The 60,948-nt window shown below is 46.9% G+C and overlaps 2 protein-coding genes across 3 annotated transcripts; both read left to right on the top strand.

Annotated features, from left to right (window-relative positions):
- The first annotated feature begins 5,469 nt into the window (after positions 1-5,469).
- LOC144669450 (growth factor receptor-bound protein 2-like) lies at positions 5,470-40,531 on the top strand. Of its 2 annotated transcripts, XM_078531891.1 has the most exons (6): positions 5,470-5,709; positions 31,582-31,673; positions 34,182-34,301; positions 35,999-36,167; positions 38,092-38,559; positions 40,273-40,531. In XM_078531891.1, the coding sequence occupies exons 1-6, from the start codon at positions 5,632-5,634 to the stop codon at positions 40,450-40,452; spliced, it is 1,107 nt and encodes a 368-aa protein (XP_078388017.1). In that variant the 5' UTR covers positions 5,470-5,631; the 3' UTR covers positions 40,453-40,531. The 2 variants fall into 2 exon arrangements, with proteins under 2 accessions (XP_078388017.1, XP_078388018.1); XM_078531892.1 differs by lacking the exon at positions 38,092-38,559 and having other exon boundaries at positions 5,487-5,709.
- A 4,137-nt stretch (positions 40,532-44,668) lies between these two features.
- Positions 44,669-59,385, top strand: LOC144669520 (protein FAM83F-like). The gene is made up of 5 exons (XM_078531990.1): positions 44,669-45,163; positions 55,371-55,538; positions 56,073-56,194; positions 57,165-57,868; positions 58,948-59,385. Exons 1-5 carry the CDS (start codon positions 44,708-44,710, stop codon positions 59,028-59,030), a joined length of 1,533 nt encoding a protein of 510 aa, XP_078388116.1. The 5' UTR covers positions 44,669-44,707; the 3' UTR covers positions 59,031-59,385.
- The last annotated feature ends 1,563 nt before the right edge of the window (positions 59,386-60,948 follow it).

Below are 60,948 nucleotides of genomic sequence, written 5' to 3'. Positions count from 1 at the left end.
ATTGAACAACTTCTCCTTTAACTCCTCTCACAAGTTCCAAATAAAAGATGTTGCTTTGGGAACCTAGATGGGTCCCAGCTATGCCTGTGTTTTTGTGGGATATATGGAACATTCTTTGTTCTAGTTCTAATCTGTTCCCCTCCATCGACGCAGTTTCCTTCTCTCGCCCCACTCTGAAAAATGTCATTAACTTTGCTTCCCATTTCCACCCTTCTCTCACCTTCACGTGATTCATCTCCAACTCTGCCCTTCTTTTCCTCAACTTCTATCTCCTTATCTGAGGATAGACTGTTGATTAATATCTATTGTAAACCCACTGATTCTCACAGCTACCTTGACTAGACATGCTCCCACCCTGCTTCCTATAAGGACTCTATTCTCCCAGTGTTTCTGTACCCAACCATACCAAAAGGAGAATTGTTTCTGTCTCTGTCGCATCTATTCAGATGATGTAACCTTTCATACTAATGTTTTATTTTTAATTCTTTCACAGGATGTGGACATTGCTGGCTAGGCCAGTATTTATTGCCCATCCCTAATATACCTTGAGAAAGTGGCGGTGAGCTGCCTGCTTGAATCGCTGCAGTCCATATGGTGTAGGTGCATCCACAGTGCTGTTAGGGAGGGAGTTCCAGGATTTTGACCCAGTGACAGTGAAGGAATGGAGATATATTTCTAAGTCAGGATGGTGTGTGGCTTAGAGGGGAACTTGCAGGTGGTGGTGTTCCCATGCATCAGCTGCCCTTCTCTTTCTAGGTAGTAGAGGGTTTGTAAGGTGTTACAAACCTGCTGCCATTGTGCGTCGGTGGTGGAGTGAGTGAATGTTGAAGGTGGTGGATGGGGCGCCAAACAAGCGGGCTGCTTTGTTCTGGATGGTGTCAAGCTTCTTGAGTGTTGTTGGAGCTGCACTCATCCAGGCTTGCAATGTATCTTCCTTTTTCTGCAACCAAGGATACCTCTCCACTGTGGTTGACAGGACCCTCAATGGTGTTCATCCCTTTCCTTGCATATCCACCCTCGTCTCTTTCCCCAACCTTTTCTCCCAGGACCATTATAATGTTCCCTTGTCCTCACTTTCCCACTCCACCAGCTCCACATTCAATAGATCATGAGTATTGTTGAAATAAGACACATGCTGTCAATTGCTTTTGCCTTGCATTCACCAGGACAGACACAAGAATATCAAATCTGTCCTAATGTGTGCAAGATGAAAAGCTTTGACAGCCTGTCTGTTATTTCAGCAACTCTCAACAAAATCATCCTCCACCACTTATGCCGCTTCCAGCGTGATACCACCACCAAACAAATCTTCCCTCCCCACCACCCCCCCTCCCATTATTCTGAAAGGACTGTTCTTGCCACGAGACCACTTCTCAATTACCCCTCCCCTTCCCACTGTGTCTTCCCATGCAGGTGTAGGGGGTGCAACCCCCGCCCTTTTACCTCCTCCCTTCCCGCCATCCAGCGATTGAAATATCCTCCCAGGTGAAGCAGTGACTTACTTCTTTCAATTGAGTATTCTGCATTCGCTGCGCACAATGTAGTCTCCTCTACAATGGGGAGGCCAAATGCAGATTGGACGACTGCTTTGCAGAACACCTCTGTTCAGTCCGCACACTTGACCCCCAATTTCCTGTCGCCCGTCACTTTAATTCTCTGTGCCCCTCCCATTCTGACCTCTCTGTCCTTGACCTCTTACAGTATTCCAATGAAGCTCGAGGAATTGCAGCTCATCTTTCGTTTTAGTATTTTACAACCTTCCGGATTCAATACTAAATTCAACAATTTCAGATCAAAACCTCTGACCCCTCAGAGAGCAGATGTTAGTAAGTAGCTATTGTTGTTTAAACATCCTGTAAACCATCTATTATTTCTTTACTCTAGGGGGTCAAATTAATTTCTGGTGATATTGGATCAGAAGCCAATCTATATCACTCCTCATTTTATTCACATCAAAGTCACTTGACTATGACCCCTTCATTATGATCAAAGATGTGACTCTTTCCTTTGGAGCAGTGAAGGTAAGAAGGACATTTAATAATTTTTCAAGAAATATCCTTACATGACAACTGTTTAAAATTATATTGTTGGCTGTGAAACACTTTAGAAGTCCTCAGGTGTCAGCTGTGGCTTGGTGGATAGCACTCTTGCCTCTGAGTCAGGATGTTGTGAGTTTAAGCTCAACTCCAGAGCCTTGAGCACATAATCCAGGCTGACAATCCCTGTGCAATACAGAGAGAGTGCTGCGGAGGTGCTGTCTTTTGGACCCAGCACTAAACCGAGATCCTCTACCTTGCAAGTGGATGTAAAAGATTCCACCACACTGTTTTTAAGAGCAGGGGAGTTCTCCTCAGTGTCCTGGTCAATATAGTTCAGCAAAAATGGATTGGAAACAGCTTCCTGAAGTAAAATCAGTGTTAGGACAGTGGGAGGCATTCAAAGAAGAGATAGGAAGGGTTCAGAATAAATATATTCTCAGAATTAAAACGGATGCAACTCCCAAATCTAGATACCCCTCTCAGAGATGTCGGCTTTCAGATGAGATGTTAAACAAGGACACCGTCTTATGATGTAAAAGATCCCATGACACTATTGGAAGAAGAGTTCTCCCCGGGGCCCTGGGGACAATATTTATCCCTCAGCCAACGTCACAAGAACAGATTGCCATTTGTGGGAGTTTACTGTGTGCAAATTAGCTGCTTTGTTTCCTGCCTTACGAAAGCGATTATGCTTCAAAAAGTGCTTCTTGGCCTTAAAGCACTTTGGTTGTGAAAGGTGCTATAGAAATGCAAGTTCTTTCTGTTTACCAATACATAGATCGATTCATTGGCTTCTATTCAGGTATAATGCATTTCTGTGTGTGTCCTCTCCCTTCTTGTTTTAAGGCTTGCGAAAGGAAATTGACTGTGTGTGCACTCATCTCGATCAGTGGGTTATTGCAGTAATGATAGGTAAGTGGCACCAAGCAAATTATATAGCTCTTTGATGCTGACAGACTCTATAATCAAGTTTATTGCTAAAAATCCGTAATTATCTTTCTGTCTCACAGAGAACAAACACAGCTCATTTTCATTTCTTTTCTAATCCTTACTTCCCCCCGGGTTACATTTCTTTCTTTCTTTAGACCTCCAGGGTCATTTCCTGATTGAAATGATGGGGAAAGGCGTTATTCTCTGGAACCTTCTCCCAGTGGCGTGCGAGGCTGCTGCTGCTGCTACTAGTTATGAGTTTCTCCCCTCCTCTACCTCACTGCAGCGCTTTGCCATGATGTTGGAAGCCCTTACACACCTAGGACTACTGACTATTACACCCTCACGCTGGCCATTACACTAGTGTGAACCTTGGCAATGGGCTTTTTGACTCTGGGGTCCTCGCAGCCTCATTATGTCTAATAATGTCCAAACATGCGTCGTATCCCAACAGTTGTCACTGGATCCTTTGCTTAAATCTATTCCTCTTTCCCTTGTTCCGGATTCCATGGCATTTGTCCAGGAGGAGATCAATGTGAAGGCGCTGGGGGGAGTGCAGAAAAGATTCACCAGAATGGTTCCAGTCATGAGGAACTTCAGTTGTGAAGATAGATTGGAGGAGTTGGGACTGTTTTCCTTGGAGAAGAGAAGGTTGAGGGGAGATTTGATAAGAGGTGTTCAAAATCATGAGGGGACTGGACAGAGTAGATAGGGTGAGACCTATCGCGATAGAATCCAGAATAAGAGGGCACAGGTTTAAAGGAATTAGCAAAAGAAGCAAAAGTGACATGAGGTTAAACATTTTTCAGGCAGGGGGTGGTTGGGTCTGGAATGCACTGCCTGAGATCATGGTGGAGACATTCAATCGAGATATTCAAGAGGGAATGAGACGGTTATTTGAAAAGGAAGAATGTGCAGGGTTACGGGAAGAAGGCGGGGGAATGGCACTAGGTGAATTGCTCATACGAATGTACAAATTAGGAGCAGGAGTGAGGCCACTCGGCCCTTCGAGCCTGCTCCACCATTCAATAAGATCATGGCTGATCTGATTGTAACCTCAACTTCACATTCCTACCTACCCCCGATAACCTTTCATCCCCCTTGCTTATCAAGAATCTACCTCTGCCCTCAAAATATTCCTCAAGGACTCTGTCTCAACCACCTATTGAAGAAGAGAGTTCCAAAGTCCCACAACCCTCTGAGAGTAAAAGTTTTTCCTCGTCTCTGTCCTAAATGGGTGACCCCTTATTTTGAAACAATGACGCCCGAGTTCTATATTCTCCCACAAGAGGAAACATCCTCTCCACATCCATCCTGTCAAGTCCCCTCAGGATCTTATATGTTTCAATCAAGTCGCCTCTTACTCTTCTAAACTCCAATGGATACAAGCCTTTCCTCAAAAAATAACCCTCCCATTCCAGGTATTAGTCTGGTACACCTTCTCTGAACTGCTTCTAATGTATTTACATCCTTCTTTAAATAAGGTGAATAATACTGTACACAGTACTCCAAATGTGATCTCATCAATGCCCTGTATAACTGAAGCATAACCTCCCTATCCTTGTATTCAATTCCCCCCCCCGCAATAAATGATAATATTCTATTAGCTTTCCCAATTACTCGCTGATAGCTGGTTTCCCCCAACCAGATGAAATAGTTTCTTTCTATCTAGCCTTTCACATCCCTTTTATCACGTTAGACACATCAATCAGATCATCCCTCAATATTCTGAACTCAAGGGAATGAAAACCAAGTTTAAGCAATATGCTGTCATAATTTAACCCTTCCAGCCCCAGTATCGTTCTGGCGAATCTATGCTGCACTTCCCTCCGAGGTGCAATGTTCCTTTAAGTGGGGGGGTGGGGGGGGATTAGTCTGCAGTTAAAATTGATCGGGTTTTTTTGGTGCAGCTTTGCCTGCAACCTCCTCCTTTAAGTGAAACCTCACACGGTGCAATAGTTGAGCAACACAGGAAACAGCCTGCACTTAAATCTTTGAATGCGAAGAAAAAGCTACCACCAAAAAGATAAGTAGTTTTCTGAGTATCGGGTTTTGACAGTGGACTGGAATTCCACAGATCGACAAGGGGAGATTCCCGTGTCTGCCCAATGCAGACCAGTACTGTGTGAGCCCTGCTTCAAGAGTTGAAACTTGCTTCAGTGAGTGCAGGGAGTGGTGCAGTGAGTGACTCCCCTTTGCTGAACCTCTGCGTTAAGCGTTTTAGGTTGTGGTTTTCCTGGAGTGCAAGAAGAAATGAGCCCCGACCTTTTTTTTAAAGTTACCTTTTGACGAATAGCAGACAAGGGTGGTGGGGTTTGTGCTCGACATTTCCCTCTATACCGGCTGCCTTGTGGTTTCATTAGGAGCTTTAAGAAATGCAAAAAAAAAAAACCATCTGGAACCTTCCGTGAGCTGAAGTTCAAACATCGTCGAGACAGGTTTCTTGTATCTTTTCTCTGCCCCCTGCTCCCTCCCACCCTCTCACCCCTCCACCACTTCCCCTCCCTCCCTCCCTCCCTCCCCCCCTCCTTTTCTCCTACTGCGCACATACGCCACGCACTCACTCCTGAAGCTGCTCAATCAAAGGAGTTTCCTTCCCATTTTTTTTTTCGTTTTTAAAGCCTTTTGGTCAGTTTCGGACTAGCGAGGCTCCGGCGAGGGAATGGAGGCTGTGGCCAAGTACGAGTTCAACGGAGCTGGAGAGGACGAGCTGAGCTTCAAGAAAGACGACATCCTTAAGGTACGGCCAACTTTTGTCTCTGTTCACGAGCCGACTCTCTGACATCCTGTGCGAGGTCACAGCGCTGTGCAGCACTCCGAACGGTTCAACATTTTAAAGCGGGTTTAAACCTAGCTCCCAGCAAGAAGCCCGACAAGAGAATAAAGCTGGGGTTTCCGTCAACTCACCAGTAACTCCTCTCATTTACCCTGTAACCAGCCACTTGGTCATTAGCCAGGGCTGGAATGTTCTGGACAAATACCTGGCGGTGAAGGACAAAGAATTTTTTTTTTAAAAAAGGACAAAAAAAGAGAACAAAAGTTAAGGATCTTCGAACTGAGAGATTAATCGCCAACACTGGCGGTGAGCTCCCCGGGTTTTGGTCTGAGGCACCAGGTCACCCCTCCATTTCCTTTCTCTGGGATTAAATTTGGGGATCTATGCCAGGCCGACAAGACCCCCCCCACCCCGCTCCGAGGGTTAGAGAGGGAGCGATTTACACCTGGGCGGGTGGGAGAGGGGGCCCATTTCTCATTTCTGTGCACTGACTCTCCCAGCAGTGTGGGTCTCAAGAGAGGACAGAAACACAATCCACTATCTCTCTCGGCACTCGCTCCTAAAGTCTGGGCAATTGAGGAAGGTTTGGAGGGGCTACTGGTGTCCACTAAGCAGTCAGCCTGGTGGAACTCTGAGGCTTTAAGTGAGATGGGGAGGCACAAACATTTCCAGTACAACCATCTTCTTACGTTTAGCCGTTCAATTGTCATTTTGTTAATTGCCAATTAAGATGACAATATTGATCATCAATAGGAGTTTTTCAAAGGGACGCCAGCAATAATCTGTAATTTATAACTAACTTGAAGAAATTTAACAAATTAAACCAAAATATTGTTCCTGCTGTTGATCACAGACGCCAGGCACCCACTGCCACAGTCTCCCTCTAAAAAGTGACTATAGGGTAAATGTCGTGCTGTAGGGTAAATGTTGAGCTCCATGTAGGGAATTCAGGGAATGTGGAGGGGAGAATCAGGCTACATCTCTCTCTCTCTCTCTGTCTGATCAGGGCTCCCTGCCTGTGTTGCACCCCTCAGGTCATAGTTTGTTCTGGTGAACACTTCACCTTTTGCTAAGGTAATTAGTCATAATCCACAAAGGACCATAGGTACCTCTCTCCATTAGAGAGAGACAATTGGTTAGATATAATGTTAGGAGCACCGCTCTGTAAGCGTGGGGCAAGGCGGGGAGGCAAAGCTCCATGAACCACCACAGCCGGTCTGCGCATTGAGCCCAAGCCGCTGGCATCATTGTTCATCAGCCATCGAGCCAACTGAGCTAACCAAGTCCCTGTGAACGCTGCAAGGCAAGGTGTAAACACGCCTGAATCTGGCACAGAGGCTGCTGCCTGGGGTAGTAATGGTTTTGATTATAAGTGAAACTTTGCCCAGTTTGCAAACTGATGTCAAACTTCATTTTAGTTTCCACAAGGGTGTGTTTTTGTGTCCCCGAGAACAGCAATTCTGATTTAAAGAGGGTTCTTTTGCTGTTCTGAATCAGTCTTGTTCCTTCACCCTCTCCCCCAGCCCCACTTTTTTCAATCTCATGTTTAACGCCCTTCCTGCAGCCCTTGCTGGTTCCTCTCTGTCTTATCCTTGCCTTCCACATTGCAACCCCTGAGCAGTGAGGCAGACCGAGTGTTTGACTACGGAGGCCATCATGGTCAGGCTCCATCCTGCTCTTACCGGCCGACTGAGTTTCCAGCTACCGTCACTCGATGGTGATCAGGAACAGGAGACCTGGATGGAGATTGGGCAGAGAAATCCTGGCGATTGGAGCCGAGACATCAGAGCTGCGCACAATTCAGCAACAAAACTCCCCCAGGCAGCAGCCTCTGTGCCAGATACTGGTATGTTTACAACTTGCCTTGCAGCATTCACAGGGACTTGGTTAGCTCAGTTGGCTCGATGGCTGATGAACAACGATGCCAACAGCTTGGGCTCAATGCGCAGACCGGCTGTGGTGGTTCATGGAGCCTTGTGTCTTCGCCTCACCCCATTAGGGGGTACACTAGCATTCTCCATTTCGCTCCATTGACGATGCCACTGTTGGGATTAAGACAATTTGGAGAAGGTCATTCAGCCATGAATAATTTCAAGGATCCTTCTTGAAGTCATGATTTGCTTTTACAAACCCAGACCCTATCTGGAGTTCGGTATTGAGCATTATCAGAGGGGAGGCTTGTGGGGTCGGTGGGGAGGGGGCTGGGTGGAGGGGGTGGGAGGAAAGCCAGAACTGGAAAGCTGCAAGTTCTCAGTTTAAAACATGGGCTGTTTCACCCAATCCCAATCCGAGATCCCTAAGGATTCTGTTAAGGGTGAGTTACTTAACAACTTGCATTTATATTGCGCCTTCAACATAGTAAAACACCCCAAGGCCCTTCACCAGAACATCAGCGAGCAAACATTTGACAACAAGCTACATGAGGATGTATTAGGATAAGTGACTAAAAGCTTGGTCAAGCAGGTGGATTTTAAGGAGTGTCTTAAAGGAGGAGAGAGGGATGGAGAAGTTTAGGGAGGGAATTCCAGAGTTTAGGACCCAGGCAGCTGAAGACATGGCCACCAATGGTGGGGTGATGAAAATAGGTTATAATCAAGAGGAGTGCAGAGTTCTCAGAAGGTGGTAGGGTTGGAGAAGATTACAGAGATAGAGAGGGGCAAGGCCATGGGCGGATTGGAAAATAAGGATGAGAATTTTAAAATTGAGGTGTTGTCAGCCTGGGAGCCAATGTAGGTTCAGTGAGCACAAGGGTAATGGGTGACTGGGGTGAGTTAGGACATGGACAGCAGAGTTCTGAATTAGTGTGAAGTTACAGAGAGTGATGGGAGGTTTGCCAGGTCGGCATTGGAATGGATGAGTGGAGATGACAACGATGTAGACAAGAGCTTAAATAGGAGGCCTATTGTTAGCCTCAAAACTGGCTGGCAATCCGAAGTGCTTTGGAGGGGGAGGGCGATGACAGACAGTTGGCAACAGGAGAAGCCATCAGCCAATGCATCAGAGCTGCAGAAGAGAGACTTGATTAGGTTATCTTCATTAGACTTGAACATGAGATTCCAAAATTCCTCTAAGAGGGCATTAGAGCAGTGAAGAAATTACAGTCATTTAAAAACGAAGTGATTAAAATGCTTTTAAGTCTAAGATGGTATTTTATAAATGGTATGTTTTATTTATAAAACTACACCATTTACTTAAAGCTCAAAGCCAATTCAGGAAGCTGAACAGATCTTAATAAGAGTCCCATGAAGTCAGAGTGCAGAATGTTTTACAATCTACTAAAAGTTCTTGAATTTCTGACAAACCCACTTTGACGACCATGTATAAATTGGCAGAGGTTTAAAATCAACATCTGCAGTCTGGTTTGAGATGTAGAGCAGATTGTCGATAGCGTAAGAAATGTGCAATTGAAATGCCTTGCACTTATTTACATTTATTTTCCTGTCATTTAAAAGATGCTGAGGTGTTGACGATCAAGAGTAAATATAACCAGTCAGAGTTACACAGGGATGGAACAATGTCCAGTCATGGGACACAGGACCCCTAGTTAGATACTGAGCAGCCATTTAACAACAGGTATGCTTCCATCAGGTGTGGCTCACTGAGTAGCACTCTTATCTCTGAGTCAGAAGGTTGTGGGTTCAAATCCCGCTCCGGAGACTTGAGCACAAAACCCTCAGCTGACACTCTTGGACAGGACTGAGGGGGTGCTGCACTGTCAGAGATGCTGCCTTTCGCATGAGATGTTAAACAAAGGCCTTGTCTCAGTTACTGTGGGAATTTTCTTTGTAATTTCCAGTCTAAAGCACATTTTGCTGAAAAATTCACTTTGAGTTGCAGGTTCTGAAAGGCTCTCAGTGTGTGAGAGTGGAGAGCGGAAAGTGGTGTGGTTAAGCCCCACCAGACTGCCAGCAACTTGGGACTGAACAAACCCACTTTATTGTTTCATTATCACTCGTTGAACTGATGTCCTATAATTCGATTTTGTAATTTCTTAACTCCAAATGGTGATCGTATACTGAAATACCTTCAGTAAGACAGAATGGTTGGAAGACCAGTTAATCTGCCTTTAGTGATGTTAATGAGGAAGAAAAATTGGCCTCAGGATACCAGCGAGGACACCCCCTGCTTTTCTTTGCATAGTGTTATGGCATTTTTAACATCCACCTGAATAGTCCTTGGTTTATTCTGTCTGACCTGAAAGGTGGCCCTTCCAACTGCAGCACTCCCTCAGCACTGACCCTTTGACAGTGCAGCACTCCCTCAGCACTGACCCTTTGACAGTGCAGCACTCCCTCAGCACTGACCCTTTGACAGTGCAGCACTCCCTCAGCACTGACCCTTTGACAGTGCAGCACTCCCTCAGCACTGACCCTCCGACAGTGTAGCACTCCCTCAGTACTAACCCTCCGACAGTGCAGCACTCCCTCAGTACTGACCCTCTGACAGTGTAGCACTCCCTCAGTACTAACCCTCCGACAGTGCAGCACTCCCTCAGTACTGACCCTCTGACAGTGTAGCACTCCCTCAGTACTAACCCTCTGACAGTGCAGTGCTCCCACAGTACTAACCCTCTGACAGTGTAGCACTCCCTCAGTACTAACCCTCCGACAGTGCAGCACTCCCTCAGTACTGACCCTCTGACAGTGTAGCACTCCCTCAGTTCTGCCCCTCCGACAGTACAGAATTCCCTCAGTACTAACCCTCCGACAGTGCAGCACTCCCTCAGTACTGACCCTCTGACAGTGTAGCACTCCCTCAGTACTGACCACCTGACAGTGCAGCAGTCCCTCAGTACTGACCTTCCGACAGTGCGGCACTCCCTCAGGACTGACCCTCGGACAGTGCAGCTTTCCCTCAGTACTGACCCTCCGACAGTGCAGCGCTCCCTCAGTACTGACCCTCCGACAGTGCAGCGCTCCCTCAGTACTGACCCTCCGACAGTGCAGCGCTCCCTCAGTACTGACCCTCCGACAGTGCAGCGCTCCCTCAGTACTGACCCTCCGACAGTGCAGCGCTCCCTCAGTACTGACCCTCCGACAGTGCAGCGCTCCCTCAGTACTGACCCTCTGACAGTGCAGCGCTCCCTCAGTATTGCACTGGGAGTGTCAGTGTGGATTATTGACTCAAGTGCTGGAGTGGGATTTGCACCCACTACCTTCTAATTCAGATGTCAGAGTACTATCCACTTAACCACAGCAAAGCCTAAAGAAGTAGACTCAAAATATCCAAAATAAACGGTTAAAATCTTCATCCTTTGGAAGAGCTGAGATTTCTCACAGAGTTTTGACAAATGCTCATTGATCACAGTGACCTCAATGTTTATAATCCACTCAGAATTCTCCATCTCGGTGACAGCAGCAAAACGCACCTTCATGCACATCCATCGGTTTTCCTCCCATGCGAGTGATTGAGATATGGATTAAGTTATGACAGGGCAGTGTCGGCTGTAGTTTCCCTGTAACTACCCGATTTTCTATATCAGCCTATGTTCAGGGCTGTTTTGAGTTGTCTTTTTTGGAAGAGGTTCCTTCGGCTTTCTGGTGTTTCCGCTATTTCCCGTTAGTGCTGTTCCACTTAACGCACGTGCGTTTATTTTTTAAATATTTGGATAAAGCCATTCAGGTGAACTTTCTCTCAGATATTCACTCCTTTCTTGCGCAGTTCCCTATCTAAGCCACACGGTATTAGACTGGGGAGTGGGCTTTGAGAACGAGTTTGGAGGTTTCCTTAGTGACACCAGCCTTGTCCTGGGACTGATTGCAACTCACTTTTCAAATGTGCTTAAGATATAGGAGGAGGAGGCCATTCAGCCCTTCAAGCCTCCTCTGCCATTCAATAAGATCAAGGCTAATCTTCTACTTCAACTCCACCTTCCCACATTATCCACCTATCTCTTGATTCCCTTGTGATCTAAAAACCCATCGGTTTCTGTCTTGAATATATTCAGTGAATATATTCAATCCACCGCTCTCTGGGCTGGAGAATTCCAAAGATCCATAAACCTTTCTCCTCATCTCAATCTGAAATTGCCAGCCCATTATTCTAAGACTGTAACCACCCCCACCCCCCCACAACCTCACCCTAGACTCCCAGCCAAAAGAAACATCCTCCCCAGCACCTACCCTGTCAAGCCGGATAAAAATTTTATATGTTTCAATAGTCACCTTTCGTTCTGCTAAATTTCAGAGAATATCGGCCCATTCTACTCAATTTCTCCTCAAAGGACACCCTCCTCTCGAATCAGTCAAGTGAACCTCTGTTACACTCCCAACAAGGCTAATATACCCTCCCTGAGGGCAGGAAAAGCAAGAAAGACTTGCATTTACATAGTGCCTTTCACTTCCATCGGAAGTTTCAGAGCACTTTACAGCCAACGCAGCACTTTTGAAGTATAGTCACTGATTTAATGTGGGAAACGTGGCAGCCAATTTTCACACAGCAAGATCCCACAAACAGCAATGTGATAATGGCCAGATAATCTGTTTCTGTGATTAAAAACAGAAAATGCTGGAAAAACTCAGCAGGTCTGGCAGCATCTGTGGAGAGAGAAACAGAGTTAACGTTTCGAGTCCGTATGACCCTTCTTCAGAGCTGAAGAGAAGTTGAAATGTGATGGATTTTATACTGTTTAAGAGGGGGTGGAGCAGGTGGAACAAAACAAAAAGTCAGGGACAGGTGGGAGCTCAGGAGAGATTGACAAAGATGTCATGGACAGGAGCATCTGCAGTATTTTGCTTTTATCTGTTTCTGTGATGTTGATTGAAGGATAAATATTGTCCAGGACACCGGGGGGGATAACTTCACTGCTCTTCTTCAAAATAGTGGCCATGGGGCCTTTTACATTAACCCAAGCAAACAGATAGGGCCTCAGTTTAATGTTTCATCTGAAAAACAAGACCAAAACCATACACGGTTCTCCAGGTGTGGTCTGACCAAGGCCCTATGCAATTGTATTAAGACTTCTTCACTCTTATACTCCGATTCCTTTGTAATAAATTTTTAATATGTAATTTGCCATCCTAATTGCTTGCTGTATCTGCGTATTACATTTCTGTGATTCATGTACAAGGACATCCAATTGCTCACCATTTAAAAATATTTTGCTGCCTTATTTTTTCTTCCTATGTCGATAACTTCACGTTATCCCACTTTATATCTGCAATCACTTAAGCTGTCCGTATCCCTTTGCAGCCTCTTTGCATCCTCCTCACGGCTCACTTTCCCACCTAACTTTGTATTGTCAGCAAACTTGGATATATCACTCTTTCCCCCCACGTAAGCCATTGAAAGCCATTGATATAGATTGTAAATAGCCAAAGCTCAAGTACCGACCCTTGCAGGATGCCATTAGTTACATCCTGCCAACCTGAAAATTACCCGTTTATTCCTACTCTCTGTTTTCTGTCCATTAACCATTGTCTAGCCATGCTAATATATTACACCCCAATTCTATGAATCCTAATATCGTGTAATAACACCCATTGTGTGACACCTTATTGAATGCTTTTTGAAAATACAAATACACTACAACCATTGGTTCCCCTTTAATTATACTGCTAGATATAACCTCAAAAATTCTAATAGGTTCGTCAAATCCAATTTCCCTTTTATAAATGCTGCCAAATAATATCATGATTTTTAAAAATGTTTCATTATCACATCCCTAATAATTGATTCTGGTTTTGTTCCCCACTATTGATGTTCAGTAACTAGCCTATAATTCCCCGTTTCTCTCTCCCTCCTTTCTTGAATAGCGGGGTTACATTTGCTCCCTCCTAATCCTTGGGAACTGTTCTAGAATCTAGGAGATTCTTGAAGATCAAAACCAATGCATCCATTATCTCTCTGGCCACCTCTTTTAAAACCTTAGGGATGTAGGTCCAAGGATTTGTCGACTTTAAGTCCATTAACTTCTCTAGTACTATTTCTTGACTAATAATCATATCATTAAATTCCACATTTCACTAAATCATTGGTTCCCCACTCTTTCCAGAAGTTATGCCTTCTAATGTGGAGACAGATACAAAGTATTTATTTAATGTCTCTGCCATTTCTTTATTCTCCATTATCATTGTCCCTGTCTCTACCTGGAAGGGACCCACATTTACTTCTGCTACTATCTTCCTTTTTACATACCTATAGAAACTTTTATAATTTGTTTTTTGCTCATTATCTCTCATATTCTATTTTTAATCAATTTCCTGATCATCCTTTGCTGAATTCTAAAACCCTCCCAATCCTCAGACTTACTTCTCTTTTTGATAACTGTACAAACTTTTTTCTTAAATCTAATACTATCTTTATCTTCTATTGTTAGCCACAATTGGACCAATTTTCCGGTGGAGTTTTATTCTTTAAGGCAATGTATATTTATTGCAAATTATGAATGTTTGCCACTTCCTATCTACTGTCATATCATTTGATATTGTTTCCCAATCGGCCTTCGCAAACCCATTCCTCATATCTATGTAGTATGCTCTGTTCAGATTTTGGACTTAACGATATCACTCCCATCCCCAATATAAAATTCTATTATAATATGATCACTATTCTCTAGCGGCTCCTTACTACAAGGTTATTAATTAATTCCTTTTCATTAGCACTTCCACTGGTGTCTGAGTGAATGTGGTGCTGTTGGTAAGTTACATCGTTAGATTTTGCAATATTCAATTGGTGACTGAACAACAATTGGATTTATTGCAGTTAAGAAGAACTTTATAGCCCAGCTTCTGTTCATAACTTTCAACTTGCACATTTCAGTGTGGTTCAATCTAAATAGTTGCTTAGTTGCAACACTGAGACTTGCGTTTAATGGTTTTAAAGGCATGTTACTCAATTATTGTTACTCTAACTGAGATGTCATTCCAAGTATCTTTGCAGAGGAGTCCAAAACAAGGGCTCCATAAATATAATTAATGAATCGAATCCTGAATTCAGAATCAACTCCTTTACCCAAGGGAGTGGTGAGAATGTGGAACTCATTGCCACATATAGAGTTAAAATGAATAGCATCGATGCATTTAAGGGGAAGCTGGAGAAGTACAAGAGAGAAAGGAATAGAAGGATATGTTAATAGGGCACGACAGAGTAATTTGGACAAATTTCAGGTGGACCAGTATGGATCCCTTGATCTGAATGGCCTGGTTCTGTGCGGTAAATACACTCATTGCAATAAGGGGAACGCCTGGTGATTTTGCAGTCTTTGTATAAGGAAGGAAATGTATTCCTGTTTAATTTTAGCATTTAGGAATTGGCTGCAGCAACAGTGAATCAGCTTTTGAGAGCTGTTATTTTAGTGACTGATTGCGTAACCCCCCACCAGGATTCAGAAACCTCTTGTTGAAACGAAAGAAACAGAACAGTACAGCAAGGTAACCAGATGTACCAAAACCTCCTTCGCTAACTAGCTAAGTATTGCAAAACCTACAATTCATACAGTGAAATCTGGACTATGTTTCACATCCGTGTGTAATTCATGCCCTATTTTACAATGGCTGCTTTCGTTTGAGAGTATTGCATCTGCAACTTTTTTTAAACTGTCTTTTCCTCGCACGATTTTCTACTGATTTCTCCCCACACCCTCAAAAAGGGCGGTGCATCCTGCTAGGGTTACAGGCGAAATTTGTCCTATGTTACCTGCCCAAGGAGCCATCCTTCTTGTGTGCTTGGACAGCGAGTGCCAGTTGCTATCTGACCATGGCAGGCATCACAGCTTTGCCCAATCTCAAGCCTTGAACATCCTAGCAGGACTCAGTTGTCAGGAACTGGTATTCCCGCCCCACCCCCAACCCCCAATCCCCAATCTCATCCAGTCCATGGGCACTGAGGCCAATTGTAGAATGCCCACTGCTCCCCAAAACCGAGCTGAATGAGGTCAGCACAAACCGGGCTTGCATTGGCATGGATGTACCCATCAGGCAGCTCGGAGGAGGTTCATTAGGATAATTCCTGGGCTGGTGGGGTTTTCTTATGAGGAAAGGTTGAGCAGGTTGGGCCTATACTCATTGGAGTTTAGGAAAATGAGAGGTGATCTTACTGAAACATAAGATTCTGAGGTGGCTTGACAGGGTAGATGCTGAGAGGATGTTTCCCCTCATGGGGGAATCTAGAACTAGGGGGCACAGTTTCAAAATAAGAGGTCTCCCATTTAAGACAGAGATGATGATGAATTTCTTCTCTCAGAAGGTCATTAGTGACTGGAATTCTCTTTTCCAGAGAAGTGGAGGCTGAGTCATTGAATATATTCAAGGCTGAGTCAAGCAGATTTTTGATTGACAAGTGAGTCAAGGACTATGGGGACAGGCAGGAAAGGGGAGTTTAGGCCACAATCAGATTAGGCATGATCTTATTGAATGGCGGAGCAGGCTCGATGGGCCATCACAGGCTTGAATCCTACTCCACTGCTGACAAGCGGAGACCAGAGCTCTGTCTCAGAATTCTAGATCAACATCCAGTGGGATCCTCGTGGGTGACTCTGCCCACACTTCATTGTGTGGGTTGTGGGATCCCAAAAACTGCTCCTGATTAACCGCCCCTCCCCCCGACTCCCCTCTCAGCTGGAATAAAGGTGGAGACAGCCCATGGAAGGACTGCTTATGTCTCAGTCTGTCAGACCGACCGACACGAGAGTCTTTTCAATATTCCACCCTTCACTCCACGGGAAGACACAAAACCAACATAGAGGCTGCCGTCTTTTGACAAGTCTAAAACCAGAATGCACCAAATCAGTACCAAACTAAAAAATATCGACACCGACCCACATAAGGAGATTTTAAGGCAGGTGAGCAAACGTTTGGTCAAAGACGTCACTTTTAAGATGCATCTTAAAGGAGGAGAGAGAGAGAGAGACAGAGAGATTTGGAGAGGGGATTCCAGAGCTTAGGGCCCCGGCAGCTGAAGGCACGGCCGCCAATGGCGGAGCGATTAAAGTCAGGGATGTTCAATGGGCCAGAATTAGAGAGGCGCGGAGATCTCAGAGGGTTGTAGTGATAGAGGAAGCGAAAGATGACGAGTGGCGAGGCCACGGAGTGATTTGAAAGCAAGCACGAGAATTTTAAAATTGAGGAACTGCCAGACTGGGATTCAACATCTGTCAGCGAGTGCGGGGTTAGTGGGTGAATGAGACATGGTGTGAGTTAGCGACTGCCAGGTGAGTTTTAGATGAGCCGAAATTCACAAGGGAACTGCACAAACTTATCTCACGACCGAGCTTTCAGTTGGAAATATTTTTTAAATGTCATTTCTCGGGATGTCCCATAAAAAAACCAGAATGAGAAAATATTCGGGCGAATGAATGAGCATCAAGATCGCCCACTTCCACCTCCGTAACCCTCTCTGTGTCTGCCTCAACCCATCTACCTGCCACTTTCCTTATCTCCGGACTCATCCTTCCCAATGCCCTCCTGGCTGGTCTTCCACCTTCCACTCTCCAAGAATTTCGGCTCATCTAAAACTCACCTGGCAGTCGCTAACTCACACCATGTCTCATTCACCCACTAACCCCGCACTCGCTGACAGATGTTGAATCCCAGTCTGGCAGTCCCTCAATTTTAAAATTCTCGTGCTTGCTTTCAAATCGCTCCGTGGCCTCGCCACTCGTCATCTTTCGCTTCCTCTATCACTACAACCCTCTGAGATCTCTGCGCCTCTCTAATTCTGGCCCATTGAACATCCCTGATTTTAATTGCTCCGCCATTGGCGGCCGTGCCTTCAGCTGCCGGGACCCTAAGCTCTGGAATCCCCTCTCCAAATCTCTCTGTCTCTCTCTCTCTCCTCCTTTAAGATGCACCTTAAAAGTGACGTCTTTGACAAAACGTTTGCTCACCTGCCTTAAAATCTCCTTATGTGGGCGGGTGTCGATCTTTTTTGTTTGGTGCTGATTCTGTGAAGGCCCTCGGCATCTTTCACTTCATTAAAGGTGCTATATAAATGTGAATTGTTGTTGTAATGTGCAGGGTGTATCTGATAGAAGGGGAAGAGAACAGGGAGAGAAAACCAGCAGTAAATCTATTGGGCAGTCAGTAATCCAGGAGTGTCCCAGATTTGAAATAATTTCATTTAACAATTAGATGTTATTGGTGGGTTATATCAAAATTTAATGACTGGTCACGCATTGTATCAAATATCAGTAGCACAAGAGGAAGTCATGGCATTGACCACATTTACACTGGCTTAGGTCAGCGAGTTGTAACTGGGTTTAGTTTGGTGTCACATTTAATGTCACAGGTCATTGAACTCTGTGAAAAATAACTGAGGGTCACTTTTAAAGAGGCGTATAAGGCCACTGACCTTGGGACCTTCTCCGGACACAGATGGCTATCGGGCATGTCCGGAGGAGTAGAGGGGTGGGGGGCGATGTTGAGGACAGGGAATATACCAGATCCAGTGACTATGAAATTGCCACAGAATGGCTGCTGTGTCATAAACAAATCTATAGCCCATGTTACAGGTGGAAAAAAGTTTAAAATTCCCCTGTTAGTTTCAGATTGCAATGAACCAGGGCCATCAACACAAGGGGAGCCCATTGGGTTTGTGCTCACTCTTTAATAAAGCAATCGCAAACTAATCCCACTCTCTCCCATCACCCTGCATCAATCCCAAACTCATCCCACTGCCCTGCTCTTTCCCCATAGCCCCGTATCAATCCCAAACTCATCCCACTGCCCTGCTCTCTCCCCATAGCCCTGTATCAATCCCAAACTCATCCCACTGCCCTGCTCTCTCCCCATAGCCCTGTATCAATCCCCAAACTAATCCCACTGCCCCGCTCTCTCCCCATAGCCCTGTATCAATCCCCAAACTAATCCCACTGCCCGACTCTCTCCTCATAGCCCTGTATCAATCCCAAACTAATCCCACTGCCCCACTCTCTCCTCATAGCCCTGTATCAATCCCAAACTAATCCCACTGCCCCACTCTCTCCTCATAGCCCTGTATCAATCCCAAACTAATCCCACTGCCCCACTCTCTCCTCATAGCCCTGTATCAATCCTAAATTAATCCCACTGCCCCTTTCTCTCCCCATAGCCCTGTATCAATCCCAAACTAATCCCACTGCCCCTTTCTCTCCCCATAGCCCTGTATCAATCCCAAACTAATCCCACTGCCCCACTCTCTCCTCATAGCCCTGTATCAATCCCAAACTAATCCCACTGCCCGACTCTCTCCTCATAGCCCTGTATCAATCCCAAACTAATCCCACTGCCCCACTCTCTCCTCATAGCCCTGTATCAATCCTAAATTAATCCCACTGCCCCTTTCTCTCCCCATAGCCCTGTATCAATCCCAAACTAATCCCACTGCCCCACTCTCTCCTCATAGCCCTGTATCAATCCTAAATTAATCCCACTGCCCCTTTCTCTCCCCATAGCCCTGTATCAATCCCAAACTAATCCCACTGCCCCTTTCTCTCCCCATAGCCCTGTATCAATCCCAAACTAATCCCACTGCCCCACTCTCTCCTCATAGCCCTGTATCAATCCCAAACTAATCCCACTGCCCCACTCTCTCCTCATAGCCCTGTATCAATCCTAAATTAATCCCACTGCCCCTTTCTCTCCCCATAGCCCTGTATCAATCCCAAACTAATCCCACTGCCCCACTCTCTCCTCATAGCCCTGTATCAATCCTAAATTAATCCCACTGCCCCTTTCTCTCCCCATAGCCCTGTATCAATCCCAAACTAATCCCACTGCCCCTTTCTCTCCCCATAGCCCTGTATCAATCCCAAACTAATCCCACTGCCCCACTCTCTCCTCATAGCCCTGTATCAATCCCAAACTAATCCCACTGCCCCACTCTCTCCTCATAGCCCTGTATCAATCCCAAACTAATCCCACTGCCCCACTCTCTCCTCATAGCCCTGTATCAATCCTAAATTAATCCCACTGCCCCTTTCTCTCCCCATAGCCCTGTATCAATCCCAAACTAATCCCATTGCCCCACTCTCTCCTCATAGCCCTGTATCAATCCTAAATTAATCCCACTGCCCCTTTCTCTCTCCATAGCCCTGTATCAATCCCAAACTAATCCCATTGCCCCGCTCTCTCCCCATAGCCCTGTATCAATCCTAAATTAATCCCACTGCCCCACTCTCTCCTCATAGCCCTGTATCAATCCTAAATTAATCCCACTGCCCCACTCTCTCCTCATAGCCCTGTATCAATCCCAAACTAATCCCACTGCCCCACTCTCTCCTCATAGCCCTGTATCAATCCCAAACTAATCCCACTGCCCCACTCTCTCCTCATAGCCCTGTATCAATCCTAAATTAATCCCACTGCCCCTTTCTCTCCCCATAGCCCTGTATCAATCCCAAACTAATCCCATTGCCCCACTCTCTCCTCATAGCCCTGTATCAATCCTAAATTAATCCCACTGCCCCTTTCTCTCTCCATAGCCCTGTATCAATCCCAAACTAATCCCATTGCCCCGCTCTCTCCCCATAGCCCTGTATCAATCCTAAATTAATCCCACTGCCCCACTCTCTCCTCATAGCCCTGTATCAATCCCAAAATCATCCCACTACTCCACTCTCTCCTCATAGCCCCGTATTAATCCCAAACTAATCCCACTGCCCCATTCTCTCCCCATAGCCCTGTATCAATCCCAAACTAATCCCACTACCCCACTCTCTCCTCATTGCCCTGTATCAATCCCAAACTAATCCCACTGCCCGACTCTCTCCTCATAGCCCTGTATCAATCCCAAACTAATCCCACTGCCCGACTCTCTCCTCAGAGCCCTGTATCAATCCTAAATTAATCCCACTGCCCCACTCTCTCCTCATAGCCCTGTATCAACCCTAAATGTCCTCGGTCCAACCACCTTCAGCTGTTTCATCAATGACCTTCCTTCCATCCTAAGGTCAGAAGTGGGGATGTTCGCTGATGATTGCACAATGTTCAGCACTATTCACGACTCCTCAGATACTGAAGCAGTTCCTGTCCAAATGCAGCAAGACCTGGACAATATCCAGGCTTGGGCTGTCAAGTGGCAAGTAACATTCACACCACACAAGTGTCAGGCAATGACCATCTCCAACAACAGAGAATCCAACCATCGCCCCATGCCGTTCAATAGCATTACCATCACTGAATCCCCCACTATCAACATCCTGGGGGTCACCATTGACCAGAAACTGAACTACACTAGCCATATAAATACTGTGGCTACAAGAGCAGGTCAGTGGCTGGGAATCCTGCAATGAGAAACTCACCTCCTGACTCCCCAAAGCCTGTCCACCATCTAAAAGGCACAAATCAGGAGCTTGATGGATTACTCCCCTCTTGCCTGGATGAGTGCAGCTCCCACAACACTCAAGAATCTCGACACCGTCCAGGACAGAGCAGCCCACTTGATTGGCACCCCATCCACAAACATTTACTCCCTCCACCACCGACGCATAGTGGCAGCAGTGTGTGTACCATCTACAGATGCGCTGCAGGAATTCACCAAGTCTCCTTCGACAGCACCTTCCAAACCCATGATCACTACCATCTAGAAGGACAAGGGCAGCAGATAGATGGGAACACCACCACCTGGAAGTTCCCCTTCACTGTCACTGGGTCAAAATCGTGGAACTCCCTCCCTAACAGCACTGTGGGTGTACTTACACCACATGGACTGCATTGGTTCCAGAAGGCAGCTCATCACCACCTTCTCAAGGGCAACTAGGGATGGGCAATAAATGCCGGCCCAGCCAGCGATGCCCACATCCAAACCAGAAGAGAGTTTTTCTTCATTCGCTTCAATTTAAACCGTTCTCAATTTTCCACAAAGTGTCCCAGATTGAGGACCCCTGCTTATAGAGCACAGGGATGTGCAGTTAGTGCCTATTAGTACCAACCCAGTCAATTGGCCAGTTTGACTTAATCCCTTTAGGAGTGCCTTTGGGATAAGATATTTTAACATGAGCAAGAATAGGGTGCAATGCAGTGCAAAGTGTGCAGAGATGAGAGAGAAAACCCTCATACTACTGAACATTCTTTGCAAATCTGCACGGTTTCTATAGCAGTTGCAACTCAAATGTCTGTGCACACTCAGAGCGAGGTGTAAAGTTGTCTGACAGTTCTCAGCAACATGACAGCCTATTTCTTTATGTAGTGACATCGCTCATTTCTAACCTAGATACTAGGCATTTTGAACAAAACAACTTCCACCTTCCATAGACTTGAGCTTATCCAAAACTCTGCCAATCATATCCTAACTCACGCTGAGTCCCATTCATCCCCCGTCCCTGCGCTCGCCGAATTACATTGGTTCCCAGTCCAGCAATGTCTCAATTTTAAAATTTCCATCCTTGTTTGCAAATCCTTCCATGGCCTCACCCACTCCCTATCTCTGAAAAGCCTTGCAGCCCCATAACTCTCTGCGCTCCCCCCAATTCCGGCCTCTCGTGCATCCCTGAGTTTAATCGCTCTGCCATTGGCGCGCCTTCAGCCGCCTGGGCCCTAAGCTCTGGAAATCCCTCCATAAACCTCTCCATCTCTCTACCTCTTTCCCCTCCTTAAAGGTATTCCTTAAAACCTGTCTCTTTGCCCAAACTTTTGGTCACCTCTCCTAATATCTCCTTATGTGTCTTGTTGTCAAACTTTGTTTGACAGTGTTCCTGTGAAGCACCTTGAACACTCTGTATAACTGGAAGTTATTGATATTGTCAATGGTCTTTAAAGTTCAATGTCTAGATCTTAAAAACAATGCAAATATTTATAACAATATTAATTGGAAAGATTTTCTGCATTATAGTCACAGTTGATTGATGTTGCTATGAAGCTGAACGTGGACCCAGATCCCACAAACAGCAAAGAGATTAATGACCAGTTATTCTGTTTTAATGATGTTGATTGAGGAAGGTAGGTTGGCCCACAACACCGGGCCACAGGCCCTTCTCTTATTCAAATCCCAGATCCTTCACATCCAACTGGGAGGGTAGATTGAGTCTCAGCTTAGTGTCTCATCCAAGAGACAGCACTTTCAACAGTGCAGTGCTCCCTCAATACTGACCCTCCAACAGTGCAGCGCTCCCTCAGTACTGACCCTCCAACAGTGCAGCACTCCCTCAGTACTGACCCTCCAACAGTGCAGTGCTCCCACAGTATTGACTCTCTAGCAGTGCAGCACTCCCCCAGTACTGACCCTCCAACAGTGCAGCACTCCCTCAGTACTGACCCTCCAACAGTGCAGCACTCCCTCACTACTGACCTATCTGACAATGCAGTGCTCTCTCAGTACTGCCCCTCAGACAGTACACCACTCCCTCAGTACTGCACTGGAATATCAATTTAGATTACATGTTGCATAATGAGACTTGGAGGCGGGATCTTCCTGATAAAATAGTCCTCAGTGACAGTGAGGGAATGTGATGTTTTTGAAACTGACTCTCTTTGTTTAATAACGCAGTATCCCTGTGATCAGAGCAGTTTCCTCATTATAGCTGACATTGTGATGTTGAGTATAACAGTTGTGAACCCTCGATTTATCTGTTGGTAATACAGTGATACACTAACCCCCAACCCTGTGTGTGAGAATGTGTAAAAGAGATGAGGTCATGTCGGGGAAGAACTGAGATACCTTCCACAGCGGATTAGCCTGACGTCTCTCCCTGCCATGAATAGGCATCGGAGAACAAGGCCAGGAAACCAGTAACCCTTGGGAGACAAGGGTGCAGAGCCTAATAACACCAAATCTGAGTGAGGTCAAATCTTAAAACACGGATTTATTTGTTTCTGAACTTATTCTGCCTGAACTAAGGTTGGGAAATATTTTCAAAATATGAGGCATTTAATATTTGTCATTTATAATTTGGAGTGGGCGGGGGAGAGGAAGAGACATTACTGATTTCCTGACCGGCTTGAAAACCCAATCCTACTGCAACTTAGTGTCTCACTCGATGACCAAAACTCAAAGAGCGAAAGAAATGCTGAGGGATTTCTGCTTACTGAGCAACACCTTCAGTTGGGGATTTCTGACAAAACACTGACATCTGACAGAGTTAAATCCCCTCCCCCCTCCTCACCATCGCGCCACCAATCCCCGTAAAACGACACAGGGTCTTCCATCTCAACGCAATGTCCCAATTCCTGCAGCTTTGTAAATCTGTACATCTCCAGAACAGGTTCTCAGGTCATTTAAAGTAAAAACAGAAAGTGCTGTAAAAACTCAGCAGGTCTGACAGCATCTCTGGAGAGAGAAGCAGAGTTAACGTTTCAAGTTGAATATGACTCTTCCTCCCGAAGAAGAATCATATTCAACTCGAAACGTTAACTCTGTTTCCCTCTCCGTGGACGCTGCCAGTTCTGCTGAGTTCTTACAGCACTTTCTGTTTTTACTTAAGATTTCCAGCATCCACAGTATTTTGCTTTTATGTTTAGGTCTTTTGTTTGTGGGATCTTGCTGTGCACAAATTAGCTGCCACGTTTCCTACATTACAACAATGACTACTCTTCGAATGTCTGTAGAGTGCTATGGAGTGTTCTGGGGCTGTGACAGGTGCTATATAAATGCATATTCTACCTGTTTTCTTTTTGCATCTGTCAAAATGCAATTAAACAACAACACCTCTGGTGGGGGAAAAGGGTGTCAAATGAACTCTGAACTTGGCTGGTTGCAATCCTCTGACCACTGGCCAACAGGAGAATTAAGGTGTGTCAGCATTCACTATCTGCCTTGCTGTTCTGTGGTTATGCACTAAAAAGGAAAGCGATTGGGTTCATAAACGTTGGAGAGATGTTGATTTGCATTTTTGAGGTTGGTGGGTTTAAGGGAAGCTACAACACTTCGAGAGGTCTTTGAAAATCTGAGGTTGAAATAAAACTCGGACACAGGTTGATTCCAGGTACAGCATGTGCCCTGTGCTGAATGTGCTCGCTTCCTGGAAATGTGGATCAGGGAATATTCTGTCACTTAGAACAGGGACGTGAAAGAACAGCTCAAACTGACAAAACTTAATAAAAGCAAAAAACTGCGGATGCTGGAAATCCAAAACAAAAATAAAAATACCAGGAAAAACTCAGCAGGTCTGGCAGCATCTGCGGAGAGGAACACAGTTAATGTTTCGAGTCCGTTTGACTCTTCAACAGAACTAAGTAAAAATAGAAGAGGTGAAATATTTCACCTTTTTTCTATTTTTACTTAGTTCTGTTGAAGAGTCATATGGACTTGAAACATTAACTGACAAGACTTAATCATCGTTTTCAAACTTATAACTAATGCAAACAAGAAGGAAGAATGTAGGAATATAGAAACAGGAGGAGGCCATTCAGCCCCTCAAATCCATTCTGCCCCTCCAGCCCACTCTGCCCATTCAATGAGATCATGGCTGATCTGTTCTGTCTACTAACTGCAACCAACTGGTGGTGTGCTGCACTGTCAGAGATGCAGACTTTCAAATAACAAGATGTTGAACTGAGGGCCCGCCTGCCCTCTCAGTGTCTTTACTCTGTATCTAACCCCGTGCTGTACCTGTCCTGGGAGTGTTTGAAGGGGTCGGTGTAGAGGGAGCTTTACTCTGTATCTAACCCCATGCTGTACCTGCCCTGGGAGTGTTTGATGGGGACAGCGTAGAGGGAGATTTACCCTGTATCTAACCCTGTGCTGTACTCATCCTGGTAGTGGTTTAATGGTGACAGGGTAGAAGGAATTTTAAAACACTGTATCTAGCTGGAACAGTGTCCATCATAAAATTTACATGGGAAAGGAAGGATGAGAAATTGGGGGCAAAATGTCCCTGTAACTGACATGTGATGTGTTACTGATCCATTTATAAAGAAACACCAAATGAAGACTGTGAATGAGCTAGTGTCTAAATAAGGAACATTTCTCTACTGTTGTACACGTTTTGCATTTTTCAGAAGATCACTATGAGAGAATGGAGCCTGACTGCTACAGTTTATTGTGCATGAGAAAGCTTTGAGTTGTGTAAAGCTGCAGGACATCCTGCCGGTTGTCTGAGCTGGAGGTTGGGGTGATCTCCCAATGAATGCGGAGCAAAACCTCAGTGTTTCGGTTTAACTGAACTGACCAAGCTGAGGGGAAACAACAGAGAGTTTGACCTGAAGTTAACTGCGTTTTTGGGGTTGCCTGGCACTCTAGTCTCTCAGCCTGTAGACCTGTCCTGGACACTCACTGCATAAACAAGGGAGCTGACCTGCACAGATTAATAAAGCCCCACTCTCAGATAGTGTGGGTGTAGGGATGTAACCATTGGTGTCACTGTTCCTAGGCTAGGGAGGAGCAAATTCATCCAGGCAAATTCCTGCTCCTGATTGCCCCAGTCCAGCCTACCTGTCATCTCTCCATATCCCTCAATCCCACTTACCCACCTTCTCACTATATCCCTCAATCCCACTTACCCACCATCTCTCCATATCCCTCAATCCCACTTACCCACCATCTCTCCATATCCCTCAATCCCACTTACCCACCTTCTCACTATATCCCTCAATCCCAATTACCCACCATCTCTCCATATCCCTCAATCCCACTTACCCACCTTCTCACTATATCCCTCAATCCCAATTACCCACTATCTCTCCAATCCCGCAATCCCACTTACCCACCTTCTCACTATATCCCTCAATCCCAATTACCCACTATCTCTCCAATCCCGCAATCCCACTTACCCACCTTCTCACTATATCCCTCAATCCCAATTACCCACCATCTCTCCATATCCCTCAATCCCACTTACCCACCTTCTCACTATATCCCTCAATCCCAATTACCCACTATCTCTCCATATCCCTCAATCCCACTTACCCACCTTCTCACTATATCCCTCAATCCCAATTACCCACCATCTCTCCATATCCCTCAATCCCACTTACCCACCTTCTCACTATATCCCTCAATCCCAATTACCCACTATCTCTCCAATCCCGCAATCCCACTTACCCACCTTCTCACTATATCCCTCAATCCCAATTACCCACTATCTCTCCAATCCCGCAATCCCACTTACCCACCTTCTCACTATATCCCTCAATCCCAATTACCCACCATCTCTCCATATCCCTCAATCCCAATTACCCACCATCTCTCCATATCCCTCAATCCCACTTACCCACCATCTCTCCATATCCCTCAATCCCACTTGGATGTGAATTCCAGTTCAACAATGACAAGTTATGAGACTGAACCCAATAAGTTTGCTAATCTATGGGTTGGCAGTGGATAAAATAAACATTGAAGCTGATCGATTGATGTTAAAAAAACATTAGTTCATTGACGTTCTTTCACCCCTATCTGGTCTGACCAACAGCGGACTCCAGTCCCAAATGATGCCTGAGGTTGGCCCCATTAGCACCTCCCCAGGGCCACGTTGTGCCAGGGTCTATCCCATCCCGAGAAGGGGGAAAAAGAAACATCCCGATCATCGAGGGGAAATCGTTGCACAGAGAGACTGGATGCTCAGAACTCAATACCAGCAGCTCTGCTGCCACTTGCCAAAGATTGAGGTGGTGATAACAGGGAGTGTGTTGTCAGTTTGTGCTGTGCTATCTGATGATGTCAGGAAGCAGAGGCTGATAGAGACAAAAAAAAGAAGGGTTTTGGGTGAAGGGAGCTGAAAGCTGTGTGTGGTCTCAGGCAGCACAGGCACACAAGAAGGAAACCAACCCTTGCACTGCATCTAAAACGACATCAGAAGATTCTTAGAATATTCTGATGCTAGACATGGCAGTTCAAAACCAAAACTCTGCAAGAAACTGCACATTCAGGCTTTTATAGAACCACGCAGCATAGGAGGAGGCCATTCAGTCCATCATGCCTGTGCCAGCTCTTTGAAAGGACTATCCAATTAGCCTCACTCCCCATAACCCAGCACATATTTCTTTCTCAAATATTTATCCAACTCCCTTTTGAAAGTTACCATTGAATCTGCTTCCACCGCCCTTTCAGGCAGCACATTTCAGATCACAACAACTCACTGCATGACTTTTCATGTCAAACTCACCAAGGCTCCTTAGACAGCAGCTTCCAAGCCCACGACCACTACTTTCTAGAAGGACAAAGGCAGCAGATAGATGGGAACACTACCACCTGGAAGTTCCTCTCCAAGTCACTCACCATCCTGACTTGGAAACATATCGGCCGTTCCTTCAATGTCGCTGGGTCCAAATCCTGGAACTCCCTCCCTAACAGCACTGTGGGTGTACCTACACCACATGGACTGCAGCGGCTCAAGAAGGCAGCTCACCACCACCTCTCAAGGGAAATTAGGGGTGGGCAATAAATGCTGGTCTAGCCAGCGAAGCCCACATCCCATGAACAAATTTTAACAAGGAACCAAAGGCAACACTACGTAAAGCTTTTTTATGCAGTGAGTGGTTGGGATCTGGGATGCACTGGCTGAAAGTGTGGTGGAGGCAGATTCAATTGTGACTTTCAAAAAGGCAATTGGATAGACACCTGAAGGGGAAATAAAGATTCTGGGCTATGGGGAAAGGGTGGAGGAATCAGGCTAGCTAAATTGCTCTTGCAGAGAGTTTGCATGAATTTGACAGCCACACGGGACCTCCTCCTGTACCGTAACCAGTCGATGATTCTGTGAGTGGTAATGACCTGGACCTTGCTGCCTATGAGGGTGGTAGAAGCGGAGACAATCATTGATCTTAAAAAGAAATTGGATGTGCATTTGAGGGAAATAAACTTGGATCGTGACGGGGATAGAGTGGGGGAAAATAGGACTGACTGGATTGCTGTACAAAGCTGGTATGGACTCAATGTGCTAAATGGCCTCCTTTTGTGTGTTACCCATTCTGTGACGCCATTCTATGTCAGCTCAGGTTCTTCGCTAATTACCTTAAATCTCTGTGTCCTCTTTCTTTTCTCTTTTGCTAAAAGTGCTCCCGCTCTGCGGTAAATGTTTGAGAGAGACCCATTCAGATGTCCCTGGGATTCAATCCCAGGATCTCAGATTTAGTTGCGGTTGGGGTTCTCCCGATTGGCTTCGAACTCCCCTCCTCTCCCCCTGATGCTCCGATTGTTGTCTGATAACTTCTGCTGTAAATGTCGGTGACAATCCCCAGTGGGCTGTTTGACCGTGTCCCATGCTTTGCCATCCTGTCGCTTCCCTGAGCCAATTTAGTGCCTGATTTAGTGTGGCTTTGTACTGTAGGCATCATAACTCATTTCACATAAGAACTCGGCAGACAAGGGAGAAAACATCCTTTCCGCAGGATTGAAAGTCAGTGTCTAGATCACTGCACTCCCCATAAGTCACTTGCAATAACTCCATGTTAGACCAGGGAGGATTGTTATGCTCACAATGAAGGACTTTGTGTGACAGCAATGTAAATCAGGAAACTGGGTGTGGAGAGAATTGCGTGGCTGTGGATCAAACTTCCTGACCTCAACACCCAAATTCCTAATTTGCACTCCCCTCACACAGAGGAACCTCCCCAGGAATTCTGCACAGGAACGCAGGAACCACTGCAACATGAGGATCAAGGTTGACCTTGTTCACTTTCTACCATCCTGATAATCGCATGGTACAATGATAATGGGACACAAGAAATGGGAGCAGGAGTCGACCACATGGTCCATTGAGCCTGTTCCACCATTCAATACGATCATGGCTGGACCTTGGGCTTCAGCTTCATTTTCTCACCCGCTCCCCACATCCTTTAATTCCCTGAGAGACCAAAAATCCATTTATCCCAGCCTTAATGTATTCAACGATGGAGAATCCATGGCCCTCTGGGATAGAGAATTCCAAAGATTCACAACCCGTTGAATGAAGTAATTTCTCCTCATCTCAGTCCTAAGTGATTGGCCCCTTATCCTGAGACTGTGCGCCTGTGTTTTTAGATCCCCTGACCAGCAGAAACAATCTCTCAGCCTCTACCCTATCACGCCCCTTCAGAATCTTGTAGGTTTTAATGAGATCGCCGCTCATTCTTCTAAACTTCAGAGAATATAAGCCCGATTTACTCAGCCTCTCATCATAGGACAACCCGCTCATCCCAGGGACCCAATCTAGTGAACCTTCACTGTACCGCCTCCAATGCAAGTATATTTTCTTAAATTCGGAGACCAAAGCTGCACACAGTGCTCCAGATGCGGTCTCCCAAAACCCTGTTTAAATCTAACAAGACTTATTTATTCTTGTACTCCAATTTCCTTGCAATAAAGGCCAACATGCCATTTGCCTTCCTTATTACTTGCTGCACCCACGTGCTAACTTTGTGTGTTCTTTGTACGAGCACATCCCAGCCTCTTTGAAAATCAATACTTACAAGTTTCTCATCTTTTAAAAAATATTCTGCTTTTCTTTTCTTACGACCAAATGAATAACTTCACGTTTCCCTACATTATACTCCATCTGCCACCTTGTTGCCCACTCATGTAACCTGTCAATATCTCTTTGCAGCTGCTCTGTTTCCTCCCCACAGCTTACCTTTCCATGTAGTTTGGCATCATCAGCAAATTTAGATACATTGCTCTCTGCCTCTTTGTCTAAGTCATTAATATAGAATGTAAATAGCTGAGGCCCCAGCACTGATCCTTGTGACACTCCACTATTCACTGCCTGACAACTTGAAAAAGCCTGTTTATGCCCACTTTCTGCATTCTAACCGTTAACCAATCCTCTATCCATGCTAAAATATTACCCCCTACTCCAAGAGCCTATTAAGCTTTTGAGTGGCACCTTATTGAATACCTTTTGGGAATCCAGGTATACTACATCTACTGCTTCCCCTTTATCTACCCTACTAGTTACATGCTCAAAAATTCTGATAAATTTGTCAAACATGATTTCCCTTTCATAAAACCGCATTGTTTGATCATACTATGATTTTCAAAATGCATTGGTAAGACTTCCTTAACAATAGATTCCAACATTTCCCTAACAACTGATGTTAAGCTAACTGGCCTGTAGTTCACTGTTTTCTCTCTCCCTCTTTCTTGAAAAGCGGTGTAACATTTGCCAACTTCTGAACTCATGGAACCATTCCCAAATCTAAAGAACTTTGGAAAATTATAGCTAGCACATCTATTATCTCTGCAGCTATCTCTTTTAGAACCCTAGGGTGTAGGTCATCAGGTCCTGGGGACTTGTCAGGTTTTAGTCCCTTGGGTTTCTACAGTACTTTATCTCTGCTGATATTAATTTCCCTAACTTCCTCACTCTTTTTAGCTCTTAGGTTAGTGTCTATTTCTGGTATGGAATTGTCTTCTACTGTGAAGACAGAGACAAAATATTCTTTCAATGCTTCTGCCATTTCCTCATTCCCCATGATAATTTCTCCTCTCTCTGCCTCTAAAGGATGTTTACTTTAGCTATGGAGTTTTTATCTAATCCCAATGATCAATCTCAATCAATGAATCTACAACAGACCCAGACATGAGGTGGGGAAAACTCTCCATTGTGGAAAGCTTTGGAAACCAGAGGTCCAAACTCAACTATTCCTCCCAAACCCACTCCATTTCCCGCATGTCATGTCTCAAATTACTACCATATTGGTTCCCAAAATGATATTTCCGGAAAAAATTCTATCTCAATCACATTTGAATGAATCAATAATAATTACTCCACCATCTCCCTCGGGATCCTGTTCCACAAATTAATCACTCCCTCACAGAAATATTATTTCTGCCGATCGGTTTTTGAATTTACCCCTTTCAATCTCAGGCTGTGTCCTCTGGATCAACAGTTTGGACAAGACGAAACAGCTCAACCATGTCAATGTATTCCAGTCCCTTTAGAATCCTACAAGTAGCAACTGTATCACTTCCCAACCTTCACGTTGTCCAGTGAGAACATGCATAGTTGTTGCAACCAGCAGTATACTTCCCAATGTCCTGTTTCTTAATTTTGGATGTCTCATCCTGCAGGTCCTGAGCACTGAAGATGATTGGTACAAAGCTGAGCTTTACGGGCATGAGGGGTTCGTGCCAAAGAACTACATTGAAATTAATATGCCCAGGTACGTTCCCGGGATACAATGCAGGGTGCACATTACCCTTGTCCACAGCATGTTACACATTGCAGAACAAAGTCAATAATACCTGTTTCTTTGCTAAATAGATTGAAAACTGATTATGTAAGTCCAAGTTAATAGCTGTTTTTGTGACTATTATGGAGAATAGCAGCTCCTGTGTATATTATAGGGAGTAGCAGGCCCTGTGTATATTGTTGAAACTAGCAGCTCCTGTGTATGTTACAGGGAATAGCAGCACCAGTAAGGCCATAAAGCAGCTTCCTATGGCCAAGTTACCAGGAGCTGATGGCATCCCAACTGAAGTATCCAAGTACAGAGGGACACACGTGGTTAGGAAACTCACTAGACTCCTTGCCTAATCCGGAACCAGGACACTGTGCCCCAAGATTACAAGGGATGCCTCCATAACTGATCTCTGCAAATGGAAAGGGAGCAAGTCCATCTATGGCAATCATCCTGAAATATCATTTCTTTCACCAGGATAAGTTATTCTTGATCAGATTGTTACTCACCTCATTGACCCTGTGTACCTAGAATCACAGTGAGGCTTCCTTGCAGGATGGGGAACAGTGGACATGACCTTTGGAGCACATCAAATTCAAGGAAAGTCCCCCGTACAGATTAAAGTCCTCCATATGGCGTTCATTGACCTGACTAAGGCTTTTGACACAATAAACTGGGAAGGCCTGTGGAAGGTTCTGTAAAAATATGGCTACCCTGAAAAGATGATCAATGTCATTCGCTCATTTCTTGATGACCAGCGTGATGCAAGGTGGTATGTGATTATGTGATTGGACGCCTTTCCTGTCACTAACAGCACCAAGCAAGGCTGTGTATTGGCTCCAGCTCTGATTGCCATGTACTTCTCGGCCATGCTCCAGTACCTGCTCAAAGATTTGGACACAGGAGTACACATCCACTTCAGGACAGACAGCAAACTCTGCAACTTGCAAAGGCTCAAGGCTTGCACAAAGGCTACTGAACAGCTACTGAGTGAACTTGTTTGTGAACGACTGGCTCTCATAGCATGTGCTCCAGAGGACATTCAGCTGCTTGTTGATTGCTTTGGCCTAGCCTCAGAACACTTTGGCTGATAATCTGAAGAAGACAGAGATCTTGTATCAACCCACCTCTAGCCACATACTCCAAAATCTCACAGTCACGATCAACAACACACCCTTCCGTTCAGTACAGAATTTTGTTATCTTGGGAGTATCCTCTCCAATGACACTATGCTGGATGACAAAATTACCCATCACTTGGCAAAAGCAAGCTCAGTGTTTGGCAGGCTCACTCACAGGCTCTGTAAAATGCACGAAGTTTGTCTGAGAACAAAGATCAAAATCTACCAGGCAGTGGTTCTTACATCACTTCTTTATGGATGTGAGACTTGGACAACCTACTAGTATCACATAAAACAACTAGAAGCATTTCATCTTTACTGTCTGAGGTCTATTTGCAACATCTGGTGGCAGGACAAAATTCCCAACACCGAGGTCCTTGCAAAGTGCTGCTTCCCGGCACCGTGAAGTGCTGCTGATCAGAGCTCACCTTCACTGGGTCAGTCAATGTGGTTCACATGGAGGATTCCCACATACACTACAGCCACCTGAACACGGGAACCCGCACCACAGGACGTCCCAAACTTAGATTATAAAGACAATCTGAAAGCCAATATCAGAACTTGCAAGCTGGATCCTAAATACATGGGAAAGGAACAACCCTGGACAGACCAAGTGTCTCTATTGTGAAGCAATTTCAACATTTGAGGAGAACAGAGTCAAGTGCCTGCAAGGACAAGTGGGTGTAGTTCAAAACCAATGTCTCCATCCGTGCCTCCAACACTGACTTCATATGCAGTATCTGCAAATGATTATGCAAATAGAGACTTTGGCCAACATCACACACGAGATGACATCAACCTAGACTGTAAACTGGCCTTTTTGCTGAACACTCATCTGTCAAAGTGACAGGAGGATCCATCAGCAGCGCCTGTATATATTCTACAGAATTATAGTTCCTGTGTATACTATAGGGAGTAGCAGCCCCTGTGTATATTACAGGGAGTAGCAGCCCCTGTGTATAGTATAGGGAGTAGCAGCCCCTGTGTATAGTATAGGGAGATAGGGAGTAGCAGCCCCTGTGTATGTTGTAGTGAGTAACAGCCCCTGGGTATATTATAGAGGAGCAGCCCCTGTGTATATTTTAGTGAGTAGCAGCCCCTGTGTATAGTATAGGGAGATAGGGAGTAGCAGCCCCTGTGTATGTTGTAGTGAGTAACAGCCCCTGGGTATATTATAGAGGAGCAGCCCCTGTGTATATTTTAGTGAGTAGCAGCCCCTGTGTATATTGTAGTATCAGCCCCCATGTATATTGTAGTGAGTAGCAGTCTAGGAGAAGGCCTGGGTGGGATAGGTTTCATTGGGCTACAAGGCCTTTTCTCATCATTGACTTGTGAGGGTTTCTTAATTGCAATTCTATTTTCTCAAACAGCTGGTTCCACGGTGGGATTGCCCGAAGCGAGGCAGAGTCCATTCTGTTGGGGCAGGAGGTGGGATTCTTCCTCATCAGGGCTAGCCAAAGCTCCAAGAATGAGTTCTCCATCTCAGTCAGGTATGTAGAGCGGTGGGAGTACAAACTTCGCTGAACAAGACACATTGCCTGGCAGCCTCCTCTTGGCTTGTTATCATAAAATATTACAGCGCAGAGGAAGCCATTTGGCCCATTGACTTGGCATGGGCATCACACCACTGAAAATATGGAGTTCAGGCCAGTCGCTGAGGGGCAAAGGTTTAGAGTGTTTCTTTTAGAATTAAGTTCTGCCATGTGCTGTATGAAGGGTTTGTAATAAGGTATACAGATCAAAGGATAGACTGATTGCTGGCTTGATTGTCCAATGATAGATGGATTTATTTTTAACAAGATTTAAACATATTTACTAATGACATTGACCTTATCGCAACATCTAAAACAGACTTGCAGATGAACTGATAAGGGTATATATGGGGAGCGGAAAGTTTGCAAGAGACATGAACATAAAGGTGACAAAGATTATGTCATTCAAAGGACATTAAGAAAGTGTCGGGCAGGATGCAGATGAACAGGTAGGAACATTGCCAACCATCATGGTTTAATGTCCGCAAATAAGAGCTGAGCAGAAGATATCAAAAGAAGGATTGGAGTTGTCTCTACTCCTTTGGAAAAATTAAATAGAATACAGAAAGCTAAATATATTTTGGTAATATCAAAGGTAAAAGTTCATGAAGCGATGATTATCCCATTTTATTATATAGGTGTGAGTGCTGGAATATGAGAAAGGTTGACTTGTGAAAGATACAGCAGGAAGTGAGTTGACTGAGAGAACGAACCAGGATGCAAAGATTCAGGAATGGTCTTCATGAGAACGTGGCTTGGAAAGAAAGCAATGTTTGTACAGAAGATTGAATATTAGGTCTACGGAACCAAAGCAAGTCAATTAAGTTAAGATACAGATTAGCCAAAATGTAATTGAATAGCAGTACAGACTTGAAGAGCTGGATGACCTCCTCCTCTTCTTGTGTTCTGAAAATAAGTTTTCCACAAAAGTTTTCTAAAATGTTTTTAACCCCAGGCCTGCCCCCTCAGTTCAGCCCCTATCTTAACGGAACCACATTGGAAGCAAACCCAAAAACTCTCTTGAAGAAGGAAGACCAAGGGGTGACCTAATAGCAGTTTATAAAATTCCAAAAGGTTTTGGTAGAGTGGATACAGAGAGAATGTTTCCATGTGAGGGGAAGAGCATAACTAGAGTCGGCCAATGTAAAACAGTCACCAAGAAATCCAATAGGGAATTCAGAAGAAACTCCTTTACCCAGAGAGCGGTGACAATGTGGAACTCGCTCCCACAGGGATTGGTCGAAGCAACTAGTATCGATACTAGGGATACAATAGAGGGGGAGCTAGACAAACATTTGAAGGAGAAGGGAATAGAGGGTTACGACATTAGATTTAGATGAGGAAAGATGAGGAAGCTCGAGTGGGACATAAACACCAGCATGGACTGGTTGGGCTGAATGGCCTGTTTCTGTGCCGTATGTCTTACGTAATCTTATATAAACAAGAAACAAAGAGAGTAACAGCTCCATGACAAGGTGATTTTTAACATAATGTCCCAGTTGCAGGTGTTTCCAAGTCCTGTTCCCTGACCTAGAACTGATGCTCGTCCATGCACCTTTCCAGGCACCACGCCCTCAATCTCGATGGCTTCAGAAAGCCAGATTTATAATCAGGCCATTACTGGATTCACAATTAGAAAATGGATTTCTTTTCAGGCATGAGGATGACGTCCAGCATTTTAAGGTCCTGCGTGATGGCAAAGGTCACTACTTCCTGTGGTCGGAGAAGTTCGACTCCCTGAACAAACTGGTGGAATATTACAAAGTCAGCTCAATCTCCAAAACAACGCAGATCTACCTGAGGGACTCCAAGAAAGAAACAAAGGTATATAAAAGTGTCAGCTAAGGCTTAGTACGAGTACACACACCAAGTCTCCGCTCCAGAGATTTGATCAGCACAAATTCTAGGCTGATACTCCCAGTATAGTACTGAGGGAGTGCTGCACTGTCAGAGGATCAGTACTGAGGGGGTGCTGCACTGTCAGAGGGTCAGTACTGAGGGACTGCTGCACTGTCAGAGGGTCAGTACTGAGGGAGTGCTGCACTATCAGAGGGTCAGTACTGAGGGAGTGCTGCACTGTCAGAGGGTCAGCACTGAGGGAGTGCTGCACCGTCAGAGGGTCAGTACTGAGGGAGTGCTACACTGTCAGAGGGTTAGAACTGAGGGAGTGCTGCACTGTCAAAGGGCCAGTATTGAGGGAATGCTGCACTGTTGGAGGGTCAGTACTGAGGGAGCGCTGCACTGTCAGAGGGTCAGTACTGAGAGAGTGCCGCACTGTCAGAGGGTCAGTACTGAGGGAGTGCCCCACTGTCAGAGGGTCAGTACTGAGGGAGTGCCGCACTGTCAGAACGGTCAGCACTGAGGGAGTGCTGCATCGGAAGAGGGTCAGTACTGAGGGAGTGCTGCACTGTCAGAATGGTCAGCACTGAGGGAGTGCTGCACTGTCAGAGGGTCAGTACTGAGGGCGAGCCGCATTGTTAGAGGGTCAGTACTGAGGGTGCTGCACTGTCGGAGATGATATCTTTTATATGTGATGTTAAATTTAGATTCCGACTGCCTTCTCTGTGAATGTTAGATGCCATGACCACTATTAGGTAGAGTAAGGACGTTCCCCCCATTGTCCTGGCCAATATATATCCCTCAACCAACATCACTCATGAATCTGTTCTGTTTAGTTGAGTGGGCAGACAGAGCCTGTACCCAACATGAGTCAGGGGGAAGGAACGTTGGAGGACAAAAGATTGAGAAGGGGAAATCCAGGTCTAGGTTGGGTCTGGTGGTACTGGATGGGTGTAAATTCCAATTCGATTGCGAAACGAAGCTGGAACTAGTAAAACCCGCTACTTCTCATTCCAGCTAGTTCCGAGAAAATGCTTATTTTAAGGTGGTTCTGTGACCCACTTACTCCTGACTCAGCAGTATTTACAGCAGAAGGAAACTGTCAGACTAAATACAAATATTAGATTGTGCAGGGGACAAACAACTGACATTCATATATAGCACCCCGAACATGGCATAGGACCTTTCACCAGAACGTAATCAGAAAAAAACTAGCACAAATCCAAAGATGGAGACATTAGACCCGGTGGCCACAAGTTTGGTGTTAAGGAGCATCTTGAAGAAAGGAGAGAGAGGTCAAGATGAGGAGAGGTTTAAAAAGGAACTTCCAAAGTTTAGGGCCCGGGCCGCTGAAGGCACAGCCATCACTGGCGGAGAAATAGAAATCGGGGATTCTCAAGAGGCCAGAATTAGAGGAGCACGGGGAACCCAGAAGGTTGTAGAGCTGGTGCAGTGACAGGGATAGGAAGGGACAAGGCCATGGAGGGATTTGAAAACAAGGATGAAAGTTTTAAAACTGAGGTGGACTGGGAGTGGATGTAGATCAATGAGCACAGAGGGTGATACCAGGATAGCCCTGTGTCATTGGATGAGTACGTTTTTTTTTTGAGGAGAATTGGTCAGAAGTTGGGAAAGAAACCTCAGAAACTTACTCCTCAGTGCCACCAACTGGCCAGAGTCTGCAAATACACCGTTACCAATAATTATTTACATACAATATTTCCATTTTAAATGTTTAGGTAGGCCCTTTCAGTATGAAATGTTGACATAAAAGCAAGACCAGAAATCAGTACAACAGGACGATGGGTCAAATTTTTCCAGAAGCACAAGTGTTTTAGTAGTTTTCAGGATATATGTGTATTTATAAGATCTAAAATGCAAAGGATTTTTAAGAATTTTTCTTTTACAGGGAGGCTTTAGTCATCTTGACCTGCGAATGCCAGATCCACGAATGATGGGCTCACGAATGCCAGATCCACGAATGCCAGATTCCCGAATGCCAAATCTTCGAATGCCAGATCCTCGAATGCCAAATCCTCGAAGCCCAGATCCTCGAATACCAAATCCTCGAATCCCAGATTCTCGAATGCCAAGTCCTCGAATCCCAGATCCTCGAATCTCAGATTCCCGAATGTCTATTCCCCGAATTTCAGATTCCCGAATGCCAGATTCCCGAATTCCGGATCCACGGCTGGCTGGCTCACCTGGCTTAAGTGCACATTTCAGTGACACCTCATCAGTGTTTCGAAAGGGCTCCAACCCCCAGCCCTCCTTCAATGACGTACCATCCAAATCCAGGCAGTCCTGCAGCCCACAGCCTCCTTTCCAGGAGCCACCATCAGCGTTTAGGAAAGCCAGCGAATGCCCACCGGTGCCAGTAAGTCTGATCATAGGCTTGTCAGAGAATCGAATCCCTGCTTCTTTATGGTGACAACAGAGAGAACTGACGAAAACACTGTACAATAGCAAAGTCCATGAGCTGCTGCATCTATGGAACTGCCAGGCCAGTGGAACATTCCAGTCAGATCCTGGTCATCCCTGGAAGCCTCAGAGCCAGAGATCTCCTCCATCTCCCCAATCCCACTCTGAAATCCCACGATTCTCTCTCACTGTCCTAAATGTGAATCTCCACTCTCTCTCTCCTACACATTTGCTCCATATTTTTATGTCTCCCTGCCCAAGCAGTGGTTCCCTCTATTCTTTCTGCTCATCTCTCTCTCTCTCTCTCTCTCTCAATCGCTCAGCTGCATCATCTTCTGTCTTTGTCTCACTCTCTTTCTCTCTCTCGGAGTCACTCCCTCTATTCCACCTACCCAAGGCCTTGGTTCCTCTGTTTTCTCTTTCTCTATTTCTTGTGATCCTGTCTCTCACTACCTTTTGTGCTTCTCTCTCCTAACCCTCTCATTATTTACCTCTCTCTCTCTCTCTTGCTCTCTTTTCCACCACCCCTCCCTCAAGCCCTGGATCTATTTGTGCTCCTTCCTCTCCCACTAAGTTCAGATCCTAACCTGGGATGAAGTTGTAGAGAGTCCACACCAGATACAAAGGCCTGTGTTTCAGGCTATTACTGGCCAACTGTGTGTTTCCAGTGTTTTCTGTGTTTCTTTTAATCGTTGTCAGCTATATCCAACAATGCAGAAAGCCTGTACAACTCATCTCATAGATTAACAATTTGCTACCATGTCAGATCGATTGACAAAAGAACCAGTGGGGAGATGAGGGGGAAAACCTTTAACACAGTGAGTTGTTGTGATCAGGAATACTATCTGAAAGGGCAATGGAAGCAGATTTAATGGGAACTTTCCAAAGGGGATCAGATAAATGGTTGAAGGGGGAAAATTTGCAGGCCTCTGGGGAAAGAGCAGGGTTGGATATGGCAAGTTAGATTGCTCCAACAAGGAACAGGCACAATGGGCTGAATGGTCTTCTTGCTGTGCTGTTTAACTCTCTGGTTCAATGAGCTGAACATTAGTACAGAATGTCAGTAGTGCTGTTATGGTCCCAGAGAGTTCATTGACAATTTAATTTGTTTCTCTGGCTTTTTTGAGAAGCAAAGAAACAGGAGGAGGCCATTCAGCCCCTCAGGCCTGTTCCACCATTCAATTTAAACATGGCGCATTTGCACCTCAACCCTATTTACACCAACAACTAACATTTATGTAGCCCCTTTAACATAGCAAAACGTTCCAAGGTGCTTCACCTTGGCCTGAGAGGCTGAGGGAGAGAGAGAAAGAGACAGACAGCGAGGTTTGGGGAGGGAATCGCAGAGCTTGGGGCCCAGGCAGCTGAAGGCACGGCCAGTAATGGTGGAGTGATTAAAATTGGGGATGCATACCAGTGGCCAGAACTGGAGGGACGCAGAGATTCCGGAGGGTTGGAGGAGGCTACAGTGATGGGGAGAGGGTGAGGCCACAGAGGGATTTGAAAGTGAGGGGAATAATAATGGGGTGAGAATTTTAAAATCGAGGACCGGGAGCCAGTGTAGGGTCAGCAAGCACTGGGCATTGGGCGAACGACATTTGGCGTGAGATGCCTGTCTTTGCTCCATGTCTGTTGACACAGTTTCTCACTCAAAGCTTTCTCCTTGCAGAAAGCCAGGAGAGTACGCGCCATGTTCGATTTCTCAGCCGAGGCTGATGACGAGCTGGAGTTCAAGAGCGGCGACATCATCGAGGTCCTGGACAGCACAGACCCCTCGTGGTGGAAGGGATGTCTATGGGGACGAATCGGTTTATTCCCAAGTAATTATGTGGCGCCAGTTAACCGGTGACACCCCCTCGATCTCTGGAAAGTTGTCATTCTCTTTCCCACCCTTCATAATAGTGATCAATAAAATATTTGTGCTTGAATTAAGTTTGGAGTCTTTCAACTGCAAACTCCAATCCTGTTTTGATTTTTCACGCTTGAGTGAATAAACCTTACGATCAAAAATAAAGTCGGGAATTCATACAAAGGAGCTGTCAATCCAATAATTTACAGCTTACAAAACAGTTGCATTATCAGCTCACAACGGAATGAATTGGACACTTTCACATTAGAAAGTGAGATGAAGTTGCCTTTGGGAAGCTGGTGGTGAGGAATCCAGCGTTGGTATCTTGAGAGATTCGGGTTGCAATACAAATCAGCATCCATAACCTCCCTTAATGTTTATTCCCAGCCAGTGGGTTGCCCTCGCATCTCCGAGTTAGAAGCTCATGGGGTCAAGTCCCACTACAGAGACTTGAGGTTTCCTTTAAACTTTGTCCTTGGTTTTACAGCTTTTACAGCTGACCTGACTTAGGGGCTGTGCTTGATTTATCCCTTATTTTGTTAATTTAGTTTAATTGGTTGACTCTAAAAGAGTTACAGAGACTTGAGCCAATAATTGAGTTTGACTCTCTCAGTGAAGTAAAGAGGGAGTGCTGCACTGTCAGAGGGTCAGTACTGAGGGAGTGCTGCACTGTCAGAGGGTCAGTGCTGAGGGAGTGCTGCACTGTCAGAGGGTCAGTGCTGAGGGAGTGCTGCACTGTCAGAGGGTCAGTGCTGAGGGAGTGCTGCACTGTCAAAGGGTCAGTGCTGAGTGCTGCACTGTCAGAGGGTCAGTGCTGAGGGAGTGCTGCACTGTCAGAGGGTCAGTACTGAGGGAGTGCTGCACTGTCAGAGGGTCAGTGCTGAGGGAGTGCTGCACTGTCAGAATGGTCAGTACTGAGGGAGTGCTGCACTGTCAAAGGGTCAGTGTTGAGGGAGTGCTGCACTGTCAGAGGGTCAGTACTGAGGGAGTGCTGCACTGTCAGAGGGTCAGTACTGAGGGAGTGCTGCACTGTCAGAGGGTCAGTGCTGAGGGAGTGCTGCACTGTCAGAGGGTCAGTACTGAGGGAGTGCTGCACTGTCAGAGGGTCAGAACTGAGGGAGTGCTGCACTGTCAGAGGGTCAGTGCTGAGGGAGTGCTGCACTGTCAGAGGGTCAGTGCTGAGGGAGTGCTGCACTGTCAGAGGGTCAGAACTGAGGGAGTGCTGCACTGTCAGAGGGTCAGTGCTGAGGGAGTGCTGCACTGTCAGAGGGTCAGAACTGAGGGAGTGCTGCACTGTCGGAGGGTCAGTACTGAGGGAGTGCTGCACTGTTGGAGGGGCTGTCATTTGGGTGAGAGAATGCCCTGGCCAACCCTTCCAGATGAACATAAATAATCAAGTTTTTGGGATCTTGCTGAGTGAACACTTGCTGCCTTCCTCCAGTGAAAGGAGGTGTCTGTGATGAGGTCAGATCAAGCTTGCAGCAATCGCCTGCCAATCAGGGTAATGTCACTGGGCTAGTAATAGTCCTCTGGGGGCACAGGTTCAAATCCCACCATGGCAGCTGGTGGAATTTAAATTGACTTAATAAAATCTGGAATATAAAGGCTAGTCTTTGTAATGGTGACCATGAAACTGTCATCAATTGTTGTAAAAACCCATCTGGTTCACTAATGTCCTTTAGGGAAGGAAATCTGCCGTCCTTACCTAGTCTGGTCTGCATGTGACTCCAGACCCATAGCAATGTGGCTGACTCTTAACTGTCCTTTGCCACTCAGTTCAAGGGTAATTAGGGATGGGCAACAAATGCTGGCTTTGCCAGCGATGCCCATATCCCACGGTTTTAAATTATTCACACGGGTCCCAGATCAAAAAGAGGTTTGAAAGCATTGGGTAAACAAGGGAAGATCTTAAAGTATCCATATACTTACCAGATCAAAGATGAAATATTTGAAACATATATCTGGATGACACAAAAATAGGTGTGAAGGCAAGTGGTGAGGATGACACAAGGAGTCTACAGAGGGATATAGACAGGTTAAGTGACTGGACAACAACGTAGCAGATGGAATATAACGTGGGAAAATGTGAGGTTATGCACTTTGGCAGGAAGAATAGAGGAGCTGAATATTATTTAAATGGAGAAAGGCTGCAGAAAGCTGCAGCACGGGGATTTGGCAGTCCTCGTGCATGAATCACAAAAAGCTAACATACAAGTTCAGCAGGTAATAGGGAAGGCAAATGGAATGTTGGTCTTTATTTTAAAGGAAATGGAGTATAAAAATAGGGAAGTCTTGCTAAAACTATACAAGGCACTAGTTAGACCACATCTAGAATATTATGAACAGTTTTGGTCCCCTTATCTAAGGAAAGATATATTGACATTGGAGGCAGTCCAGAGAAGGTTCACTAGGTTGATCCCGGGGATGGAGGGATTTTCTTATGAGGAGAGGTTGAGTAGGTTGGGCCTGCACTCATTGGGGCTTAGAAGAATGAGAGGCGACCTTATTGAAACATGGGCAGAATTTTGCCCTTGATGGGCAGGTGGGCCCCACCGGCTCAGCGGCGGGTGGACAGCCAATCGCCGCCACCAAAACGGGGCCCGCCGCCATTTTGAGTGGGCGGGCCAATTAAGGCTCACCCAGCGGGCTGCCCGACGGGAAGTGCTATGCGCTCCCTGTGCGGGGGAGGGGGGAGGGATTCCCCAACTGTCAAAGTGCGCACTGCTCCCTGAGGCTAAGTGCTGTCTCAGGGAGATCACTGACAGTGCTTCAAAGTTTCAAAATAGAAAAATAAAAAAATTATTAGCATGTCCCCCTCATGTGACAATGTCGCACGAGATGGGACATGTTAATAAATATGACTAAAAGTTTATTAAAGTTTTTTAAAACGGACATGAAACCTCATCCCGCAGGGCCTTTAATTGTTTTAATTATCCTGTCAATGGCCTCAATTGGCCATTGACAGGTCGGCGGGCGGACAGTTGATTCTGCTGTCTGCCCGCCTTCCTCAATACTTAAATGGACCGGGATGACGTCAGGGGTTCCTCTCGATGTCATCCCACGTCATTTTCGTGTCGGCAAGCGGACCCGCCCCCAACTCGCCAACGGAAAAATTCTGGCCATAAAATTCTTAAGGGGCTTGACAGGGTAGGTGCTGAGAGGTTGTTTCCCCTTGTGGGAGAGTCTAGGAGCAGAGGGCATAATCTCAGAGTAAGGGGTCACCCATTTAATACAGAGATGAGGAGGAATTTCTTCTCTCAGAGGGTAGTGAATCTGTGGAATTCTTTAGCGCAGAGGGCTATAGAGGCTGGGTCGTTAAGGATATTCACAGATTTACAGAGATACACAGATTTTTAATCAGTAAGGGAATCGAGGGTTATGGGGAAAAGGCAGGAAAGTGGGGTTAGGGATTATCAGATCAGCCATGATCTCAGTGAATAACAGAGCAGACTTGAGGGGCTGAATGGCCATCTTCTGCTCCTACATCTTATGGTCTTACGAAGGAACATTTTTTTTAAAGTTGTTGTTGTTGTTGCAACCCAGAAATACTTTAGCAGATGTGAAATGGTCGCTGCTTGCCCCAACAATGCTTAGAGTGAACTCTGAAACCGGACAATGATTCACATTGAAGATGTTTGCTGCACTAGAAAAAAATCTTTGGATCTTTGATAGGGAAACTAATCACAGGACAATAATGAAACTGCTTCTAAAAATTACACACACACAACTAGTCCCATGTAGTGAAGAAAGAAGTTGCATTTATATAGCACCTTTCGCAACCGCAGGTTATCCCTCTAACGATCCATTCTCAACTATCATAACCTACATATTTCCGGAAGTTTAAATTAATGTTCATTTGTTTATTCAAATATTTTCTCTGCACCTATTGCAGAAAGAATAAATATTATGTGCAAATACTGTGAACAGCGATTTGTTTGACGTGATACAGCAGAAGCAAGTTTTCTTATTCCTTAAGAATAGCCCAGTGTTGCTGAGAGTTTGATTGAAATGTGCGTTTTGGTTCCGTTCTTGGAAAGACAACCCCCCCCTTTAAGAAATCCCGCCTACCTCACATTATGATTGGCTGTTCAGTTTGATTTGGCTCTGTTACTGGCTAGGATTGTTGTCAATTACCGTCCTTAAAGGGAGGACGTCCCGGAGAATTTGTTGCCTGACCTGTTGGACTGTACTTGACGTCAGACAGGTGAGTCAGGACAAGAAAGACGCCGAGAATCAGTAACAGCAGCAAGAGAACATGGCGGGATCCCAGCTGGAGTGTTTGGAAGATAATCATATTAATATTAGAATTAATGACAAAAAGGCAGAATTCTATTACTGTGAATTGCAACGTTTAGCCTTAAATGAACTAGTAAAAGCTGGTGAAATTGGTTTCCACAAGCTATTGAAGGACAAGAAAGTCAAAGAGTTTATTTCCTCCAAAGAGGTTGAGAACATTTCCAAAGATTGCCACAGGTATGAGGTCGAGGGGAAGGGAAAGGACACTTCAAAAGGTAAGAAGACAGAGAGTGGCATCTCTTCAACCTACTGGCCAGAGCAGAGTGACACCCCAATACCCGACCTAGACCTGGGCTGGACACAGCATGTTACCTATCGAGGGGTCACCAGGGCAACCGTGCACATGCACCCGCCAAAAAACAATGATCCCTTCATCAAGGAAATTGTGCGGAAGGTGATCCAAGAGGCGAAGCGGGTAAGTGAACAATCACGGACCAACTGATTTCCATTTCTGTAGCACCCCCTTTCATCAATTCACAGTATCGCCGAATCTTTGCAACGCAGAAGGAGGCCATTTGGCCCATTGAGTCTGCACTGGCTCTCCGAGAGAGCATTCCACCTAGTCCCACTCCCCTGCCTTACCCCCGTAACCTTGCACATTCTCTCTTTACAGGTAGCAATCCAATTCCCTTTTTGAATACGTTTACCCTGCCTCCACCACCCTTTCGGGAAGTTTGCTCCAGGCTCCAACCACCCTCTGGGTGAAAACATTTTTCCTCACATCACATTTACTCCTTTTGCCAATTATTTTGAATCTGTACCCTCTAGTTCTTGATGTTCTCTTGAGTGGGAACAGTTTCTCACTATTTACCCTGTCCATGCCCCTCAGGATCTTGAATCCCTCTACCAAGTCTCCTCTCAGCCTTGTTTTCTCCAAGTAAAACAGCCCCAACATCTCCATCTATCCTCATAGCGACAATTCTTCATCCCGGGAATCATTCTTGTGAATCTCCTCTGTACTCTCTCCAATGCCTTCATATCCTTCCTCAAGTACAGTGCCCAGAACTAGATGCAGTACTCCAGGTAAGGCCTAACCGGTGTCTTATACAAGTTCAACATGACCTCCTTACTCTTGTACTCAATGCTCCTATTAATAAAGCCTAAGATACTATATGCTTCATTAATTGCTCTCTCAACATGCTCTGACATCTTCAGTGACCTATGTACATATACAGAGGTCTCTCTGTTCCTGCACCTCCTTTAAAGTCCCTCCCTTTGTTTTATATTGTCTCTCCATATCTTTCCTGCCAAAATAAATCAGCTGACATTTCTCTGCATTGAACTTTATCTGCCAATTGTCTGCCCAATTGAGGTGTTGTCGCTATTGTGGAACCACGGCAGCCAATTTGCACACGGAAAGATCCCACTAGCAGCAATGTGATAATGACCAGATAATCTGTTTTAATGATGTTGAATAAGGGATAAACATTGGCTCAGGAGGCCAGTGAGAAATCCCCTGCTTTCCTTGTTCTCCCTGCTGTGGGATCTTTTACATCCACCCAAGAAGGCCTTGATTGAACAGCTCATATGAAAAACAGGATCTTTGACAGTGCAGCACTCCCTCAGCGCTGACCTTCTGAGAGTGCGACACTCCCTCAGTACTGACCCTTTGACAGTGCAGCATTCCCTCAGTACTGACCCTCTGACAGTGCAGCACTCCCTCAGTACTGACCCTCTGACAGTGCAGCACTCCCTCAATACTGACCCTTTCACAGTGCAGCACTCCCTCAGTACTGACACTCTGACAGTGCAGCACACCCTCAGTACTAAGACCCTCTGACAGTGCAGCACTCCCTCAGTACTGACGCTCCGACAGTGCAGCACTCCCTCAGTACTGACCCTCCGACAGTGCAGCACTCCCTCAGTACTGACCCGCCGACAGTGCAGCACTCCCTCAGTACTGACCCTCCGACAGTGCAGCACTCCCTCAGTACTGACCCTCTGACAGTACAGTACTCCCTCAGTACTGACCCTCTGACAGTGCAGCACTCCCTCAGTACTGACCCACCAGCAGTGCAGCGCTCCCTCAGTACTGACCCACCAGCAGTGCAGCGCTCCCTCAGTACTGATCCTTTGACAGTGCAGCACTCCCTCAGTACTGACCCTCTGACAGTGCAGCGCTCCCTCAGTACTGACCCTCTGACAGTGCAGCGCTCCCTCAGTACTGACCCTCTCACAGTGCAGCACTCCCTCAGTACTGACCCACCAGCAGTGCAGCACTCCCTCAGTACTGACCCACCAGCAGTGCAGCACTCCCTCAGTACTGACCCACCAGCAGTGCAGCACTCCCTCTGTACTTACCCTTTGACAGTGCAGTACTCCCTCAGTACTGACCCACCAGCAGTGCAGCACTCCCTCAGTACTGACCCTCTGACAGTGCTGCACTCCCTCAGTACTGACTCACCAGCAGTGCAGCACTCCCTCAGTACTGACCCTCTGACAGTGCAGCACTCCCTCAGTACTGACCCTCTGACAGTGCAGCACTCCCTCAGTACTGACCCACCAGCAGTGCAGCGCTCCCTCAGTACTGACCCACCAGCAGTGCAGCGCTCCCTCAGTACTGATCCTTTGACAGTGCAGCACTCCCTCAGTACTGACCCTCTGACAGTGCAGCGCTCCCTCAGTACTGACCCTCTGACAGTGCAGCGCTCCCTCAGTACTGACCCTCTCACAGTGCAGCACTCCCTCAGTACTGACCCACCAGCAGTGCAGCACTCCCTCAGTACTGACCCACCAGCAGTGCAGCACTCCCTCTGTACTTACCCTTTGACAGTGCAGTACTCCCTCAGTACTGACCCACCAGCAGTGCAGCACTCCCTCAGTACTGACCCTCTGACAGTGCAGCACTCCCTCAGTACTGACCCACCAGCAGTGCAGCACTCCCTCAGTACTGACCCTCTGACAGTGCAGCACTCCCTCAGTACTGACCCTCTGACAGTGCAGCACTTCCTCAGTACTGACCCACCAGCAGTGCAGCACTCCCTCAGTACTGACCCTCTGACAGTGCAGCACTCCCTCAGTACTGACCCTCCGACAGTGCAGCATTCCCTCAGTACTGACCCACCAGCAGTGCAGCACTCCCTCAGTACTGACCCTCTGACAGTGCAGCACTCCCTCAGTACTGACCCTCTGACAGTGCAGCACTCCCTCAGTACTGACCCACCAGCAGTGCAGCACTGCCTCAGTACTGACCCTCTGACAGTGCAGCACTCCCTCAGTACTGACCCACCAGCAGTGCAGCACTCCCTCAATACTGACCCACCAGCAGTGCAGCACTCCCTCAGTACTGACCCACCAGCAGTGCAGCACTCCCTCAGTACTAACCCTCTGACAGTGCAGCACTCCCTCAGTACTGAGCCACCAGCAGTGCAGCACTCCCTCAGTACTGACCCACCAGCAGTGCAGCACTCCCTCAGTACTGACCCTTTGACAGTGCAGTACTCCCTCAGTACTGACCCACCAGCAGTGCAGCACTCCCTCAGTACTGACCCTCTAACAGTGCAGCACTCCCTCAGTACTGACCCACCAGCAGTGCAGCACTCCCTCAGTACTGACCCTCCGACAGTGCAGCACTCCCTCAGTACTGACCCTCCGACAGGGCAGCACTCCCTCAGTACTGACCTTTTGACAGTGCAGCACTCCCTCAGTACTGACCCTCTGACAGTGCAGCACTCCCTCAGTACTGACCCACCAGCAGTGCAGCACTCCCTCAGTACTGACCCTCTGACAGTGCAGCACTCCCTCAGTACTGACCCTCCGACAGTGCAGCACTCCCTCAGTACTGACCCACCAGCAGTGCAGCGCTCCCTCAGTACTGACCCTCTGACAGTGCAGCACTCCCTCAGTACTGACCCTCTGACAGTGCAGCACTCCCTCAGTACTGACCCACTAGCAGTGCAGCACTCCCTCAGTACTGACCCTCTGACAGTGCAGCACTCCCTCAGTACTGACCCACCAGCAGTGCAGCACTCCCTCAATACTGACCCACCAGCAGTGCAGCACTCCCTCAGTACTGACCCTCTGACAGTGCAGCACTCCCTCAGTACTGACCCACCAGCAGTGCAGCACTCCCTCAGTACTGACCCTCTGACAGTGCAGCACTCCCTCAGTACTGACCCTCTGACAGTGCAGCACTCCCTCAGTACTGACCCACCAGCAGTGCAGCACTCCCTCAGTACTGACCCTCTGACGGTGCAGCACTCCCTCAGTACTGACCCACCAGCAGTGCAGCACTCCCTCAGTACTGACCCTCTGACAGTGCAGCACTCCCTCAGTACTGACCCTCTGACAGTGCAGCACTCCCTCAGTACTGACCCACCAGCAGTGCAGCACTCCCTCAGTACTGTCCCTCTGACAGTGCAGCACTCCCTCAGTACTGACCCTCGGACAGTGCAGCACTCCCTCAGTTTTGACCCGCTGACAGTGCAGCACTCCCTCAGTACTGACCCACCAGCAGTGCAGCACTCCCACAGTACTGTCCCTCTGACAGTGCAGCGCTCCCTCAGTACTGTCCCTCTGACGGTGCAGCACTCCCTCAGTACTGACCCACCAGCAGTGCAGCACTCCCTCAGTACTGACCCTCGGACAGTGCGGCGCTCCCTCAGTACTGACCCTCTGACAGTGCAGCACTCTCTCAGTTTTGACCCTCTGACAGTGCAGCACTCCCTCAGTACTGACCCTCTGATAGTGCAGCATTCCCTCAGTACTGACCCTCGGACAGTGGTGCTTCTTCAGTCCCGGTACTGGGAGTGTCAGTCTAGGTTTTGTATTTAAGTCTCCGGGAGGGAGTCTGTATCCGCAGCTTACTGATTCTGAGGTGAGAGTGCTACCCAGGTAGCCACAGATGTTAGTAAACTGACCACAGGAGGCCCAGGAAGGTACCCCAGAAACAATAGCCCACCATCCTCTTTCAGAAGCTGCCCAACTCTCTGTGTGTTTCCAGCAGTTTGATATGTTTGTTTTCATACGAAATAGAAGAAGTCAGCCATCCAGCCCCTTTATTCGGCTCCCGTTCTATAGGTGGGTGGATTTATATAATTTATGTAACTTCCAGTTTCATTATGTGATATTTGGTCAGTGTTATTTTCAGTTTTTCCAACAGCTTTCAAGTCCCTCCAAGGTCTCCCTCTAATAGGTTACCCCTCCTTCATTCGCCTAAATGCCCATCTCTGGATCTCCCTCCCTCATCCTCCACTCACTCCGCCTCTCCTCTGCCTTGAAAGAGCTTCTTAACTCTCATCCTTTCAACCAGACATTGGATAACCTTCCCTAACTCTCCTGCTATGCCTCTGAATTTAGGTGTGGTGCTGTCCTGGCTGTTGTTACTTGACTGTAATCCAAGGGCCTGGACGAATAATCCAGTTGGGCCGTGAGTTCGAATCCCACCAAAGCAGGTCGAGAATTTGAATCAAGTCTTAAAAGCTGCGATCAGTTAAAGTGATCATGAAAGTGCCAGATTGTCATAGAAATTGCGTCAACTCAGGAAGGAAACTTGTCGTCCTTACCCAGCCTGGGCCTACATGTGACTCCAGTCCCACACCAGCGTGGTTGCCTCTTAACTGCCCTCTGAAGTGGCCTGGCAAGGCACTTATTTGTATTAACCTGTTACACAGTTGTTCAAGAAGTGGGGAGGGGTGCACTACTACCACTACTACCACTACAAGGGACAATTAAGGATGGGCAATATGTTTTTTTAAAACTACTTCCTGACGTAGAGTGGGTTGAGCAGATTTCCGAAGTTATATAAATGCACAGTGTTGACACATGAAGCAAGTAAAAGGCTGTTCACAGAAAGATGTGAATTTGTTAACTAAATGTCGCCATAGTAACCAGAATTTAGGTGATGCCTGGAGGATCATTGGCCCTCTCAATGTGTGTGTGTGGGCGGAATAATCTCCTGAAATGTCAGGGGGAACCATAGTCGACTGGACTTTCCCCTGGGGGAACTGGGGAGGAAATTCCCAGCGTCTGTCCTGAAATTGGATGCTCTTTGCCCCCCCCTCCCCCTCCCCCCCAGTTTATTTCCCTTCAGTTGCCAGGGTGGGTGTAGGTGTGAACTGAAGGAAGAGATTGACGGTGGATAAGTTTAATGGGTTTTTTAATCTTTTTCCTTTTGTGAATTTACACCCCACTTGCTTTCTCTCACTTAATCTTGATTCATGGCTGTGTCACACTCCAGTTAGCAGTGCTGCAGTATCCCACCTCCATTATTCATAGCTTAAATGTGAATTGTCAGAGTCATTGGTGATCCTTCTCATACGAGAAACAGTCCCTCGTACATGTGGCTGAAAAATTCTAAAAGCCCCCGCGGCAAAAATAAGTCCAGAACATTCTGCGTCCTGTCCTACTCTGCTTGTACTTCTAAAAAAAATAGCATTCATGGGATGTGGGAGTTGCTAGGCTAGTATTTATTGCCCATCCCTAATTGCCCTTGAGAAGGTGGGGGTGAGCCGCCATCTTGAGCCGCTGCAGTCCATGTGGTGTAGGTACACCCACAGTGCTGTTAGGGAGGGAGTTCCAGGATTTTGACCCAGCGACAGTGAAGGAACGGCAACCTATTTCCAAGTCAGGATGGTGAGTGACTTGGAGGGGAACTTCCAGGTGGTGGTGTTCCCATCTATCTGCTGTCCTTGTCCTTCTAGGTGGTAGTGGTCACAGGTTTGGAAGGTGCTGTTGAAGGAGCCTTGGCGAATTCCTGCAGTGCATCTTGTAGATGGTACACACTGCTGCTACTGTGTGTCGGTGGAGGGAGTGAATGTTTGTGGATGGGTTGCCAATCCAAGCAGGCTGCTTTGTCCTGGATGGTGTCAAGCTTCTTGAGTGTTGTTGGAGCTGCACTCATCCAGGCAAGTGGGGAGTATTCCATCACACTCCTGGCTTGTGCCTTGTAGATGGTGGACAGGCTTTGGAGAGTCAGGAGATGGGTTATTTGCCTCAGAATTCTCAGCCTCTGACCTGCTTTTGTAGTCATAGTATTTTTGTGATTGGTCCAGTAGAGTTTCTGTTCAATGGTAATCCCCCCAGAAGTTGGTGGTAGGGTCTAGAAGATGGTAATATTATTGAAACCATATGTTTCCCTCCCCTCCCCCAACATAAGACCATAAGATGTAGGAGCAGAAGTAGGCCATTTGGCCCATCGAGTCTGCTCTGCCACTTAATTACATCATGGCTGACCTGATAATCCTCGACTCCACTTTCCTGCCTTTTCTCCATAACCCTCAGTTCCCTTACTGATTAAAAATCTGTCTATCTCATATTGAATATCCTTAACAACCCAGCCTCTACAGCCCTCTGTGGTAAAGAATTCCACAGATTCACTACCCTCTGAGAGAAGAAATTCCTCCTCATCTCTGTTTTAAGTGGGTGACCTCCTTACTCTGAGATTATGCCCTCTGGTCCTAGACTCTCCCACAAGGGGAAACAACCTCTCAGCATCTACCCTGTCAAGCCCCCTAAGAATCTTATATGTTTCAATAAGGTCGCCTCTCATTCTTCTAAACTCCAATGAGTACGGGCCCAACCTACTCAACCTCTCCTCAGGAAATCCCTACATACAGGGATCAACCTAGTGAACCTTCTCTGGACTGCCTCCAATGTCAGTTCATCTTTCCTTAGATAAGGGAACCAAAACTGTTCACAGTATTCTAGATGTGGTTTAACTAATGCCTTGTATAGTTTTAGCAAGACTTCCCTATTTTTATACTCCATTCCCTTTGAAATAAAGGCCAACATTCCTGAACTTGTACGCTAGCTTTTTGTGATTCATGCATGAGGACCCCCAAATCCCTCTGTGCTGCAGCTTTCTTCAGTCTTTCTCCATTTAACTAATATTCAGCTCCTCTGTTCTTCCTGCCAAAGTGCATAACCTCACACTTTCCCACGTTATGTTCCATCTGCTAAGTTTTTGCCTTGTCCAGCCCCCTAAGAATCTTATATGTTTCAAGAAGATTGCCTTTCATTCTTCTAAGTTTCTACAGGCCCAACCTACTCAACCTCTCTTCATAAGAAAATCCCTCCATACCCGGGATCAACCTAGTGAACCTTCTCAGGACTGGCTCCAATGCCAGTAACATTCTCCTAACCTGGTGGTGCTGACGCTTGCTCAAGTTCAACGCCACAAGCATTAGGTGCCCTTTGGTGCATTGGCTGAGATGGCTATTCAGCTACAGAGTGCATCACTAACTTGATCACCTCCTTATCCGACGGTTAAACCCTCAAAATTTCCAGCTCATCGTGGCAGTGGAAGTTTCAGGGCACTGAGGAATCTTGGCTGACTCTTCCCTTTTCATCTGTGCTAGAAAGAGCTTCAGATTTTATACGAAACCTTCCAGGTTGTCAAGGCATCTCAAAGCGCCCCCCCTGCCTTTCTCTGCAAGTGCAGTCATTGTTGCTGTGTAGACAGAACTTGGTGCACAGCCGACTCCAAGAAACAGTATTGAGGTAAACAACGTTCCCTACCCCCAAACCTCCTCTCCCACCCCCCCCCACGAACATGCCAGTCCCCCAGCCCCACCCCATTCTGCTCTGGGCGCTGAACCCCCTCCTCCTGTCTGCCCCCTCACCGTTGCTGAGGACAGAAAGGGCCCCCACTCCCCCTCAGATGTTCAGGCCTCCGATGGTACATTGCTTTTGTTGTTTAAAACATTCATTTTTTTGGACGCAAAAGTTGAACAGGAGTCTGGCGTGAAGTGTTAATTGTGAGTGAGAGTTCTTTGAGCCCAGTCACATTCACAGGAAAGGCAGTGGATCTTGAAGCAATGCCGAGTTTGACTGTTGTGAAGCCGCTGAGTTTATCTGATCAATATCGGAATGCACCAGCAAATGCAAACCACAGCCTAGGCTGCAGCACAGGTAGTCAACAGAGAAAAGGAAGATGCTCTTATCAGTTCAGTTTGAGTAACTCCCCTGTCATCATATCTGCACAGCCACAAGTGAAGCCTTTGCTAGCTGCAGGACTTCTAACTAAACCTGCCCTTCCTGTAAAGCGCCCTTTTCCCAGCTGCTTAATAATTTCCCATCTCTTGCAAAGACTTTCCTACAACCCTCCCCCCACCCCCCGCCTCCCCCTCCAAGTCAGGTTGAGGCAAGGATGCATGATCTTCATTTTGCTGTGAAGGTACCACCCCCAGTACCTGCCTCATGGAAAGCGGGGACCAGTTTATCACATTGCAGTCAGGCATTGCTACCTAGAGTTGCACCTTAACCATAAACACTACCTGATAAAGGTATTTGTGTGATCACTAAGTCCACCTCACTAAAATCGCCTGACTTCACTCCTGCTACAGCTCATCCGCTGCTGAAACCCTCATCTGTGCATTTGTTACCTCTAAACCTGACTGTCCCAATGCATTCCTGACTCATCTCCCACATCCTACCCTCTGTAAACCTGAGGCCATCCGAAGCTCTTCTGCTTGTGTCCTAACTCGCACCGAGACCCCTTCCCCTATCACCCCTGTGCTCGCTGACCCGCAATGGCCTCCCCCCCATCAAAGCAACGTCTTGACTTCAGAATTCTCATCTGGGGTTTCAAATCCCTCCATGGCCTCGCCTCTCCTCTCCATCCCTCTGTAACCTCCTCCAACCCCACAGCCCTCCCAGATATCTACATTCCTCGAATTCTGGCCATTTGTGAGCATCGCAGATTTTAATCACTCCAGCATTGGTGATAGTGCTTTCAGCGGCTTAGACTCCAAACTCTGGAATTCCCTCCCTAAAACCCTCCAACTCTCCAACCTCGCTTTCCTCCTTAAAAACCTACCCTTTGATCTGTACTTAAAACTCCGTATGTGGCTTGGGTGACATATTTTGTTTTATAACGCTCCCGTCGGACACTTTGGGGCGTTTCATGACAGTAAAGGCGCTATATAAATATAAGTTGTTGTTGAAGGACTCATAACATTTAAGTAGTGTGAAAAAGTAAGACAGTTATCCTGTCACACCCCAGCTGTCACGCAATAGGTGTCACATATCAGGTGCTGTGAAGGTAACAGAATCATTCAGTGTCTGCTGGGCTGGTTTGAAGCCTGAAACTTACAGGCAGATTATTAACCTGCTGAGTTTTTCCAGGTATTTCTGTTTTTGTTTTGGATTTCCAGCATCCGCAGTTTTTTGTTTTTTACCTTCTTTTTAATTCCGCTTTCTCATTCACTGATCTCCCTCCTTCTCTCCACCTCACCCCCTACTTCCCTCCACCTCACGCCCCTCCTTCCTCCCTACACCCTCATTCCCATGTAACAGGAGTACATTCAGCCGTTTAAAATTACAACAGTTGCCAAATGTATCAGTCGCACCGGGTTGGGGAATTAATTCTGGCTTGAATTTAGAGTTATAGGGTCATTACTGGTCAGAAGGAGGCCATTCGGCCCATTGAATCCATGCTGGCCCTCTGTAGAGCAGCTCAGTCAGTGCCATCCACCTCCCCCTAGCCTTACAAGTTTATTTCCCTCGAGTACCCCATCCAATTTCCTTTTGGAATCGTTCAGTCTCCATTTCCACCCCCCTCATGCGCAGTGAGTCCCGTTCACTGGAGTGAATAAAGTTCTTCCCCATTTTAGACTCGAAACTGGGAACTGGGTGTTGGCAATTTGAAAATGTCTCATTAATTTTTTTTTTGTTTTATTCAGATGATTGCGTTAGTGATGGATGATTTCACGGACCGGAATATATTTGAGGATCTGATTGAGGCTTGTTACAGGCGGAGGCTCCCAGTTTACATCGTCCTGGATGAGGGGAAACTGAAACATTTCCTGGAGATGTGCAAGAAAATGGAACTGAATGATTTGATGATCCAAGTGAGTGTCTCGCTGAGGGGGTGGGGGGGGGTGGGGGTGGTATCTGACACCGAGGGCTCAGTCCCTTCTAATTCCTGAGTTTTCCTACCTGCAGGTGTGACACTGCCACACACCCACCTCCTCCCCAAGACGACCGAGAGTGTAGCTGAATCCTGGATTCCAGTCTCACCCAAGCTGAGACTGGGACAGGGTGTGTGATTTGAGACCAGGATAGAGCACAGGGGGACTCAAGTTCTGTTGCTGGCTTCATTTGCCTTCACTCAGGGATCCTAATCCCAATCCACCCTGAGCACAAACAGGATGGGCTTGGGCTTAGCCAATCAGCCAATCATTCAGCTGTTGAAGCCCCCGCAGTTGAATAGCCACTGCAGAGTCTCAATGCTTAGGTTTGCAGGGGAAGGGTGATCTGCTTGGACAAGGGGTGAGGGAGCTGCTGGCGAATTCAATCGCAGCTAAGCTCCTACCCGAGGGAGGGAAGGTGAGAGAAGGAGGGGGGAGGTATGGATTTCTGTCTGTCACTGTCTTGTTTTTCAGTACCTGCGTGTTCGTTCCATTGCTGGCACTGGTCTCTATTTGGCAACGGGATACATTAAGGGTGATTTAAACCAGAAGTTTATGATTGTGGATGGTGACAAAGTGCTTTCCGGCTCATACAGGTAAATATCCTCCTCTGGATCTAGTGCCCCATAAAACCATGCCTGTATCCTCCCAGTCTGGTTATTTATTGCTACAAATGGTCATTTGGCAACAGTAGGTTTGTCCTGTTTATCAGTGAAGTCTCCATGTCACACTTACATTACGGTTCAGTTTTTCCCCTACCCCTGGGGATCCTGTTGGACTGTCAGACCGAGTCAGTCAGTTTGGAATGGCCACACTATCAAAGCAACTGAGGGGTCTGGTCAGAGAGCTCAGACAAGGCCTCTTCGCCTGAGTCCATCATTCATTCAATGACTCCCACTGGAGAGTCTGTGCGTGTGTGTGTCTGAGTCTGTGCGTGTGTGTGTCTGAGTCTGTGCGTGTGTGTGTCTGAGTCTGTGTGCGTGTATGTGTGTCTGAGTCTGTGTGCGTGTCTGAGTCTGTGTGCGTATGTGTGTGTGTCTGAGTCTGTGTGTGTGTGTCTGAGTCTGTGCATGTGTGTGTGTGTCTGAGTCTGTGTGCGTGTCTGAGTCTGTGTGCGTGTGTGTCTGAGTCTGTGCGTGTGTGTGTGTGTCTGAGTCTGTGCGTGTGTGTGTATCTGAGTCTGTGCGTGTGTGTGTGTCTGAGTCTGTGTGTGCGTGTGTGTCTGAGTCTGTGTGCGTGTGTGTCTGAGTCTGTGCGCGTGTGCGTCTGAGTCTGTGTGTCTACAACTATGTATGTGTATATTTTATCTCTGTGTCGGTCTATGTACCATGATGACTGAGCTCCAGGTTGGGTTGTAGGTGGGGAATGCCGCTTTCCCATTGCACAATGAGAAGCCCTGACAGAGGAGCAAGTTTTGGTAGTTGGATGTGTGAATGCAGTTTGAGACGGGACATCTCAGACACAAAACCCCCTCCCACCCTCCCCAGCCCCATACTTTCTGTAACTGGCATTCTCACTGTCCTTATTTCGAATAGAGGCTGAGTTGGGTTTCTGGTTTCCCGGTAGTTTCACATGGAGCTGTGCCCGGTTACATCGCAGCACACTGACTGTCTACACTGGGCACGTTCTGGAAAATTTCGATACTGAATTCCGGGAGCTGTATGCCAACTCGGACATGGTGGATCTCCACGAGCATCTGAACCTCAAGCCAAGACTCACAGCCCCGGTGATGGGCATCACCACCGCCTACATCCCACCCCGATCAAATGACTTGAAAAGTAAGTTTGACAACCCCATGTACCTCCTGGTGTCGGAGGGGATGCACCACCGAGCATCCTCGGAAAGCCAGCTGGTGCCTCCGAACGAGCTCCAGAGGAAGGAGAGCGCTGTAAAGCTCCGGGAGCGGAAGGGGACCATGAGAGACAGTAAGAAAGAGGATCACAGCAAGGCAAACCAGGCTGTTCAGGAGTGGCTGGTCAACAATGATGTCCGGGGCCTGGAGGAACCAGAGCCGCTCGGAGATCTGGTCCCAGCCAGTCAGATGCCCAACGCCAGCAGCACATTCACCGGTGGATTCAAAATACTGAACATCGGCTGGGGCAGTTTCAGGAAAGTTAAAGCGTCCCAGACTGCTGACAGTGACGCCCGGTTGGCAGAGGGGAGCTCAGAGCCCAAAGCCCACAGGAAGAGTCTGAGGGGGAAGATGAAAGACTCAGCCAAAAGCGGAAGACAGCTCGCAGAGACCGGAAACACAACCAGCCTGAGCACAGGTACCTTTGACCACATTGTGGGTTCTCGCACTCACCACCCTGCACCCCCTCCCCTCAGTGTGAGCTCACAGCACAGACACTGCTCTCTGGATAGGGCTGTTTCAACTCCCAACTGTAACATTTTGATTTGAATATCCTCATCCCTGTTTGCAAATCCCTCCACGGCCTCGCCCCTCCCTATCTCTATAACCTGCTAACTGGATACCATCCAGGACAAAGCAGCTGCTTGATTGACGCCCCATTTACCACCTTCACCATTCACTCCCTCCACCACCGACACACAGTAGCAGCAGTGTGTGTACCATCTACAAGATGCACTGCAGCAACTCACCAAACCTCCTTTGACAGCACCTTCCAAACCCACGACTTCTACCATCTAGAAGGACGAGGGCAGCAGATAGATGGGGAACACCACCACCTGCAAGTTCCCCTCCAAGTCACTCACCATCCTGATTTGGAAATATATCGGCCGTTCCTTCACTGTCGCTGGGTCAAAATCCTCCCTAACAGCACTGTGGGTGTACCTACACCACATGGACTGCAGCGGTTCAAGAAGGCAGCTCACCCCCACCTTAAGGGTAATTAGGGATGGGCAATAAATGCTGGGCCCAGCCAGCGATGCCCACATCCCATGAATGAATAAAAAGAAAATCTCCTCCAGGCCCTCAGCCCTCTGGGATCCATGCAGTCCTCCAATTGTGGCCTCCTCAACATTCCTGATTTTCATCACTCTGTCTTTGGCGGGCTGCGCCTTCAGTTGCCTTGGGGCCCCGTCTCTGGAATTCCCTCCTGAAACTTTCCAACTCTCTCAAATTCTCATGGTGGGATTTGAACCCATAGATTCCTGCTGCAGTAGCAGAACCATTCCACCATCGTCCGCCTGTCCAAGCGGAATTGCATCACTGCAGGGAAATGAATGCCCTTTCGGAGCAGGAGGTGAAGCTGGACATAATTCCCAGATCCCTCGCCACATTGCCAAGACCCCCCCCCTCCCTCTCTCCACTTTCCCTGAGCCCCTCATGACAAGGTGGGATTCCCCTCCCTGCTCTTACTCACCCTGTGCCTTTCTGTCTTAACAGGTAAGGGCACCTCCTCAGTCCTGGATCACAGTGTCAGCACGAGCAATAACAACAGCAAGAAGGAGAATTGTGTCCTGTCATGAGGAGCTGCGCCGAGGGTTGGGGAGAAGCGCAGATCTGCGGTGGGGATTGGGATGGCGGCTGATGAATCGCTTACAGATTTACCGTTGCGCTGCGCTCTACAGGGAGGATTTCCCCCTCATCAGGCAGGGGGTGGCAGGAGGGCCCCGGGCAGTGGCCAGGCAGCAGCCTGCGGTCAGGCCCCAATCACAACTTCACGCCGGTTGGTCATTTCACAGCCATAACCTCAGCGCTGCCAGAGTTGGGGGCGGGAGGGCCGCGAGCGCTGGAGTCTGCGCCTGCGCGTGGGCTGCGCTCAGTGAAAGCTCCCTGAAGGCACAGAGCCGCTGCCTCAGGGAGCCGAAGATTTTTAACATTAAAGATAAAGAATTAAAAAAAAATAAGGAAAAGGTTGTCCCCCTCGCGTGACTCTGTCACCTGAGCTGGGACGTGTTTAAAAATGAGTTTAAAAAACATTTTTAAAATCGCAGTTTGAAACCTCGTCCCGCCCGTGGATTGGGTTTCGCGAAAAAACGCAAAGGCCTCTTGGCCCCTTCGCCTACCCGCCGACCGCCCGGAGAGTTTCACTTTAATTAGTTAATTAACGGGGTTAAGGGGCCTCTTAATCGTTGGCGGGCACGCTGCCAAATCCCACGCGCGCCCGCCGACCACAATATCGCGCACACGGGAGTGCGGAATGCTGTCAGGACGCTCGCCCGATGTCACCACGCGCTATTTCACCCTCGTGCATGTCGGGCACACGCCCGCCCGCCCGCCAAGCTGAAAATCCTGGCCTGTGTGTTTTAGGTTTGTTTCTGTCACTGGGCACCCAAAGGATCCCACCAAAGGTGATGTTACTGAACTGTATAACACATGGGTTACAATACCTCCCTCTCCCTGATGTGTGTTCCGCCATAGTGAAGGTGCCAATCACCTGGTCCACTGCCTCTGTAGATCCCCACGCGGTCAAGTGAGTGACTGCTTTCCCAATGGTACTGAGTCTCACAGATCAGCGAGGCCCCAGGATTGGGCAGTGTTGAATTAGTGCTGCAATGGCCAGTACAGAGCAACTGGGTCCCAGTTCCAATGGGTGATGGAAATCTTTTGCACACTCACCCACCTGGTCACACTTCATGTGTGCAATGGATCTCATTGCCCTGGCTTCAGGAAATGGGGAACAGGTCGTTACCCCTCCCCCCTTCTGATCCACTACCCAGGGACTTCTCATAGACAATACGTAGACAGGTCAGGTATCAGTAGGGTTATGCCTGGGTACTATAGCCCCAGAGTCCATAGCCTGACAGTGCCAGTGCCAGTGCCAGTGGAAATGCTCACTCTTTGGATTCCCACATGAAGTGTGAACATGTGAATGGTGAGCGCGCACAAGATTTCCAGCGCCCATTGGAGCTGGGCTGCAGACAGAGTGAGCACCCATTGGAGCTGGGACCCAGCTGTTTTGAACTGGCCTCCTAGGTGAATTTCACCACCAGTATTTTTAAAACTGAGCTGAATTCAGAGCTTCAAAAACATAAGTGATCCCAATTTTCAGAATCATTGTTTAAAAAGAGTTGGAACTTTTCTACATTGTCACCAAGACTGTCAGCTGTGCTGGGTTTGTGTCTTGGAGTCAGTCACAAGAAATGATTGACTCAAATAAGTTTACCAATGATAAAAGTGACACAGATTCATTTATGCAAAGTATGTGCACTGGACTTGTAATAGTTTATAGATAGATTCATATTTTACTACATTTTAAAATTAAAGATGAAGATACACATTTTGCATAAAGGAAATTTACTGATATGGAAAATATTAAATAAAATTATTTTGTACATTTTGATATTTTTATTTTACAATTACCTCTTAAAGGGATTTGACCCAAACTAAGAACCTAAGAAATAGGAGCAGGAGGAGACCACTTGGCCCATCGAGCCTGCTCCA

This window comes from Cetorhinus maximus, chromosome 29, assembly GCF_964194155.1.
Source record: "Cetorhinus maximus chromosome 29, sCetMax3.hap1.1, whole genome shotgun sequence".
NCBI lineage: Eukaryota > Metazoa > Chordata > Chondrichthyes > Lamniformes > Cetorhinidae > Cetorhinus > Cetorhinus maximus.
This window is presented reverse-complemented; position numbering and strand designations above follow the sequence as displayed.

Coding starts and splice junctions, on each gene's coding strand:
- LOC144669450 (XM_078531891.1), top strand. CDS start 5,632: ATGGAGGCTGTGGCCAAGTACGAGTTCAACGGAGCTGGAGAGGACGAG. Junction 5,710..31,581: donor AGAAAGACGACATCCTTAAG/GTACGGCCAACT, acceptor CTCATCCTGCAG/GTCCTGAGCACTGAAGATGA. Junction 31,674..34,181: donor ATTGAAATTAATATGCCCAG/GTACGTTCCCGG, acceptor TTTCTCAAACAG/CTGGTTCCACGGTGGGATTG.
- LOC144669520 (XM_078531990.1), top strand. CDS start 44,708: ATGGCGGGATCCCAGCTGGAGTGTTTGGAAGATAATCATATTAATATT. Junction 45,164..55,370: donor TGATCCAAGAGGCGAAGCGG/GTAAGTGAACAA, acceptor TGTTTTATTCAG/ATGATTGCGTTAGTGATGGA. Junction 57,869..58,947: donor CACAACCAGCCTGAGCACAG/GTACCTTTGACC, acceptor CTGTCTTAACAG/GTAAGGGCACCTCCTCAGTC.